Source organism: Puntigrus tetrazona, chromosome 17 (assembly GCF_018831695.1).
Source record: "Puntigrus tetrazona isolate hp1 chromosome 17, ASM1883169v1, whole genome shotgun sequence".
In the NCBI taxonomy this organism is placed as follows: domain Eukaryota; kingdom Metazoa; phylum Chordata; class Actinopteri; order Cypriniformes; family Cyprinidae; genus Puntigrus; species Puntigrus tetrazona.
The window spans coordinates 21,269,928-21,330,854 of NC_056715.1; the positions used below are offsets into that span (position 1 = coordinate 21,269,928).

The 60,927-nt window shown below is 38.6% G+C and overlaps 1 protein-coding gene and 1 long non-coding RNA gene across 3 annotated transcripts; one reads left to right on the forward strand and one right to left on the reverse strand.

The window, feature by feature from the left end:
* Positions 1-31,746: 31,746 nt before the first annotated feature.
* LOC122361441 lies at positions 31,747-34,855 on the reverse strand. Its single transcript, XR_006252962.1, has 3 exons — positions 34,171-34,855; positions 33,368-33,479; positions 31,747-32,264 (listed from the first exon to the last, which is right to left on the reverse strand). It is a non-coding gene; the product is annotated as an uncharacterized LOC122361441 (long non-coding RNA).
* A 175-nt stretch (positions 34,856-35,030) lies between these two features.
* Positions 35,031-39,977, forward strand: otx2b (orthodenticle homeobox 2b). Of its 2 annotated transcripts, none has more exons than XM_043262188.1 (4): positions 35,031-35,165; positions 37,080-37,317; positions 37,897-38,048; positions 38,251-39,977. In XM_043262188.1, exons 2-4 carry the CDS (start codon positions 37,221-37,223, stop codon positions 38,869-38,871), a joined length of 870 nt encoding a protein of 289 aa, XP_043118123.1. In that variant the 5' UTR covers positions 35,031-35,165; positions 37,080-37,220; the 3' UTR covers positions 38,872-39,977. The 2 variants fall into 2 exon arrangements, with proteins under 2 accessions (XP_043118123.1, XP_043118124.1); XM_043262189.1 differs by lacking the exon at positions 35,031-35,165 and adding an exon at positions 35,173-35,363.
* The last annotated feature ends 20,950 nt before the right edge of the window (positions 39,978-60,927 follow it).

Genomic DNA, 60,927 nt, shown 5'->3' on the forward strand with positions numbered 1-60,927 from the left:
CCCCTCTTGCCAAGTCTGTGTTTACCCGCACCAAACAATAGGCCTGCTATTGGCAATTAAATGGCATTTGGAGATCCCTGGTGCAAGTTAATGGTATTACTGTTGTGATTCTTTCTCTGAATGGTGTGAGGGATTTCTTTCTGCACCAATAAAACACAGCTCACCGTCTTACCAGCATTACATAGCTTACCTAAGGCTTATGATTCACGGCTGCGTGATTACCGTTTGACTGTTTCTTTAAACGGCATAGTCACAGCTATGGCTGCCGGGCCAGTCTGCTGGATTGCCTCATATAGCCTCATTACCCATTTCATTTGTCTCGCCATGTTGCCTGTTGGTCGCGAGTTGCTGTTAATCTCCAAATTGAAATACATCAAATGCGGTCCTATGTGGCAGTGCGATATTCGCCCACATACTTGTTTAACTTTGACGTTTTGTAACACCACTGTTTTTTCCATTTCGCACGTTTCATCTTTCGAAATCATAAATATGCAACATTTGTGTTACAAATATTTTGTTTTAGATTTTGTGAGATTTGAAAGGGTTTTTTTTTTTGTCTCAAAACTACTACTCCAAAAATAATTTATAATAATTTATTAAATAATTTACCGAAACATACAGCAGCCCCAAAAAGTATTTGAACACTTAAGGTTAACTTAAAAAATACAAGAATGGCATTTAAATTATTTAAAAAATTCTCTATCTTGATATTAAAATGTGAAAATTAAATGCATTGCCTTCAATGGTTAAGTGCTTTATTTGAAATTCATTACAAAATTAATTAGTAACAAAATATAAACTATACTTTCAGAACAAAGTTTGTTTTTTCGCCAAATCTTTAATGTTAGTGGATCATAATTCATGTGTAATTCATAATTCATAATTCAACTAAATGTAGCTACTAGAGTCACAAGTGGGTAAAAATTACAATTATCAATTAAAAAGTGCCCCAAAAATGTATTGCCTCATAATTTGTTTACTATATATATATATTTATAAATTGTATTATTTTTTATTATTAATGTTATTAAGTATCGGAATGGTTTTAATATACTGGCTTCATTTTTTTATTCACTGGTAAGTCAGTATAGTGTCTTTTACTTCTGTATTTCCTCTCAAACATCAGAAAATAACACTGAATGTATGTACGGCACAAAAAGAGCAGTTATTTCTTCACTTTTTTTATTTCTTCGCCTAAGAATCCTTTCACAATGTCTACTATAGCTCCCACCCTCCACTCTCGCCCTCTCTGTCCCTCGTCACTTGTTTGCCCAGAGATCCTGTTTAGTGTGTCTTTTTCTCCCAGACAAGGGGCTTTGAGAGGAATATGAAAAGACAGATTTAAAGGTGAGAGGTGCTGGGGGGGAGGGAGGGAGGGAGCGGGGGGCTGTACTATAATAGCTCTCCTGCTACATTCAGTTACTTCGCTTTTTATCAACTGGAAGAGGAGGGGTTCACCAATATATAAAAAAAAATCCTCCACAAGGAAAGGTCAAGTTTCTGAGGAGAGAGGAATTGAGAGGAGAAGACAAATTCTGACTGTGTTTAACTGGCTAAATGATTTTTACCCAGAAGATGACACAGTGCTGACCCTCAAAGTAACAGATATCTTCTTTATTAACCGAGAGAGCATTTAATATTCTAGTCACTATGCAAGAGCACTGTATGCATTGCTATTTCTAAACAAATAATGGCTAATAGGATGTTGTATTCATTTATTAACTCGTAATTATTGCTATAAATTTGCATAATTGATTTTACTTTAGTAGTAGTCGACACCAGTCAGATTCAAACTCATTTCTCCAGACTGAGCGCTACAACTCAATGTGTCAGTGCGTGCTAGTTTCAGTTAACAGCTTTTTTCAGTTTTTATTTTTAAACCAGCAATTTCTTACAACTTTCAAAGGTGTTGCCTAATACACGGCACCTAAACGTAACATCCAAGGCGTAAAACTGTGGGTTTAGAAGCCTGTCTAAAATGCCAGAGGGGATATAACAATCAAAATTGTACACGTGTCTAGTTAAAGGAGCCAATTAAGTAATGACATAGCGGGGGAGTCAGGATCAACACTGCCTGAGGAAAACCCATCTAAGAAACACACACACACACACACACACACTTACACAGGGCTGTCATAGCCGCGGGCTCTTTCACCTCTCACACACTCAGTGTGTCAATAGCAGCTTAGTTGCATAAACCGTATTCTGTGTGGCATTATAGGGAATATTAGTAATAACATTATCACTTTTTACCTGGTGAATGTGTCATTGGAAATGCATAATGGGCTTCTGGATGCCACAAAATATTATAATGAATTGTAAATGGGCAAGAATAATTGTTTTGCCTTGAATTGTATAGAACAGCTCGTTTGTTTTGCATACTACCATATAGAAAGATTAAAAACAAGAATAATTAATGCGCAAACGATTAATTAATTTAAAATAAAAGGTTTTCTTTACATAATGTGTTTAAAACACACACACACACACAGTATATATTTTGAAAGTATTTACATGTTTTTATATATAAACAACATAATTGATTAAATATATACATGCATGCATATATAGATAATAAATATACACAGTAATACACAAATATGTAAAGAAAAACATAATAATTTATTTTTTGGATGCAATTAATTGTATGACACCACTAATAATACTTTTTTTCTCATTAAGGATGCATTAAATGAATCAAACAATTGACAGTAAAGACATAATGTTACAAAATATTTATTTTAACAATATTTCCGTTAAATAAAGAATATAAATAAATTCTGCTTGCACAAAAATGTTTAGCAACACAATTATTTTTAACATTATTAATAGTAATAATATTTCTTGAGCAGCAAATCAGCATCTTAGAATGGTTTCTGATAGATCATGTGACACTGGAGTAATTCAGCTTTGCATCAAAGGAATAAATGCAATTGTAAAATAACATTCCAAATTTAAATTTAATACAATTTAAAGCCCAAACATTTAAAAGGTATATGTGCATATATAGTATATAGTTTTTAGGGAAACAGCAGAGGCCGAACAAGGAATTATTGTGCAATAATTATGAGATTTTGTAGATTGGATTTAAACGTGAATTTAAATTTAAGACACACTCATGAACAATAATATACAATTTGTTGAGCCTCAAACACTTTATTCAAGTGAATGCAAGTAATTGATTTTAATGCGTTGACAAGAAATTGTTGAAAAATATCATTATTTTTGTTTTCTTTGCACACAAAAAAGTATTACTGTAGCTTCAGAAAATTATGGATTATTTTAACAACGTCCTTACTACATTTCTGAGCCTTGAATGTGTCAGGTCCATTGCTGTCTATATATGCAGGGCCAGAAAGCTCTTAGATTTAATAAAAAAAAATTGTCATTTGTGTTCTGGAGATGAGTGAAGGTGATTACTTATTGACAAAAGTTTCATTTTTGGGTGAACATTTCATCAAGTGCATGTTCAGTTCTCAGCATGGCCACAAGGGACACTGTAGCAGACATTAGTGTTAACATTCTTCTTCAGTGGTCTTTTTTTCTGTCAGGTATCAAGTGTTGTGGAAGAGCAACAGTTCATAGAACATCTTGCCCAGCAAGTAAAAGTTTGTTTTTTGTCAAAGTTTACAGACATTTGAAAGTTCATTACGGCCACAGTCATCCAGAAAACGTTACATTACTGTTCAAACTTTACTGTCTCTTTGTTGGTGTAATTGTTATCCAATATGGAAGTCGTGAGGATTTTCTGTTGCTGTAATTATCATACATTCTCATAAGTAAAGGTACAAGATGTCACTGGGGTGGTACTTTTTCAAAAAAGGGTCCAATTTGGTACTTTTTGGTATTAAGTTACATTATTACTTAGTGTACGTATTTGAACCTAATAGGTACAAAAGGGTATCTTTTGAAAAGGTACCAGCCCAATGACAGCTTTTGTACCTTTATTTCTGAGATTGTGGGGGAATTTTCTATAATTATTCTTGCAGACAAATATAACTGTCAATTCATAAGTCAATTTCTGTGCATCAAAGAGATGTTGACTCTCACCTTTCCCTCTGATTCTCTGCCGTTTTGTGGTTTTCCTTTCTACACACACCGCCTGCGTTTAAACCGTCCATCACTCACCCGCGATATCAAGTAATAACTATATCAATGAAAAACAGATGAATAAACCTGACTTAATCCAACCAACGTCTCTTTACGACGCCAAGATAATGAAACGATGGAGTAATACATCCTCTCGACCCGCTGACTCCCAGTCAGCACCTAATCCCTGACCCAGGCCGTATCTCGGACTATATGGGAAAAGAATATTCCCAGTCTCGCTTGATCCTCCCTCCCATGTCTTTCCCCAGGGACTCATCTCCTGCAGCGCTGCAATTTAGAGCATTTCAGCCCTAGCTATGATCTTAATTAGCTACACCTCCATCCGATTTCTCTCTCGCATGCACTCCTTGCGTTCCTCCCTCCCTTTCTCTGTCTCTCGCTCCCTCTCTCTCTCTAATTAAGCTCGGAGTGATCCTTGGCCGAGGGCCTCCGTGCGGGCGAAGAGAGACAGAGAGAATCTGTTGGCCAGGGATTACAACCTTAAGCTAGGGCCACATCACAGGCAATCATCTCCCCCACCACCATCACCCCCCTCCGACGTCCCCAAGTACCAGTGCAGCATCGGCCTATGTTGTCCATTAATTTGCCTTGTATATTAAGCAGCCCCTTAACTTGAGTCAAAGAGGATTTCCCACTCTCAGGCAGACGCTGTAATGAGACATGTCAGAGAGAGGTGATTGGTTTTAGTGTCCGACACAAGCGAAGAGCCCTGCGTTTAGCGTGGCCCTCCACTTCCACTCGCGTGCTCGGGTTAACAGATGCTTTCGGATGCATTTTTAAGGCGAGAGGCTGTTTAATTTCTAGAGGGCCCAGTTATGAGCGCATAAACTCTTAAGGTAAAACAGCGTAATAAGACTTCGGAAATCTCAATCCAATGGCAATGAAAAGAAATTAATTTTTTTTTATTTTACAAAAATATAATCAATTTAACATGTACAGTTGTAAATTACATACATTTTATAACTATCCAACAAAATATAAGTACCGATAAATATTTGGGCACTGATGGGAATGTAAAATTGCATAACACAATAGAAAAAATAGCAAACAAATTATGCTAAAATAACTTTTCTAGGCAATTATTTTTAGCCAGCAGGTATCAAAGATTTGAATTTGTTGTATGAAATCACTTCTCCTCTAATTCACACAGGTGGCCTAGCAGAGTAACCAGTGGTGTTCATCACATTCATTTTTAACATTTTTTTCTTCCTGAGACCTGGCTGTGGAGTTTTCACCTCTGTAGTGGACATTATATTTTAGTAAATTTCTCTGAGACCTCACATGTCCCAGTTTTAAGCCTGGCTCTACTGCATAGAACACATTCGGGGCTTTTCAGAGACAGCAGATATTTGGAAGTTTGCCTTTAAATATGGCTAAAATTTTGTGAAAAAGTTTACATCCTTATGTAAATATGATTATATTTTGTATATTTAAAATATATATATATATATATATATATATATATATATATATATATATATATATATATATATATATATTTTTTAATTTTTAATTTCTCATAAACCTAAGATAGTGGCAAATTAAAAAAATGTAAAACTACAACTAATTAATATTCAAGATGAATGTAATATAGTCTTTTAATATGTCATAAATAGATTTTTGTTGTAAATATCCCTGACAATCCATTACACTGAATGACATTTTAGACAAATGTAAAAACGTATCAGATTTATTATTTGCTCATAAAAACCAAAAAATCGCAATTAAATCAAAACGAAAACTTTTTAATGTTTTTAGGAAAAACGACAATTTAAATCAGTAGCACACATTTATGCTTTAACCCTTTTTTCATATTTGACCCACATATAGATGTATATGTCTATATAGGATGTATATATGTATAAATAAACACGCGCGCACACACGCACTTACAAATGTTTTTCAGATTCACCTGCTACTTGAATGTGTGGCCAAAAGTTAATTATGGACCCGGGTACACAGTAGATTTTTTTATAAAGACTGCTCTCTCTCTCTCTCTCTCTCTCTCCCTCTGTTTCAGTTCCCTTTCTTCCTTGCTCACTCACTCTCTCGCTCTTACGATGAAAGTGCACTAGCCGCTGGTTCCACTCTTACCGAGAGGCAGGCCAGTGATTAGTGGGGCGGAAGGCCAGCGCAGCCCCTTTCATTTGGGCCCGGGTGGGGGGGACCGGCGAGGGGAGGGCCACGGCGGTGTATCTGTGGCTGACAATGGCGATTACCTTCCCCTTTATCTGGCCAAAAGAAGGGGCTTTGAGAGAGCAATCTGAGGAGTGGAGGAAATGGCACGACACGGGATTAGCCACACAACAGGATGGTAAATTAAATGTTGGAGATGAAAGAATGAGCTCTGACATGCATCAATAGAGAGCATTGGCTGCATTCTAATAATGCAGAGGAGAGAAATACCTGCAGAGATTAGTAAAGGGGGAAAGGGAGAGGGTGAGAGAAAGAGCGACACAGAGAGAGGATATGAAATCAAATGAATGGCCGACCAGAGCCGCGAGGTTAACCGTGTGCACATGTGTGCGTGCGTTTACATTAGTGTCCCTGTGATTAAAGATCACGCACAAACATACTGTTTTACACACAAAAGGGTTCTGAATGAAGCATTCGCTGAGAATTCGAGGATTGTCCATAAGCTGTGAACTTCATTCAGCCATCATTTCTCTACAGCCAGTGCACAGCCAATACACACACGCTTTCCTATTAAGAGGGTGTCACCGATGGTGACGGAGCCCAATCTGGAACCATTCCCAATGTCTCTACCCAAGATTAGGAAGAATTTGCATCCTGATCGACCAGTGGCGTAACGGAATATTGTCTATTTCTCGCCAAGTACATTTTAAAGAGGACAGTTAAAACACAAAATCTGAAGCAGATCTAAATCGTTCAAAACTACAACATATCAAAATGCAGATGGAAGATACACAGTTCTTATATTTGATATAATGTCACCTGAAATAAAATTATTGGCTGGTAGCATTATTAATTCATAAATATCATGGTTTTCAGGGAGTTACACCTTTTTACAACTTTTCACGAGACTTATTGACCTTAAATAGTAGTGATGTCCTTTTTTTCATTTCATTTTTATTTTGAACGTTTTTTGCATTTTAGTTTTAGAATTTGTCATAACACACAGTAAAGAAATTATGGCAAACTTTTCTTCTTCTTTTTTTCTTCATATCAAGACGATTGTACCACCCTGACTTTTCATAGTAAAGATATTCATGTCAGGAAAAAAATATACTGACTGCAATATTATATATCTGAATTGATTACTATGAATTTTTATTGGAGAAAAACACTATTACCATAGTTCATAACTAACGGGTGGATGCACGTGGGCTAATTAGAGATGTCATGCATGTGTCATCAGAAGTTTCAGTTATGACATTTCATTTAAAAAAGAAGAATCAGATCATTAGTTCAAAATAAGATCTTCAGCATGCATTTTGAAAATAGATAGGAGGCATTTCCATTTTATGCCAAGCATTAAAACTTGAGGTAATCTTTATTTTACGGTTACACCAATTAGTATTAGCGTGCATATTACTAAAAAGTTAGTCATTTATTAGTGTTAATACATTCAATATCCTGTCCAATAACTTAACAACTACCTTACTAACTATTAATGAGCAGCAAATTAAGAATGTATTGAGAATTTAATGGTAAATAAAAGTGTTACCAAACTTTTTTTTTTTTTACTCGATGATGCTCAACTGTCCCCTTTGCATCATCTCCCAAGAGCATTATAAACGCTCATTTTCCTAGCACATGTTTCACAAACAAGTACAAGCGCACCAATCCAGGGTTTGATGCAGCTGCCGTTGGAAAAGCATCTTCTAAAAAAAAACCCCACCTCATTAGGTTCTTCTCTCTTGACTGACAGGTATTAGCTGTGGAGAAAGAGCGCGAGGAAAACAGAGGAAGAGGCGAGAGGATGAATATGGTAAGAGATGACGGTATTCATGACAGAGAGACAGAGATATGACAGACAGGCGAGTGAATGTGCAGGAAAAGAGAGATGATTCTATCAAAGTGATGCTTTATCAGTGTTATTAACCCAGCCAGTCAGGAAGATGAAGAGGGTTTGAGCTTAAGCCCTGCAACAATAGTGCGGAACAAAGGCACTCTTATGGGCCCTATCGGAGCCAAATATCAAATCAGCTCTCTCAGAATGATCCTGCCCAGCAGAAGCGAGGGTTTGCTGAACCTGTGGCCCCGGTCTCACACACCTCCACGCAGTACATACAGGCTGATAAGGAAGCACTTACACACACACACATCCAAATACATGCTGATAAGGGAACGTTTCTTTCTCCCCAAACAGCGACACGTCTCTCGTTTCGTTCCTCTTCATATTGCAGTGCAGTGCGCGTCTCTGTCTTTTAGCACAATGCAGCGAATATGAAAGGAATTCCACAAAGCTGATATGGAATGCTAGAAAATGAGATGTCAGAGAACTCAATGAGAGCGAACAGTCCCGTCTGAATAAGCGGGTGACGGGGCTCTGAAGACTTTGAAATATTTCCTATACGTATGTTATGGAGGCGCCGCGTAATTATGCATAGCAGCGGCATTATGAAACAGTTTTGGCGATGATTGGAGGGGCCACATTTAGAACGGTGAAACTTTAAAAGGTTATTACATTTTATTTCCAAAAAAGAACGCAAACAGCGCTCTGCAGCTGATTGCACATGAAGGCAAACTTTGAGCAGTTTTAAAATGTACTTTTCTCGAATGTATCTTTTATTGTTTTATTTATGCATTTCGCTTCTTCGTTTAACTAATTCGACCCACAATGTGAACGTTCATGTATTTTGTCATAATGCATAATGAATTTTTTAAAAAGAAATTCATCATTTTACTCATCAATGATACATTTAATTAGTAAAGACTTTGTTACCAAAACAAAATTGCAATTATCCAGAAATCCTAAAAAAACAAGTTTCCTGAGAAATATATATATTTGAATACTGATACAATAAATGTTACTTGAGCACTAAATTAGTATATTAGAATGATCTCTAAAGAATCATGTGACACCAAAGACTGGACTAATGGTGATGAGAATTCATATTTTAAACTAATAATTTTAATAAGTATTTTTGAACAAATAAATGCAGCTTTGATGCACGTAAGAGATTAAAAAAAGCAACCTATAAAAATGTAAATAGTAATAATAAATTATAATAAAATAACAATAGAAAATATCTAGAAACAAAACAATATTTTTAATTCAGTTAAATGATTAGTGAATAAACAAAAATTAGACATTAAAGAAAAAATGAAGAAAAATACTTATTACTTTTAATCTACAATCTGTTTATTAGAGCACTGGCTTGCCATCCTTAACTGCAGTATTTTGGCAAAACCAATCTGTCTAAATTAAATGAATGTTCTTGATGAATTTCCTTTTTTTTTTCCTTAAGCGAAAACAAAAAGCAAATCTATCGTTCTGTGAATGTGTCATGCGGCATTTGATACCAAATGTTTGTTTCCTTAGTGCGGTTCAACAAAGTAGGATAGGAGGCGCGTGACTGTTTTTGTCAGAGGACAATTCAGTCAACACGCAGACGCTCAAAACTATTTCCGTTCCTACGGTGGCGTGAAAAAAACACCTCATCCGAGCAGACTCTCTCGCCGCTCCTGAGAGCCACGCCACACATGGTCACCTTTGAACTCTCGGAGACAAAACCTCACGCTCCTCTCCTCGCCATATGGCTGAGGACTCCGAGTAAAACGTCCTTGTGCCGAATGGCACTTGGCAGAGAGCGAAAGACACCAGCAATTTCATTATCCCACAATGACAGGCTAATTATTGTGTTTGTTTGCCACAAATCACTGTACAACAGACAGCATGTCCGTGTCCTGTTTTCAGCATCTTAATTACTTCCTCTCGTCCATCCCTCCTTCGCTCTGTTGCCTTGCTGCTGCTGTTTGTTTGCATATAAAAGGCAGCAGCTAATTGTCTGGTCTATAAATATTCGGTGTGCAATTAGCAGGCTGGCCTGCCTTTGCTGAGTGTTATCACCCCAGCGTTTGGAGCGCTGAGAGAGCCATGCGCTCAATTCCCCGTATCTAATGGCAGTTTGATAGCGGCAAAAGGCCCTTTTGTTTTCCGGAACAAACAACAGCCTGATGTTGCCCTTTCTGAAGTCTCCTAGTTCAGGCTGTTTACTCTGAAAAACGCATGTAGAGACATTTGCAGCGAGGAATTGGGTTTGGCTGAGAGCAGCTTGTTGTACACAGGTAGCTGAGCTTCAAGGTGAAGGGTCCACAAAGCTTGTACAGCGACTAGAAAAGGCGTTCTGAGGTATAGTTTGTGGGGTTTTTTGGATTTGTGTGTATGCTTTGATTGCGCGTGCCCTTGTACTGTAATTTTATCATGCTTGTTTCTCAACATTTTTGAAGAAAACTGTCTAGAGAGATTAGAGACTAGAGACTATAAAAAAACGAATGCCATTCCAGTTGGCGTTTCCATTTGGGCAGCCTGGCATGGTTTTTATTTACAAACTGCTTCAATGGATTTCTCAGCTCAGTTAGCTAATGCTTGTAGTGACCCGATCATTGTTTTCTAGTACACTAAAAAAAAAGGCTGGAAAATTGGGCCAAATACTCTTAATATGAAGGATTGATAAACTGTTAGATTAATTTTATCCATGCTTTGAACTATGTGATTTGCATTGTGTTATGTTTAGGGTTAAAGGAAAGATTAAGGAACATAACAGATAATGTTCTGAACTCATTATCATTTTGGCTGTTGATTAGTACTTATAAAGCATCCCTACTCCTACCCAATGCCTAAACCTATCTACCTTACTAACCAGCAAATTGGGAGTTTACAGAAAAGTCATAGTTAAAAGTGAGAACTGGAACTTAAAAATAAAGTATTTCTTTTAAACAGAAACGTTTTGTAACATTTATAAATGTCTTTACTCTAATTTTTGGTAAATTTGCTGAGTATAGTTAGCACTTTGACCCCAAACATTTGAACATCGTTAAAACACATATATGTCAGCATAATATTCACATGATATTGTGTCAATAATTGTCCTTTGTAGCTAGTTGGAAATTTTAGCTTTTAAATGATGTAATCATTCTCCATAACACGGTCACTCCAGTGTTTACCCCACAATATCGTGCCTTCACCTACTATTGCATTACTGAGGTTAACGTATTCTAATCCTGGTTTCGTAGCTCCACACTGGAAAAAGAAACCACAAACGTAACTGGACTGGAACAGCAACGGCCTGGTTTCCATTGGACATGATGGTGGAAAAGAGATCCAACCAACAAAACACATATTCTGTGAAAGGTGAAAATGTGATGTTTTGAGTACTATCAGCTTATGTGGCATGAATGTTGATTACCACAAAAAAGTTTATGGTAAACCTTATGAATAAAGCAGTGTAGAATTCTAAAGGGTTTCAAAAGCAGTAGTGTAATATTAATATATTAATAAGTCTTACTTGTTTGACTTTTCTAATAGTATGCTTTAATGATAAACCCCACTCACTTTAATAATATATATAATAATATATATATATATATATATATATATATATATATATATATATATATATATATATATATATATATATATATAAAGCTACATATTAAATAAAATAGAGAAAAACAGTAAGAGATAAGAGAGTGAGAATATAACTTAACACTAACTTAGGGCAGTTTAGTGCAAGAGAAAGAGGATCTCTTCACGGATGAATGCTGCTCAGCTTGACCTGCTAAAGTGAAGACATGAAGTCTTTCATCTACTTTCATCTACCCTAAGCATGACTCTTCACAGAGCAAATGAACCTGTCCACGCACACACACACTCTCCACTTTTACACACTGCTCTGCAAGCAATGAAGTGTGAAGAAATCACACAGCCTGGGAAAATCTTGACCATCTTAGACAAACAGCAGCTCCAAATTTTTTGATGATTTCTTTGACTTCAAGAGGAAGATAATAAGAGACTGAAGGTCATTGAGAAACATACATTGATAAGGTAGCTTGCCAGCTTCAGGGTTTTTAAATGAATGAACAGCTCAAGCACATTTCACAGAATGTCAAAAACATTAGACGTTTAATAAAAAACAATGGCATAAAATTTTTATTACATTTCAATAATTTTTTTATTTCAATATAAAATAAATGTACTGACCCCAAACATTAGTACTGTATAGAGTAATAAAACTTTCTTTTAGAAGCAGCACAACTTTACTACTGTTTGGGGTCAGTACATTTTTTCTTTCTTTTTATTTTTTTTTTTTTTTTTTATAATACTTTGCATGCAAGGATGTGTTAAGTTGAAATAAAGTGATAGTAAAAAAATCTATTTTGAATAAATACAATTATTTTTTATGTTTTTATTTATCAAAGAAAAAAGTAACACAGGTACAAAAAAATATTAATCAGCCCAACAATTTCAGCACTGATAATAAATCAGCATATTAGAAAAATCATGTGACACTGAAGAGTACTGGAGTACTGTGTTCAGTGCTCTGTTTCAGTATCAGAAATTGCAAAAATATTTCACAATATTCACAAAAGAAATACATGTAGAAGAAGATGAGCAATGCAAATAGTCTTTAATAATCCACCATACAGCAAACACAGGTTGGACAGGAAGGATCACATGTAGGGGGGACTAAGTAGACTGGACAGAGAACAATGAATTAAACACAGCTTAAATGGCAGAGCAATTGAGGACACTGACTAGACACACCTGAACATAATGACACTATCAATGGGAAACAGATACTAGGTCACCCTGAACAGATGAGGGATAAAAACACAACATAACTGTTCACAGGTCTGACAGTTTGCCCCTTTCAGAAAGCGCAATCCCCGACCCAGAAACAAAGGGTGGGACTGAGGGGGACTCTGGAGGAGGACAAAGGACTGGATGTGGAATGGTGACAGGGTATGGCAAAGGGCTTGCAGGAAGGCAGGCAGAAAGTGCAGGTGGAGGTTCAAGTGGAGGATGCAGTCCCAGGACAAACAGAATCCAGGGTGGCCATTGAAGAATCAGAAGGAGCCAGGGCAGAGCAGATGGAGGAAGGAATTTGAACAGAGACAGGAAAGGACTTGGAGCGAAAGGAGCAAGGCGGAACCCAGGCTGCAGCCATGACAGAGGACTAAGGTGGAGCTGAAGGGAAGGTGGAGCCTGACAGAGCTGGAGGGACAAGGTGTAGCTGGAGGAGAGGAGTCCCGAGGCAGCAGATTGTCGACAACAGACCAAGGTTGAGCCAGGGTGCAGAGGAGGGACCTTGAAGCCAAGGTGGGCCCGCTGGGTCAAAGAGTACAGGACCCAGAGACAAAGGATCCCAGAATTTAAGCTGACAGACAACAGTGGTGCAATGGTGAGGAATTGTGCAGAGGTGGTAGGAGAGGGAGGCTGGGCAGGAGTTCAGGATACTCAGGAGCATAGGAACAATGTGTGCTTCCCACACACACCACAAGGCCACTTCTAACACCAGGACCATCAGAGACAGGGGAACGGCCTTCATGGTTGTTTCAGGATTTGCAGATTCAGGGCAGACAGACGGTTCAGACAAAGGCAGGAGAACAGTGGGCATATCTCCATATATATCATATCATTGTCCGCTGAGCTTGGCTCATCCTCATCAATGGTCATCCATCAGCACTTTAGCCGGCTCTTTCACCTAGTCTGAGATGTTGGGCTCTAGCTCTGGGGTGATGGCCATGACTTGTTGGTCGCAGCAGGCTCTGGTTCTCCATCAGCGGTGGGCTCAGGCTCTTGCTCTGCCCAGCAGGGTGATGGTGGGCTGGGCTCTGGGTCCTGTGGTATTCCAGATCAGAGTAGGACGCTCTCCAGAAATCAAAACATGGCGAACCTCTAGTTCAGTCCAGTGATGTTTGGGAGGTCCGTGGGGTATCAGGTCGTGCCTCTGACAAAGAAATCACCATCAAATCTATAACAAACAAAAAGAAAAACTTTCAAAAACAAAACACAGGCATACAAGCCGCATAACTTTTTGGGTCCGGTATTCTGTCACAGCTACAGTCTATGAAACACACAAAGAGGATGATGAGCAATGCAAAAAGTCTTTAATAATCCACCACACAGCAAACAGAGGTCGGACAGGCAGGATCACATGGAGGGACTAAGTATACTGGACAGAGAACAATGAACTGAACACAGCTTAAATGGTAGAGCAACTGATGATAATGACAAGACACACCTGAACATAATGATACTATCAAGGGGAGACAGATACTAGGTCACCCTGAACACATGAGGAATGAAAACACAACAAAACAACAAAAGTACTGTTTTGCTGTATTTTTGTTCAAATAAATGCACTGATGAGCATGAGATACTCCTTTAAAAACATGAAATATCTTATTGATCCCAAACTTTTTAATGGCGGTGAAATGCACAAATAAACTGATTAAACTCAACAGAATCAGAAAGAGCATCCAAAAAGAATATTTTTGCATTGGTATAAGGCTGCAGCACGGTGTTAAAACGTGTGCTGTATCAGTCCATGTATTGGAAAAAGTAGCTCTCTACTGGAAAAACTACTCTATTTTGAAAACAGCTGAGCTGCCGTCACGCTACTGTGTTAGTAGCATCGCTACTTTTTGTCAGTTACTCTCCCAAACACGAACAGATATTCGCTACTGAAACAAACATAAGAGAGAAGGACAGTGAGTAGAAAAAAAAACAGAGATAGCAATGTCAAACTCGAGGTGAAGATACACCAAAGACATTATGGAGAAGGCTTCTGGTTCCAAAGACTTGTGGGAGCGGGGCGGCTGAAGAAGGGGACTATGGGTAAGGGCAGCGGATGAGGGAGTTTGTTAATTAGACTGGCTGTGATCCTCTGGTCTGGGGGAAAGACAGAGGAAGAGCTAGTTGTTTGGTCTTCTAAAGTCACATGAAAGGTGCGGTAAAGGATAACTGTACTCTAATAAGATTATTAAGTAGCTTAATTTATGAGTGGTGACACATATCAGTGGCCACTCGGGCTCCATATTACAGGCTGGTGGAGAGATTAGCCTCAGTCGTCAGTAACCAAAACATGATTACCCAGCAGAACAGAAGTTTGCCTGCCTCACAGGGTCCTGACAGAGTCCTGCTGTACTCAAGACACTTAGATTAAGAAAACGAGATGCGTGAGCTAGTCATCAGTGACACCACACAGCTACCAAAAGTTGAGCATTGGATTCTGTTAGAATGCAGGTCACTTCTCCAAAGGAAATTTAGAGAGACAGCTGCATAACAAAAAGAAAATATCATTTAATGTATAATTATTCGGTAATAATGTAGCTAGTATGTAATTACTATGCTTTTAATGCATGTTTTTTGGTCACACTTAATTTTAAGGGCAAATTCTCGCTATTAATAACCATAAACCACACCTTTTGCCTCAATAAACTCCTAATTTGCTGCTTATTAATAGCTAGCGAGGTAATTGTTAAGTTTAAGTATTGGGTTTGAGCTGTTAAGTTTAGCCATAGGGAAGGATTAAAGGATCTAGAATATGGCCATTCAGAACAAGGCATAATGATATAGAAATAAGAATAATGACACTTCAAAAATCATATGTCAGTAACACTTTACACTTTGTTAACATTAGTTACCTAAAATTAGTTCATTTAAAATAATAATGAAAGATATTTCTCAAGCATGCCCTAATGTTGTATAAAATTTCGTAATACATCTTTATAATCAAAAGTCGCATCTTTTAATTTCATACGATAGACCTAAAAATGGACAACATATAGTTGCATTTTTATTAATTAACATCGAAAACTGTGACATTATTAAACTGTAATTATATATTTACTGTAAGTACTGAGTAGTATTAACTACAAGGACTTACTATATGGTTAATTTTTGGCTTAGGGTTATATGCATGTAATTATGCCCAATTTATTGTTATAATAATAGTATGTACATGTAACGTGTAACAAGGATTCTAATGCTAATGCATGTTATTTAATGCATTGACTAACATTACCTAATGGGACCTTCTTGCAAAGTGTGTCGTCTATCAAAAAAAAGTCTAGTCTATAGAAAGGTCGCTGGCCTCTCTTGTCCTGGTCTAAAGCGATATCATCAGTAACATGGGCTTCTCGTTCTTTGACTGATGTTTGTAAATCGCTCAGCTGTCTCAGCCTAACCAGAAGGCAAAGAGCCTGTTTACCCTTGAAAGCCAGTAACTTTTACATTTCTTGTTGGCATGCCACCGCTGCGGGCCCATTATCCAACATGACTATGCAGACACATGGACCGGTAATGAGATGCGTTGAGTCAACATGTCCTGCCGTCCAAACACCGCTGGCTGCTTCAACCCAACACTCAAATTTTTCTGTCTCCAGCAGGGACACCCCATATATGCATACCCCTGTCTCCGTAATACAGGCAGTGCCAAATTTATGAAACATATATGTTTTCGTATACCGCATATATCCCTCTGTTATCCTGAGAGGCAGCTTTGGACACAGCACTAGCTTTAATCATTGCATACGCAGGCCTAGATTTACAGTGCACTTTCCGCATTAACAACACTAGAATTTTAACGGAACTTAATGTAAGTCTTTCTAGTAATTGGTTAATTGTGAAATAATTAGCTCTTTATAGTAATATATAAACTCACTGACCGCTTTTGCTAGTGCATGGGACCCTTCATAACTGCTTTAATACTTATGGCATAGATTTTTACAAGGTGCTGAAAACATTCTTTAGTGATTGTTTGGTCCATATTGATATGATAGCATCATGCAGTTGCTGCAGATTTGGCCTTTCTTTCCCATTATGATTTTTACATTTCGGCAGATTGTCTTGATGATGTCATTGAGGTGCTGCCATGTGATTGGCTGATTAGATATGTGCGTTAATGAGCAGCTGAGGTGTAAATTATGGGTCACACTTTATTTTTAGGTCCAATTCTCATTATATATCAAGCCATAAACCTCAATAAAAGTTGCTGCTTATTAACAGTGAGTAAGGTAGTTGTTAAGCTCAGATATTGGATATGATTAGTATATGTGTTTTATAACTACGTACAAATAAACAGTAAATATGTTAATTATAGGCTTGCTAATAAGCAACTACTTAAAAGAGAGAATTGCTTCCTATACTAAAGTGTTACCAAAGTATGATAAAACACATAAATTAAAAATTAGATAGCTTGGACACCTTTAAAACCTTTTTTACAAAAGAAACCTGCCTCGGTTTTCACAGTCTTAATGCAGGTCATTAAAAAAGAAGATGTGGTGCTTTGACATGTACTATATTTATTCTCAGATTCTCGGTTCTAATAAGCAATGAAAATTTGAATGTGTCTGCTTTTATCTAAGTCAAATAGAGTCACGAAATAAATGAAAACCCTTTCTGAGAGTTTCCATTTATCAGAGACAAGCACATTCTATCTAAATTCTCCAGCTACTTATTAGAGGACTTACGAAACTTCCCGCAGAAGTTGATATCATGCAGTGTTTTAATTTTATAACTGTGACCATTTATTTCTGAATTAGGGTCATTTTTAAAGTTACGCAATAACTTGGTTCTCTTGTGTTTTAAAATTCTAAAAAATAGCACTTTTTAGTTGACAAATGTGAGTGGAATACGTCCACAGTTCATGTGATTTAGTATAACACAACTTTTTTCACACATCCACTAAAAAGAAGCTTTAGGAAGTGACAGCGCTCAGTAGATGCTCTAACACAAATTTATGGTCTCATCCATTTTGTTTAATTGGAATTTACTTATATATTTCACGAATTCGCCTGCCCGTTCAGTCCTGCCAAATAATGGGAAACGAACTTGGCTTGCTGTCCACGAGGGAAGCTCGAACCCGAGGTTTAGCTTGAGATCCAAGTAAGAACCCCTTGTAATTGTACAGTGTGGGGGAAAAAAAACGAGAAGTAATTACAGGAGGAAAAAAGGGGGAGAATTGTTGCTGCTTATGTGTGACCCTGAACCACAGAACCAGTCTTTTAGTATCAGTTTTGCAAAATTGAGATTCAAAGCTGAACAAGTAAACTGTCCATTTGTCTGAAATTAGAAAATCTGGAGAGGGTGCAAAAAAATCTTAATGAAAATCGCCTTTACATTTGTCCAAGTGAAGTTCGTAGCAATGCATATTACTAATCAAAACTTAACGTTTTGATGTATTTACGGCACTAAATGTGTTCATAGAACAATTATAATGTGTTTGGGCATAAAAAAATAAATGTACGTTTTAAATATACCTGTTACAATCAAAAGTGAGCTCCTACAATCATTTTAAATACAACGCAAGTGAAGGATTCTGGTTCTTCATACTGTACATGTTTTGCAGCCTCTCTGTTACTGCCTCACTGTCTCTGCAGACAGTCCGCCCGTCTGCCCGCCCGTGCCTGCCTGGTAATTAAACATCCATGCCATCAGGCAGGCAGCTGGCAGCCCTCCCTGGAGAATGCCAATTAAGTTTGTAAAATATTTAGGCTACAAAACTGTACAAGGGGAGCCATCGTAGTGCGCAATCATTCACAGAACTCTACGGAGGCCCGTGAACCGACTTCCCCTGTGGCCCCCCATCTGTGTGATACATCGAGAAATATCACCTATACACACTGCACACCCCCCTGGGGCAGAGACTTACGATCAGAGTACATTAACATTAGATCAAAGTAATAATTATGTAATGGCAAGGCTTAATATACACAAATATTAGCAGAGTGTGCAGCGTTACGCATTGCAGCAGGGTCGCGTTTGGTCGCTTTCGGTTCAGCGGTAAACCAATCACAGAGTAAGTGACCGCGTTTATTAAAAAAAAAAGGTTAAATGTATTAAATATTAAACATATCAAATATGCTAAAAAATGCATTCGTTAAAAAATAGCGCTGCCTAATGATTAATTGCATCCAGAATAAGAAAATTTGTTTAAATAATAAATTTGTGTGTACTTTGATATTATATATATGCAAACATACAGTATGTATTTATATGTATTTGCATGTATATAGTTATTCATATAATTCATTGAACTTATTTTCTTAAAATATATACATGCGTGTGTGTGTGTATATATATATATATATATATATATATATATATATATATATATATATATAACAAATATACACAGTACACAGACACATATTGTGAACGTGATTATTTGACAGCACTATTAAAATATTTTACAATTAAAACATTACTCATCCTTCAGCCTAGATATTCATACCAAACATGGTATTGATATTTTATTTGCAATACAATACGCTAATAAAATATACCATTTTATATATATTTATATGACCATTATATCGTCTTATTTAAAAATAAATCGATACAAAAATGGTCCATATAAACAAAAAATCGAGCATAAATCAACTAAACAACTACAATTTTTTGAACAAAAACACACTCCTCTATGTAATAGGGTCATTATTCTTATTCTTGCACATTATGGCTGTATCTGATGACCTCACCACCCCAGTGTCAAGACATATGAGAGACGGACCGCTTTGAGAACAGCGTGAATATCATTTCCATTTTACGCTCTTTAAAATGATCACTTCAGCCAGTGTAATTGGCCAATCCAAAGTACAGAGCCATGAAGAAAGGTCAGCTAATTTAATGGACCAAGAGTAGCCCGGCAGAAATTGAAAAGAAATCACACTGACTTCAAGATACAGAAAATGTTCTTCAACACAAGCTAATGGGAAAACCTAAACCAGGAATGCTAATTAAAAATCAGTCCGTGCGAATTAAAACTGCACGTACGTTAAAATATTGACCCTCTCTAGTTTGTTGGTTAACACCGTGAAAGTGCTTTCTGCAAATAACGAGATGCACGCCACGTGAAAGAATGCGATGTTATGACATGCATGGTATTATGCATTGTTGTACAATTGCATGTGTAAATGTATAATTTTGCATAACCTTATCTTTGTTTCGCGAAACTATCAGCTAATGTCATTCACAAACAACGAAATGCAAATGTGCATCCGCACATAAACACATATGTATGTGTCTATGTATGAGTTTTATGAATATCCACCAACTGCATCTTGACTGAAAATCACACAGACTAATGAGATCCTCTATGTACAATGAAGAACATTAATATATATGTAAATTAGCAGAGGAACAGGCTGTCATTGCTATAGCACTTTCTCTCTCTCTCTCTCTCTCTCTCCATCTCAATCTAATGTCTAACTCTGATTCGTTTATACTTCCACCTTCTGAATTGGTGTGTTTATACTGAAACTGTCTTGGGAGAAAAAAAAATGATGCTAAAAAGACTCAAATCTAAATGAACACTAAATGTCTTTTTGTTTATTTATTTTCGCTCAAATATGTACCTCTGTGCCCTGTTTGTGCGACAACCGTTTTGCGTTTCGAGGAGAAATGTTCAATACGTGCACCCTGGAACATTTTTATGATGTTAATATAGGTGTATAGTTTTACTGCAGTGATGTGTGCTCGTTGGTACGTATTTCTAAAAAGTGCACCCTGGTACGTTTATGCCACTGGTCCGCGTAGTTAGTTTGTTCATGCCGAGAATTTTCCCCCTCTGGACCGCACCGTAAAAGAAAGTGCTTTTCGGTCGAACTGTTAAACCGAATCGAGCCTTCCGCGTTTGACCTGGATTCAGAAAACTCCCCTCTAATCCCGCTATGTGACCGTTCCGAGGCTGTTTCCAGATCAGTTGCTGTGCGGAGGCTAGGTATCGGAGAGGAGGGGCCAGCTGTGAGGCGGGGGTTTGCGTTTAAGGGCCGCAGGTCGGTTGTTCAAAGCAAACTCTGTGCATTGTTGGGTGGCGGAGGATTAGATCTCTCCAACCCAGCAGAATTTGCCTTCTAATTAAAAGGGATAAAGAGGTAGGAAAATAGAGGGGCACTGTCGGGTGGAAAAGAAAAAGAAGGGGGTGAAAGGTTGGTTGAAAATACACTGATTGTAAGAGTATTTACCAGCTCAGCAGTATATGGTATAGGCGGATTCAATGTCTTGTAGCCGGTATTAGGCTGCCATCATTGTACTAGCTCTCCCTCTTCCACTAAAAAGAGCAGCGGGGGTCAATACAGTTTCAACCCGAGGCACTTAGTTTACCGATATACTTAAAACACAACACTTCAGCTGATGTGTGCAACTATTAGTTACTAACATACTATAGTCCTGGAAAAAAAACTGCAGTAGACATATATGAGGTTTTCTCTCTATTGCAAAACTTTGTTTAAATGCTTTAACCCCGTGATACACGATGCTCGGTATGACAGAGCGTTAGCCATTTTTAATCATTACAAGCATGTGATGTTACATCCAGACCGTTATTCTGTATTACTGCCCTCTTTGTATTTCACTTTTTGTTATTTTTTCACTTTTAAATATCATTTGGGAAGTTCTTATTTTGTGTCTACATTTTTGTTAGTTAAGTCGGTGGAAGTTTTGGCAGATGTTGAAATGCATGTCATGTAAATGAAAGCAGTTTTATGCCATAAAATTTCTGTTCAAAAGTTTGGATCTGTCTGGAAATTTTTTTATTTGCTTTTTATTATTTTATTACATCTTTTTAGCGAGGACAAAAAGGGATAGTAAAAATAATAGTTTCTACTAAATTTTGAGGAATGTTTTTTACATTTATAATAATAAAGGAAACGTTTCCTAATGTTAACGTTTTAGAATCATTTATGAAGGTATTTGCTTTAAAAATCTGAATTTCCCATAACATTTCCCATTTCAAATATATATTAAAATGAATATGTTATTGTAATATGATAATGTAATGTGTAGAAAATGTTATTTAAATATAATAATGTTATTTAAAATGGCATAATATTCATATTTTACTGCATTTGAGCATAAAAATAGTATAATATCTCATTCTGCTTACCTAGACTAGACCAAACCACAACAATAAGTGATTTCATTTGACCCTTTGATCATAATTCTGTACGACTGTCCTCTTTATACTTACTTTTTCTTATTTTCTTGCTTGTAATATTCTTTAACAATTCTAATATATTATTCTTAAGATTTAAAAATGTTTGGTCCAGGATTAATGGTTTGAACATATTTAGCGTTGGTTAAGAGTTGTGCAATGTTAGCGTGTCTGACCAAAAGCACCTCTTTCTGTGGAAAACAGTAGTGCTCTGTTAATACTCTAGATGTTGGGTTATTGTTATGCAAGTTATTTACTGTTACACAGATTTTACCTCCAAGTCTGAATTTAGATGACCAGATTAGTCCAACTCTTGGGCAAGTCATATTACATGTATTAAATTACCATAATAATAATAACCCTTTGTGCAAAGACTTGTCATGCATACATGTATGATAGCTCAGTGAGTTACAGTAATAAAAAACACTTGTTTTAGCACCTTCGGATCACTCTTTAGGGGAAAAAGTTGTAGGCCTCGGCCCAAGGGGGACCCCCGACCCTCGGGGTGTTTTTGTTTAAGTCTCCCCCTCTCCTCCTCCCTTTTCTCATCCAGTCCCTCCCCTCTCGTCAACCCACTGCTGTTTTGGAAGCCCATTTTCAGGCATGGGGTCTGCCTCCCCCCGGGGGTCCCACAAACAAATGCTCTATGCTCTAAGCTCCCACAGCAGCTCTGATTCTCCCCACAGACCCAGGAGGTTAACGACGTGCCAGTGGAAAACATGACCACCTCCCCACCCCCTTATTCTCTCTCTACCTACCTCTCAATCTTTATTTATCCCTGGCAATCCTCACGCTTGGCAACCAGTGAACCACTCGCACAGAAGTAAAGTGTGTGACTTCATTTTGAAGTCTGAAAGCGATCAACTTCTTTAGGTCAGCACTTACATGTCGTGTCAAATTGCATCTTGCTTTCTTGGGCGTCCTTTAATTATGAAACTGAAGCAGGCTTAGCGTTGTGTTTGTTGAGCTAATTATAAATTGTAAATAATGAACATTGTACGGTATTAAGTGCGTAATACAACTATAATACAACTACTATGAACAACCTCATGTTGTTCCATGCCTGTGTGACTTCCTTGATTATGTACATTTTTTCAACAGTTTTCAACATTATCGCTCTACATTGAAAGTCAGTGGAGCCCAAAGCAACATTGTATAGATTAATAAAAAAATACATTTTAATATGGAAAACATTTTCAGTTAGACAATGTGAGGGTAGCTGATAACTGAATGAAGTAGTTGTATTACTCACTTAATACTTTACAAAGTATGCATTTATTAAAGTCAATTTTTTTTTAAATTGAGATTATACCTCACCTGAAAGTTGAACAAATAAGTTTTTCATTGATATATGTTTTTTTATAATAAGACACTATTTGGTAGAGATACAACTAATTGTGATTCTGGAATGTGAGGGTGCAAAAAGTTGTCCAAATTAAGTTCTAAGCAATGCATATTTCTAATCAAAATTATTGCATGGGAAATTGACTTAATGGAATATAATCTTTAACATCCTAATCTTCTTTGGCATAAAAGAAAAATCAGTAATTCTGACCCATACAATGTATTTTTGGCTGTTGCTATAAATATACCCCAGCAACTTAAGACATTTTACAATTAGTTCACAGAAAAAAAAACCCTGCTTCAGTTTTACAATTAAAGGATGTCCAAGAAGCCAAAATGCAGTTTGACACCACGTGCAAGTGCTGATCAAAAATAGCGTAAAGCCTGTCTATATCTAATTACTCAAGATAAATATTAAAGCATTCGCACACTAAAGATTAAAGTGTGCAGCCATTTTGGAGCTTGCGTTGACAATTAACCTTTCTCGTTTGGTGATTTGTAACACAAGCAAATCCTGTTATCAGCAAATATAGCACATGGCTCGCACACACTCAACTCCAACCCCAAACATCGGCGTAAGTGGTGTTTATGGTCTGTAACGAGAACAACAAAATAAACACTGGGTAGTTCGCACCGGTACACACAGCCAAGCTGAGTGAGTGAGAGAGAACGATAGAGAGGGAGATTTCACAACAACCGGATGAAAGCTTCTTGTTTTTTGTATTAAAAAAGTCATTTCCGATTGTAATAGTATCGCAGTATTTCATTAAATACATTGACAGCGGTTGTTAACAGAGGCATCTTTGTGATCTAATGCACTGAAAGTCAGTCCTCATCTGACCCATGTGCTTCCACCGGGGCTGAACCTGTTATCCACAATGCCTACATCACACCCAAATTCCCAGTCTTTGGCAAGATTCCCACTCACATTGTGTCGAATCATGTGGGCCTGCTGCTGTTGCCATGGGGACATGGTAACCTTGCCTCAGACCTGGGGGTGGTGGAGAGATTGAGGTTGTCATCCCTGACAGTATGCAGAGCAGAAAATAATGGCGAGATGACGCATCAGATCGTATCTCGGAAAGAAACAATAGAGGAATGCACTGAACAATTACTGGCAGACAAGTTTGGGAAAGACATTGTGGACTTGGCAAGGCAAAACCAACGAACTGACAAACAGACAATGGCACTGACAAGCACAAACAGTCAATAATAGAAAGACAAAGATGCAGAAAACAGATGAAGCTTAAGTTTGAGAGTCAAACTTGAGTTACACTTAAGTTGTTGACTTGACACTTGACCCGATCGCTGTGAACAGCAAAAGTCTTTGTGTCTATTTTAGCAGAGACTGGAGACACTTTTGCATTTGCATTGATGTCTGAAACTAGAGTATTTTTTGTATAAGTTCGCTACTTTAATCTGCTACAAATTACATTTGTTTCAGAATCTACACTGTAAACTTGAGATGACATCAAGTGACACAAAGAGCGCTTTTAATACAACCCACTGTGCTATCAAAGCGAATCGTGCAACTATTAGGTTCAGATTTACTAAACATGGTACATTAGATGAGAGGAGAATTTCTGCAGGTGCTTTACTAACAAGGTGCACGTTAAAAAAAGCAGATGCACCATCTCATTTCCATAATGACCAACGCAATCCTTATTGTGTTGGTTATATAATGGCACAAGTACCGGGGAAGTGACAAGCGCAAATCGCACTGTGTGATTCATTTCAATACTCCTCCCATAAATTTACAGATGGAAAGAGAAACTCCTACAAATACTTATTCAATACAGTGAGTCACAAAAATAACTGTCAATGCCTTTTCAGTGCAAATTTTCCGCTGCACGTATTTAGTAAATCCTGATTGTACTTTTTTTTTAAACACCAAATGTTTGCATTGACGCAAGCTGATAGTGCATCTGGCCCTTCGAATTTTGTTACTAGAATGAATCTGTTATTTAAGAGGTGAAATGTTGGTTCTGGTTTTGCAAATCCATCCTCTACAGAGAGGTGTACAACATTACTGTCGCCGCAGGAGGATTGGTGTTATGTTTGATGGTTATTTCCTCCATGTACCTTATTTCTAAACTGACAGTGATGCAGTTTACATTGTGTTAAAATGTTCTTTTATATCTGTATTATATCTGTACGACTGTGTGCAACATAATGCACTGGAAAATTTAGTTCTATAATGATGTTAGTTCAACCATCTTACCAATCACTTACTCTTACGTCGTTCCAAACCTGTGTGGCTTTCTATCGTTTGTAGAAGACAAGATATTTTGGAAAGTGCAGGTTCGATGTAGGACAAAAATTGTAGGACAGAAACAGTTAAAAGGTTCTTTTCTTTTGGGTTTTGCAGCTAAAAGTACATCCCGTGGGTTTAAAAGAACCTTAGAGCAAGTAAATAATGACAGAATTCATTTCACAGTGAACTTTTGACTTAAATGTGAAATGGTTTTAGCATGAGAGTAAACTATTTTAAAGAACGGTATTCTTAACACTTACACAAAATAAAAAAATGTCTCTAAAATCTCTAAACAAACCGCACATGAGGCACATTTGATGACTTATATGGTATGATATACAAGAAAATAAATGACATGCTCAAAGAGAAAAAAATACACTTTTTTTTCACAGCGCAATCTGACCTCAGATATGTGATGCAATAAATAAGATGAAATCACATTCATATAAATATTAGTTGTCACTATACCTTCCGTTAATATGTTTTCGTAAGATGCTTTGATAAATGCTAAATCTCCCAAAGCTCTGTAATTTTTGTTGTTGGGGGGTGCAAAATATATAGTTCAGTGCAATACAGTAATAAATAAAGACATATACACGTAAAGCCTGTTGTATCATACTTTATACTCACATTTTAAAAGGACTTTTCTTAATGATTTTTGGTAAAGTCAAGAAAACCTTACTCGCTTCACTCCAATGAGCGTTCGTATAGAAAAAATATTTTTATAATGTAGAGCCTATCATCTTGTCAATTCATGTGCTGAAAAGATCCAAGTACTAGGAAATAAGTTCCACTAAAGAGTAAAACTGAATGGTTGAGTGTTCTGTCAGGCATCCTGTGCTGAGCTTAAGGAGTGATCAGTCAGTCCCTCACACTACAGAGGTTGCTCTGATGGGGCGAATCAGTTTGGGCTTGAGCCATACAGTTGGGTGGGGGTTGGAAGTAGGGGGGTTTGTTGGCAAGGTGAGGTTGCGAGGCTCCAGTTGGTCCACTGGAGGCTGGCTGACTGATGGGCAGAGGGGGGGACATAGCCAGTCTGGCCTGGGCAAGGAGGAGAGGCTGGTGGGAATGGCGGAGGGGTGCTGGACCCTGGCCCAGAGTGGTGACTGCCTGTCTGTCCAGGCGCTGGGCCACTCCAGCCTGCTCCCCCAGGCTCCTACCCCTGAGTGGGCATTTCAAAGGGATATGCCTGCCCTCTCTCTTTCAATCACACTTTTGCCCTTGCTCTCTCTCCCTCCTTTGCCTTGCTCCTACTCCGTCTTCATCCACAACTTGTTCGCTCTTCCTACCGCTCTTGAGTATCTGGCCTCTCTATCAGTCATTTAAAATGACATTCATTTCCATGTAATTGATTCGCCGATCACAAACGGCGCGTGCTGTATTAATATGTCCTACCGCACTTCGTCGGAGTAACCTTCGCGATCTGTCTGATTTCGACCCGTTCGTCAGACTCTGACCAATCGCACCGTGGGGCAGAAAGCTAGAAAGAGAGCGGTATAGAAGGGAGAGGAGGAGGGATGGAGTTGTACCGCTACACTGGACCCATCTGCCCGATGTCTTCCCCTGCTGCGGAGCATGATGTTGCTCCATGACTCGATGGCTCCACCATGGTGCTGACCATTATGCTGCTGCTTTATTGAACTGTGCCCCAGAAGCTCCACAGCAGAGACCGCATTGATTTCAGAGCAACTGAGCTGTTCTTCCCCTCGCCGCATTTGTAGATGTCATTTTATATGTTTATGACTCCATGTGAGTCGCATTAGGCTTTGAGATTCATGGTAAAATATCCGTAGACACTCGGATATATGTTTATTACACAAACTCCAGAGAGTTTAATGATTAAAAAAAATAAATAAGCAGGGTTGTTTTAATAAAAAAAATTGAATTATTTCGATTGAATTATATATAAAAAGTTGAATATGTTGTAAAAGGGCATGGACATTTTTTTAAATTATTTATTTATTTCCCCCTTTTTAATTTTTCCCATTGCTCGGTAGATAAATAAATAAAATGTAAATGATGAGTTAATCTGCAAAATAGAACTTTTTTTTGTTTTAAATCATGTTTTTATTATGTTAGCTGTTTTTTAAAGTTATTTTTAATCTAGTCAAAATAACACAACTGCAGTTTGATTGAGATTTATTGTAATGTACAATAATAATAAAAAAACACGTGATTTTGAGAATTGTTAAAAACCAGTTTTTGCTAATTAACTCTTTAAATATGCGCTTGCACAAAGATTTGAATGATTTTAGATATAATTTACTGTATTGGTTGAAATCATATCAGCATAATAATATCATTTCATTAAATATACTTATTAGGTCACATTTTATTTTAAGAAATTTGCCTCAAAAACTCCTGATTTGCTGATTAACAGTTAGTAAGGTAGATTTTAAGTTTAGTTATTGAGTAGAATTAAGGAATCTAAAATATGGTCATGCAGAATATGTGCTTCATATGTACTAATAAATAGCCAAAATAGCAATATTCATTCTAGTTAATAGTGAGAATTGATCCTTAAAATAAAGTATTACTTTTCATTATGTCACTACAAAGATTTTTTCAGGATGATTTTTACATTTTAATGGCATTTTACGTTATCACTTGGTGAAGTTTGATAGACTTGTTTGTAATGACGTTTCCTAAACAGTCTAAACAAATACCAAACGCATTGGAAATTCAAAGCATCGCTTAGTCTAAGCCAAAAATGAGCAATTCCAAAGAAATAATTTACCTTAAAATGATTAGTTTGCGTTCTAGCTTTCAAGAGAAACGCTCATTCTGCAAATGACATTAAAGCGACAGTAAATACATCAGGCTGCAATTGATTTGACCGCTCTATTTTTCTATTGAGCTTCTGTCAGTTCCTGAGCTACCTATCCTCCACCTCCCCTGCCAGCAATTAATGTGACTCCTCCACACCCTCTGTCCGCTCCTCGTCTCCCACCTGGCATTTTCCGGGCAGTAGGTCTAGTGAAATTCCTGCATCCCTATTGCCAGCCGCAAGGCGGTAACCACTGGGGTTTCTGAGAGTGTTCCCACCCCCAGCACACACACACACACACACACACACACACACAGCCTGTCCTGTCCCAGTCTGCAACTCTGGCAGACTCTACATTCTTTTCAGCAGTATTGGTTCCCTATGGTAACCAGGAGAGCGGCGAATGGTGACCTGTCAAGTTAATGTCGAAAATAAACACTTTTTGAAACTAAATAAGTCCAGTTCTGTAATTTAATACAAAACAATGCATTAAATACTTGCACAGAAAAATATCTCGGCGTAAATGTCTACAATATAAATGAAATAAAAATGCCTTTCTTTTCAAATATACAGGAGAGCTCATAATACACTCGCCATATGAGACCCTGGAGCACAAAAAATATTTGTAGCAATTGCCAAAAACATTATATGGTCAAAAGCTTTAGGATATTAAGTAAAGGTCATGTTCCATGAAGATATTTCATAAATTTCCTACCATAAATATATGAAAATGTCATTTTTGATTAGCAATATGCATTGTTAAGAACTTCATTTGTACAACTTTAAAGGTGATTTTCTCAGTATTTAGATTTTTTGCACCCTCAGATTGCAGATTATCAAATGGTTGTATCTCAGGCAAAAATAAATGATGTATAAATCTCAATTTAAAAAAATAATAATAATAATTTATGGTCCAGAGTCACATATATTTAAGTCAATAAACCGGTTAAGATGCAGTCTAATAAATAAAATTTAGAAAGAAGGGTAAAATATTTAACTGCAAATATTTATCCTGCACAATTCTCTCTGAAGTCATTTTAGATGCTGAATGCTCCCCGTTTGGAGAACCTAAGCAGATTTGAATCACTGTAAGGGGAGTTTTAGGGGACAGTTTGTGAACTTCTTATAAGCATGTACACAAGCGCACACACACACACACACACACACGCAGACGGGTCTTGTGTTTACACTCCTAATTGGAGGGGAGGGTTCCAGTTGACAGACAAGCCCTTAGAGATACACAATTGCGGGAAAAAAAAACCAGCTGCCAGCCTGTGGCTGGAAGGGTAGCTGACTACAGGCTGGAGCCGGGACAAGAACATGGCAGGAACGTGATGAGAACGTAATGGAAACATCCAACTGACAGAATTATGAGAGTCCTAACAGACAGCCTCCACTTTTCCAGAAGAGACAGAAACATTAAAGAGACATTGACAATAGAAGAGAAAAGAAAAAAAAGTTGCCACGGGAAGATTTAAAAAAGATATTTGCATAAAATATAAACAAAACCTTTTGGGCAAGAGCATTAAAAATAGAAAAGGGGAGAGAGATGCGTGTGAACTGGCAGTGTGTAAGACGGCAAGACGGTACGATTTGGAGTCTGAGTATTGGTGTATGAACGAGAGTGCCAGAACGTCACTCAAAACAAAGTGGGGTTTGGACGGGGCACAAGCAAGGAATGCTCACCCCATATGGGGGCTCGTCCTCGACTCGCATGCCTTTCAAACTGGGTGCAGGGTTAATTATATCACATAATTAAAGACTCAATAATGTTAACGTGCGTATTTGAGGATGGGCGCTCGCAGTTTGGCTCGGGGACAAAATAGCACGAATGATTGTTATATCAGATCACCCGAGGGTGAGAGAGGTCTTTTACTCACTCTTGTGTCGTTCCGAACCCGAATGATCACTTGAAGGATATTTTAAAATATGTTTCCGCTGTTTGTGCTCATACAGAGAAAATTAGGGGGGTCGGAATCATACTTTCCAAAATATCTTACGAAGAACGTACAGGTCATGTCATGAGGGTGAGTGAATGGTGACAGTTTTCCTTTTTGAGCGTTAGCCATCCCTCCGTAATAAGCCAGTGCTTGTATTGAAAGTTTTAATAAGAGCTCGTTTTAATGTACGTCTCGCGATCGTTGATGCTTTCAAGTCCGCGTTACTGGTGTCTGAGTCTAAAAGTGACGCATAAACAGACACACCTTTACCTGGAAGGCGAGATAGAAAGGGAAAAAAAATAGCCGGTATCCTAAATAGCCATTGCTTGTGCCTGTTTGGTGAATTTATTATGGGGATTTCACAGCCAACCTCACAATAGAACGTTTCCTAAATGTGATCTTAGGGCCTTGCAGACTACAAGAAAGACATCCAAGCATTTACCACATAAAGCCTGAATAAATCCGACCCTCTCTGTTCCTGTGCCTTTGAACTCTGAGAGAGGCGAAAAAAAAGTGAAGCCCACACTGCAGGGCAGGTTCCACCGCACACCTCACGCCATTTCTGCTTTTCTCAATGAGATCCGTGTAATGAAGATATCGGGCGTTATCGGTACTCGTTTTGGAAAAGTGAATTCGACACAATTGCATTGCGAGTTCTTTGAAGACCTGAGTTCGTAGATCTTTCACCAAGTTCACCTTGAGGGCCTTTGTGTGTGTGTGTGTGTGTGTGTGTGTGTGTGTGTGTGAGAGTGAAAGTGTGAGAGCAAGAGCGTAGAGAGAAAAGCGTGTTTATGCATGACTGAAAGAACGTTTAGTGTCCCCTTGTGTGTACTTGTTTGTCCTTGTCAGTACGGTGGAGGGCTTACTTTGCCTCATATTGATGACTTGAAGGGAAGAATCGGGTTTTAATTGAATCCATTTGTTTGCTGCTTGGCCGCTGCGTAAACAGCAGGCAAACAATTACAGTAGTGATTAATAACCGTTAAATATTTTCTGAAGATGCTAAATGCGTCTCGCCTATAAACAGCATTCTTGGTTTTCTGCTTCGGTTGGAGGTTTTAAAGCGTGTTTATGGTCGGCAAACTCGTGTTTTAAAACTTAAAGTGTCTGTTTTAGTGGAAATATATTAGCATGCAAAGCGCAAACACCATCGTATGTAGACTTACTAAGAAATGTGGTGCTTGTAGTGTAACTGTACTAAGGGATTGTAACGTTCTCTGTCTCGTCTCTCTGTTTCTGTATGTAGATTGCTCTAACCTTAGTGATCTCTCGAAATGTACTGTGCAATCATCCTCCGTTTCTCCCCACCCTTTCCGATCTGACATCCTTATTTTCTCGGACCGTGACGCGTAACATTTAACCCCATTTAAGTTTGCTGCACCTTACGGGAAGATGTGGCGCGCGGGAAATTATGAATGTCAATAAAGATCAAACGAGCTCTTTTATTCACAGTAATTACTTCGTGCAAATATACCTTCACGTTCAAGCGTTCCTCTCATCAAAAATCGACTGCTATCGCATTTAAACAATTATCACAATTATGTCAAATCAGAGAAACATTTGGGAGAATATTAAGGCAGGCTCATCTGTAATGCATCACGCTAAATTATGTCCACGTCTAGGGATTTCATCTGAACTCAAAACCTTATCAAGAACAGAAACGATCACCATGTATTTACCACCGGAAGATACAGTCAAGTCAAACATTCATTTAAATGATCAACAGAGTCGTTTTGTTCTTATCAATCCAACGGTTTCGGAGTAAGTGCAACATGGTGTCGTAATTGAAAAGCCACTAAAGATGTTCTAATCTTCAGTTGTTAATAAAACTGTGAAGAAACGATCCTTTCCTACTGTGCTCCTCCAAACATTCGCATAAGATAACATCAGATGATGTCCACTTTGCATTTGCCCACCAGTGCTTTGCAAAACATTTGGACCTGCAGGGGAGACACAAAGAGAGATCAGTGCTTTCATTTATTATTATTATTATTATTATTATTATTATTATTATTATTATTATTATTATTATTATTATTATTATTATTTCTTAGCAATGGGTATTGTTATAAATAATTAAATAGCATAGCCATTACATTGTATGTCATTGAAATATTATATATTGAAATATCATCATTATAGCTGTACGCTATACTGCATTGCACTATATTAGAATGTGTTTTTCTTTGTTTTATTGGGGTAGGTAATCGGAAACGTAACATTCAGTCATTAAAAATAATATAATAGATACCGCTGCATGCTTGGCATTAGAAGCCAAATAAAGGTTTAATATTGCAACTCGCCATTCAACCAAAGCGGAGATTAAAGGGAAGGGTGTCATTTAGTGGGATCGCGCTGCTGTGGCCACAGGCGCGAACACGCATTGCTCTTTTTTCACTTTGACGAACCACAATTCCTTTAAAGACGAGAGTTCCCTCCGGACGCGGGGCGTTTAGAATTTGATAAATAATTTAGCAGTTTAAACAGCGAGAGGCAACGCTGGGCGAGATCCCGGCGATAAAGGCAACGCGGGGACGACGGCGGATGAAACGTCGTTTATTTATCGCGGCTGCGACTCGCGTGTTGCTAAATAAATTACACAGCGCGTTAATATAACGCCAAGCACGCGCTCCCGAATCCCGCCGCCTCAGAACCCGCGGACGGGAACTTTTCGAGTGTTTTCGGTCCCAGGTCAGTTTTAAATCATCAACGAAGAAACGCAAAGCTCCATCCGTGTCCGTGTTTTTTTTTTATTATTATTATTATTATTATTTATTTTGCTTATTTAGACGCGGTCCTGCAAGCACGGTTATGGTTCTGTTTCATCATCTCTTTTTTTTCTTCTTCTTCTTCTGAATTTCGTGCTTGGGCTCGGCCGAATGAGTTCAGAGAAGAAACTGGCGATTTGCGTTGAAAGATTCGTTTTTCATTCGCTTTCGAACACAAAGAACTCCAGAAGCGCTCGAAGTGAAAGACGTTGTTTATAGAGTTTCAAAACGGTGCGTGGCAGGTGGATGTGGGGAAATATTAACAGGTAAATCACCAGGATAATGGTGGCTGTCATCATCTCCAGGACATTCCACAATAGCAGGTGCATAACTGAAGCTTTCCATCCTGTCTTGAAGTGTAAAGTTTTTTTTTTTTTTTTTCTGCATCTGTAACCCAAAGAAAGATCACACTCGATTAATGGAACGCCATTCCTATATATATATATATATATATATATATATATATATATATATATATATATATAATAACCTATTATAGGCCAGGCCTGTAGTCTACTAGATAAGATTGAACTTTTTATTATTCATGCTTTTGCGTTTACGTTTTCAAAAAGGCATCATCCATTTCAAGCAAAATTAAAGAGATACATTGAAAAAAATACAGCCACGATGACGTATACCATAATTATTATTAATAATAATATTATCAGTTGTCGTTGGTTGCATAATTCATCGGTAGGGTGGTAAACTGTGAAATAGCCTAATATTTCAATATTATTATTAATAATAAAAATGTACCAACACTTGCTATAATTTATGCTTGAGTAATATAAGACCAAAAAAAAGCATGTTAAGTTTAAACAGAAAAACAGTTAGAACGTACTGATCCTCATGATTGGAAATTCTAGTTCGCCATAATAAAATGAAATATGACTGCAATGACTACTACATAGATAATAGCAATTGCAAATAATAGGTACAACTTCTTCACAAATTACATTTAGTCAGAAAAAAGTTTCATTTCATTTAAACGCATCCGAGCCGGCTTCAATTAAACAAACAAACAAACAAAAAAAGAAGCGCGTGAAATAACAGTGATCTTTGTTCATTTGTTGCTCACCGTTGTTCATTTGTCCGTGCGTGTCGAGTCACCCGGGCGCTTGTCAGCTTCTCCTCTTCTCGGGATATCTTAAAATGTATACACTTAAAGCTGTTACGATACAGTCGGCTTTCCTCCCACACAAGAAGAATCCCGATAGACGTGTCTCGGAGTGGGTATTGGCAACATGTTGTTTTTAACATTTTTAAAGCCACCTAATTCACCTCCTCGTCGCGCCACTCCACACTGGTTTCACGTGTATTCTACGTGTCTTATAAAAGGCCCTAATCTAGCCCCGTGGCAATGCGATGCACTCATCTCTTGATACATTTGGGTATATCAGCTTGAGCACTCGCGGTTTCGAGCGTCATGTGGACGAGAGGACAGTTTTAAGGAATTAAGTCCCCGTAAATCCCTCCAGCTACGCAACGGAAATGCGAGTGGTGTGCGTGGATTCAGGCGTCCGCGTCCGACGTTTGCTTTCTCCGCTTTTACCTCGCCGTTACACCGCGAGGGCTGTGAAAGCGAGCGTGCCATTAATCGCTATATGCTCGAAATTACACTGTTGTTTCCTTTGCAACTTTTGGAGTGGCGAGATTGCGAACCGGCGCGCCAAGGGCCACCGCAGGACAACAAAAAAAGTAATTTCGAACAGATCGATCGTGCGGATATGAGCTATTAAAGCCTTGTTTTGGTTGTTTTTTTTAAGATAGGTGTAAAAAAAAAAAAAAAAAAAAAAAGAATGATTCATTTCTTTCCATTTATGCTTAACGCTATGAGTTAATGTTACAACGTTAAATGACATTCCTTTGATTCTCAGAGATGAGAATACGCTCCGCTAGGGCCGCGCTCTCATTGGCTGGAGAGTTTGCATCAAAAAGTAGCTGTCGACGTTTGTTTCCCTGCAAAGGGCCCTGCGAGAGAAACAGACTCCAGTCCTGAGCTCTTCATTGGCCAGCGTGCTGTACAAATCAGACTCCGGCAACTTCAACCCAGAAGAGCAGCGAATCATAACCGTATGTGCTTTAATCTCTCTAAACCATTTTATCCATTCTTCGCGTTTAGCTGTAGAGGCTTCATCATAACTCATTTGCTTCACGGTTTGATGAAAAGGATTTTATCTCGACGCCTTCGATATTTTTGTAGCCGTTTAGACGTATATTCGCCACTGGACGTAAAACTTTAACGGACTTCGAATTGAATCCAGTTATTCAGTAAGTAGCCCGCCTCGCGTAGTCGTGCGCAATTTATTTTTTACGTTTTAGGATTTCGCGAAGGGTGTTGTTATTATTTTTTTATCATCGGGCTGATATTAATAGTCCACAGTTATTGCGAAATGAAGGCTAAATGATCTTTCCGTGCGGTCTGTTTATGTTTTTCGAGCTCAAACGTTCTTTTCGTTTGGCGCTTGCTTGTATTTTGAGAAAGGCAAACAAAAAGGCTAACCCATACGCTTAACGTGGCGCTCATTTAATATTTATTATGTTTATTGACACGCATCTTAATTTGTGGTAGGGCACCGTTTCACTTTTTTTATTTCTACATTTTAATTTAACGTTTTTTATCTTATTTTAACCGTTTGGGTGAAACCGATAAAAAAAAAAGAGAGGGACGAGCGACATAATTCGGCACGCCGCTATTATTTCTGAGGAGAACATGAATATAAATAAACAAGGAGCGCGCGACGTGCATCTCGTATCGCGTCGTTGCACACCGCTTGATTCATTTACCTGAACAGTTTCATTATCTTTTTTATTATTTCGAAAGTTTGTTCTGCATCGCGTCAGAGACACCGTCGCGTTGAAGTGTCTCTCTGTGTGTGTGTGTGTGTGTGCGCGCGCACGCGTGTGATTTTTATTGTAGTCATGCACAGAATCAATGAGGCCAAACGTTCAGCTGAAGAGGTAGCGTCCAGTAATTAGGGGAGCGCGTGCCACACGGATTATCTCGTTAATTTATCAACAACAACATTTATCATAATTAATTCTTGGATGAGGTAATTACTATTGAGCGGCTGCGCAACTGGTAGACGAGGGCTGTTTTAAGTGACAGATTGAGGGGCGAAACCGTTGGATTAAAAAAAAAAACTTTTTTTTTTGCATAATAAGCCTGAAGTTTTTGTTTAATAATTCCGCCGTGTGCGCAAGCCAGGATTGATGCCGAACGTCGGTTAATTTGGAGTTTTGCTCGGCACAATAGCCTGTTATGACAAACTTTTTTTGTTGTTTCATTTGGGCCGACAGCCTGACCCGTTCATAATTTTGCAATGTCTAATAAACGAACCTAAATAATAATACAAACGAGTTAAAACTCTATCTTTTTAATGTAACATCGAACAGATTGAATGTAGTAAGTCCTTTCAACGCGTTGAATTCTGAAAAATACTAAAGCGCGTAATGTAAGGTTTAAAGCGTGCTCTTCTGACTGATATGAGTGGAGAAAGAAGGTGGTTACTTTTGTCATTGTTACTTTTGTCCCTCGCCAATGGAGCTTTTGTTATCAGCGTTAGTTATCAGGCTAACAGTGGCCTTTGTCTCCACCAATAGCACCCAATCAGTGCTCTCGCGCCTGAGACAATTAGCCGGGTTCCTATGCAAATTGCGTTTCGGGCTTGTGTGCGCATTTGAACGACTGAGTTTTGTCTTTGTGAAGACTTGTTGCAATTAATAGATGTTACTTTTCGGGGTCGGTGGGGGAGAGGGGAGGAAGGGGAGGGACGGGGGCGTTCGTCAAGATGAGCTTCGTTCATCTCGTGAGGACAGCTGGAGGTCTGGAGCGGCTTTAAGAGCACGTCGCGGCGTGGACGTGCTTTATTCGCCTATAAGTCGCCGCGGCCAGAGGAACCTCGTTTCCCGACGACAGACGTCGAAACGGCACGCTCCTCCGTCGCAATTGAGTGAACGTCTCTGTTTGTCGTTTTTTGAAAACAGGGTTTTTTGCGTTGACCTCCGCCGCCGAAGACGTTAACAAGCTAGAAGCAGAAACGAGGCTGAGAAAAGAAGACTAAAAGGGGCCGGTGATCAGCCTTCCAGATTTTCTCCAACTTTAACCCCCCCACAACCATCTTTAGCATGATGTCGTATCTCAAGCAACCACCTTACACGGTCAACGGGCTAAGTTTAACTACCTCCGGCATGGACCTTCTGCACCCTTCCGTCGGATACCCAGGTGAGAAACAATCAAGCATTTCATGTAAAAGACGCTTGGGACTTATGATGCTGATTTATGCATTCGAGAATACTTGCTTAAACGTAAATAGCAGGCCTGGCTGTTTGATTTATATGCTTTCTAAACACACTTCCAGATTATTATTATTATTATTATTATTATTAAGTTATTATGTGCGGCTGATGCATTATTAAATTGCGAGGCAGTTACGGGTCTGGAAGAAGTTAGACATTAAACGTTGCAATTTATACGGCTTGCAGAATTAAAAACATACGCCGGTCGGTAAATTAAAATTAAAATGTATATCTGTTATTCTGACACACAGGCCTGCTATTATTATTATAATTTTTTTGTATTGCACCGCTGATGACATATCAAGCGAGGAAAAGTTTGAAACGGTTTACTAAAAAATAAAACAAATTGCGACAAACGGTTTAGACGCATCACTGTTTTATAGGCCTAGGGAGATTTTGGTGGGCCGCCGTACATTAACTTTTATAACCCGCTTTTTTAAACAAATCTATGCGTGAAAGCCTTTCGGATGGACGACCTTGTGATGCATTTGTTTATTTAAAACAGCTACTCCTCGAAAGCAGAGGCGGGAAAGGACAACGTTTACTAGAGCGCAACTAGATGTGCTGGAGGCTTTATTCGCGAAAACGCGCTACCCGGATATTTTCATGCGAGAGGAGGTGGCCTTGAAAATCAACTTACCGGAGTCCCGTGTGCAGGTACGTATCGTTCAAGTCACGCGAGAGCGTCTCAATTGAAAAATGAAACCACCTAAAATCCGTAAACATCTTCATGAGCGCGCGCCACATTAAAATAGCTATAATAATGTTCTGATTTTGCGCGGAGACAGCACAGAGACAGTTACACAGCGCTACTTGTTAAGTTCACGTAAATATTAACAAACACTTTTTATCGCGTCAGGTTTGGTTCAAAAACCGAAGGGCAAAGTGTCGCCAGCAGCAGCAACAACAACAAAACGGAGGCCAGAACAAGGTGCGACCTGCCAAAAAGAAGAGCTCTCCAGCGCGGGAGGCCAGTTCTGAGAGCGGGGCGAGCGGCCAGTTCACCCCGCCCTCCAGCACTTCAGTCCCGGCCATCTCCACCACAACCGCGCCGGTGTCCATTTGGAGCCCGGCCTCCATCTCCCCGCTGTCAGACCCACTCTCTACCTCCTCCTCCTGCATGCAGCGATCCTACCCCATGACCTACACTCAAGCGTCCGGATACAGCCAGGGCTACGCCGGTTCCACATCCTACTTCGGTGGCATGGACTGCGGCTCGTACCTGACGCCCATGCACCATCAGCTGACCGGGCCGGGGTCCACTTTGAGCCCCATGAGCAGCAACGCCGTCACCAGCCACCTGAACCAGTCTCCCGCGTCCCTCCCCACGCAAGGTTACGGCGCCTCGGGGCTCGGCTTCAACTCCACCGCGGATTGCTTGGATTATAAGGACCAAGCGTCCTCGTGGAAACTGAACTTCAACGCCGACTGCTTGGATTACAAAGATCAGACTTCCTCCTGGAAATTCCAGGTGTTGTGAAACTAACGAAACGTCTGCCACTCTGTCCAGTCAACACACTAAAAGACCATAAAACAAACCTTGTAGACCATTCTTCCAAAAACAGAAGTGTTCCGTGACGCGCGAACTCTCCGTGATGGATGGGTCGCGCGGCGCCCGACAGCGCTTTTGAAGTTCGTCTTTGACATGAAATATCTATTTGAGCTGCGCGCGCCCCTCGTGGCCTGCAAAGTAGTATCCGAAGGGTCGTGAATGCGTAAAAAAAAACACACATAGGCCGTTTGACCACAACCTGTTGTTTAAGGTACGGGGGAATCAAAGTGAATTCGTAATAAGTTAGGTCAAAGCCACGGAACAAATCCTTACACAAGAAAAGAGGAGAAAAAACTACACGGCAAAAGGAGCCAATCTTTTGGTTAAGTGCTTGGAATGGGCAGGCTTTCTCTAAGCCTCTTACAGCACGCCGACCTATTTCAATGTTGGCAAGACGAGAGACACTTCCATCAGGAGGATGATAGAGAGGATGTGTGCGAGTGCGTGTGTACGTGTGCGTGCGTGTGCGTGTGTGTGTGTGTGTGTGCGTGCGTGCGTGCGCTGAACGCCCCCACGGCGACCTGGATGCACTACTTTATTTAAGAAAAGGTGTTTATAAGGAATCAATATGTAGTTTTTAAAAGACAATCAATGTGTGTCTTATATAAATGGTACATTTGTGTTTTTTTTTATCTGTGCTAGCCTTCGAAACTGTGATCTGTTGTAACTGTATGCAATTTGTGAGCTCCGTCGCATCTGCGAAGACTCGGCTGTGATTTTAATAGATTTTTTTTTTCTTTAAGGAAACACGACGGTAAATAATACTAGTCACGTGATTTACCATTGGATTAATTTCAGGAGACAAACGATCTCGAAAACACAGGGACTCGAGAGAACGAGTAAGAAAGGAACTGTCTGTCCCCGTCCATTGATCTCCATCGGTCATAACTGATATACCACCCACGTGGATCTTAAACTTGTCTGGAGCGGTAATGTGGTCCCGCCACAGAAATATTAATAAACAATTTCAAATCTGACAACTTATTTAAAGTTATTACGTCTGGACGAGTTATTAAAATTTATTATGAATTGTATGTGTGTGCTTGTGTTTTAATAGATTAGCTGCAGTGGCTTGAAATGCAAAGGCTAATACGATTCATGAGAAGAAAGAAAAAAAGACGGCTAGCTAAATTTTAATCGATTTCCTTGCGCGACAATGACGATGCATAAAAAAAACATGTAAACGGCGTGCACTTTAAATGATTTGATCTCTTTATTAAGTGGATTTGAAAGCGCTCTAAATGCGAGTTATTTTATTATTAATCACAGTTTCAAACTGAAACGGTGTCCGTTTTGTTATAAATAAAAAGAAAAGACCGCGCATATCCACGTTAAATATTAATAGCGTTTTCCTGATTTTCAAGAAATTACCCGCCTCGACACAACACTGTATTTCAATCAATTTTTAATAAAATGTGCGTCAACAAGTGGTTCATAAAGGGCTAGGCTTTGATAAGGTGCGGGCCCCACTCAGAAGATTAAATTAAAGGTTAAACTTGAAAAGCACCGGCTTGCATGCGTCTTGTAATTTGGCTATTAAACATCGGGACATTTAAAGTAAATGTATCTTTGGAACCGCAAAGCGTGAGCAAATTTTAATTATTTCTCATTTTCCCCGCCGGGTTTCCGGCCCTTTCGTTTTAAGAGACGCGGCACCAGGAATGCGCGGCTTGGGAAAGTCGCGCTAATCCGCGCCTCAAAGACCAGTTAATCCCAATATTTCACTGGCGGGGTTTCTTTAGGGCAGAGGGCAATTCAAACGTAACTCAAAGCCTTCTTTAAAGACCGCCTTTTCTGAATGCAGAACGGCACCGTTTTGGTCTGTACTGCAACAACGGATGGTATTTCACAATAGAAAAGCGCGCGCGCACGCGCGTGCATCCTGTACGTTATATATTCGCACGCCGTGACAATTCCACAGACGTTGAAGCAATACTCGTTGTGCTGAAATCTCATGATACAGCAAGAAAGAAAAAAAAAAACAATTGCATTAGAAATACAATAAATCTGTTCAATTAAAGGGGCAAACAATAAAGTACAAACTCGATACTTTAAATTCCGAATTTGATTTATACAGCCGAGGACAAAGCTAACGCCCCGGAGTCCTCTGTGACCGAATGGAAAACTTTCACAAAGAGTCCCCTCGGTGAAGGAGGGGTAGAGAGCGAACCGAGAACTTTACCGTCGGGTCCTGGAATAATTCTATTGTAAGGGCCCGACTTGAGCGACGTCTCATAATTACACTATTTCACTCGGAGGCAGGGAGTCAGAATCGAATCTCTGAATTCTTCCGTCATAATTGCGAGCAGTGGAACATTCAATTATCGTCCTTGACATTGCCAAATAATCTTTTCATTCACAGCCTCGCTATAAAGACCATTTTAAAGAACGGCGCGAAATGATCAGAACGTTCGTAGGAAACCTAAAGCGTTTCCAAATGAATTTGGAACGAAACGAAGCTCACTAAACGACACCGTACGTTAGAGATGTCCTCGATCATTTCTTTTTATTTGGTTTTATTTACACAGGGCGTCAAAGTGTTTAAAAAAGGTGACAATGCGTGCAGTTGAGGGGTTACACACAACATTTTTTTTAAAATCTGTGACGAGATTAGACTAAAATAAGCACTAAACAGCAATAAAACGAAGAAAAGAAGTACAACCCCAACTTCTACTCCAGTAACTCTATTTAAAGCGTTCCGCGTAAAAATGGCTAGGTTTCAAGAAATAATTTCGTCTGAATGACCGACCTTTTTTTCCACTTTTTTTTCACATTCATTCATTATTAAAATATTACTATAATCTATTTTTGTAGAATTTTTTTCAAGCAGCACCATTTTCATACGAACCAAACTGTTATTTTTTTCCCTCTGGACCAACAAGGAGTACAACGACCGCCCAGGTGTTTTTTATTTTATTTTATTTTATTTTATTTTTTTTAAATAATGATGAATAAAACGCCTGACGATTTTGACTTCTAAAACTGACTTGACCTGTCCTAGAAACCAGCATCCTACATTTTACTTGTTGCTTGTTAAAGTTTTTTTTTTTTTTTTTTTAAATATAAGATGCACTGTCCAAGGCGGTCCAAGAGCACGTTACATCTTAGAATATATCTGAATCACCTTGTGTCTTTAGAGCTAGGCCTATCGTCCTAAACAAAACCTCCTTGAATTCAGGAGATCAAAATGTTATTGGTCGAGTAAACCGACAAACAAAGCACAAACAAAATTGTGAATATTAAATAATATACAAACTGATATTTCAACGAGACACAGGCTGCAAAAATGCAAACAATAAAATGCAAAACCAACTCGGGGAAAAGAGTGCTCCTAGATAAATATATTTTAGGATTATTAATAAAGTTGTTCCTAATATTTTTTTTGAATTATCCCACTTACTAACTACATAAAAAATGGGCCAAATGTAATTAAACTGTACTTTTAAATCGCTGCATGAATATATATTATTGTTCTAAAATATTTGAACTCACATAAATCTTATCCCTATCGCGTGCACCCCTGTCATTATATCACGTTCTCAAACGACGATACGGACCTCGTTTACGGTGTAATAAAACACATCCTAATTCTAATCGCCGTTTTCATCCAACCGTCGTGTCTGTGAGCCTGAAGTGAGAAAATACTCGAGCTAAGTAGGTCAATTACGACAGTTACTGCCATTGTGGCGGACAGACGTGCCGGTTGCAACGACAGTTAATTGAATTTTGAGCTACGGTTACGCGAAACGTGACGCCGTTGCCACCCACCCCAACACTCGAGGGTCAACCACAAGTCGGGTCACCGCAGAAATCATTTCTATAACGCCCTTTCTGGGTTCCTGATACAGGCTATCGTTGTAAATAACTCGCCATCTTAGCTGATGCTCATGCCCGTGATGTGTGCTGTCATGTTTCAACGTGGCATGCGAATTATTTAGCCTCTAAATATGTAAATTAAAATAACGCCGAGGGGGAAAGCGTGGGTTATGTTGGACATTAATGTAGCGCAGCCTATAGGAAGCCTGTTTAATTAATCGGCTGTTTATATTTTGGGGGGGTTTTCTTATCGTTGCGTATCACCGGGTGATGATTTAAGGCAGGCTCTTGTTACGATCAAGAGTTTGCGTCCCGAGAAAACAACGCTTGCAAACGTGGAAATGCGCGTTAGTTTGGGAGCTGGAAGTTATTGAACGTTTCTAAATTTAATTAAAGAAATGATTGTGGCTTCGGTGAGCCAGGGTTTCGGAAATGTTGATGCTCGACTTCACAGAGATAAGTGGAAGTGATGAAAGATAAATACATTTAATGGGATTTCCCGTGATGCCGATCATTTTAAGGGGCTTTGCGGCTATTATTTAGCCTACAGTCGCGCTCCTTTCGAACTTAACGTATGCGCGCGGAACGGCGATCCAGCCACGGACATCAGCGGTGTGAGTACATACATAGAGACCAGGCTTTAATTCAGCCTCTCTCTTTATATAGGCTAGACATTCGTGCTGGAGGAAGCAATGAGGAGGGAACACTTGAGTTCATTTATTTAGACAAAAATAAATAAATAAATATGGTTGCATCTTTTCTTTTGAGAATATGTTTTATATTCATTGCAATTAGTTACTCGTGCTTTAAAAGCTATTTTCTGTTATGCAAAATGTGTAGGGTTTTTTTTACCTAGCCTATCTTTTTATTCTTCGATAACAACTGCAGCCTATTATTTATTAAAATACACTTATTTTTGTATGATAAACTATAAACTGTTGCCGAGAGTGCTTTGGAAACTCGACCTATGCAAACACGTGGACTGTATAGCCTATTTAAAGTTTCCGTGCTGAAATATTTATTCGGTCTCTGCAAGAAGTCCGAATAAATAGCCTATTAGGAGCCAAAGTTGTTTACAGCCTGGCTACAGTATGGTTATAAACCAGTTTCGTCCGTGATGTTTGGAGCGACTCACTGTCTATTTACCGATAAACAGGGCGTGAAGGAAGCCCACAACTCCTGCGCACATGCTACTGACTTTTAACAATGCTGTTACAGTCTGTTTCATATGTGTGCAGGCATGCTCTGCCCCACAGTAGGATGCTCCCAGGGGTTGTAACTTCGAATTTGGTGTTGTTTTAATAGTGCACAAGTCACTGAAAGATCAGACGCCTTGACGTTCACGAGCAAAACCAAGGGCCTCCATTCCTGCAGAGCGCATCTTTCTTTTTTAATTACGGGCAACGCAGCCCTCAAGTAACATATGGGACGGGCAGACGCCGTTCTAATCCGCACCCCGCGTTGGTCGATGTTAGGCTAAACAATGGGCTCTCTTTAACCATTCACGAGCCAGAGGCTTCTTACGCGCACAGGTTGCCTTGGCGCTTGGGATAGCGAGAGACAGTCGCGGAAGTTTACTGGTCCCTCGGCCCTTCCAAACTTCCGTGTCTGTCACGCAAACCTGCTCGTCATTGGACGCGCGACAGCTTAGCACCCAACTAGTTGCTTTAGCGCATAATAACCACAACTGTAGACTTAACGTATTACTGACATTATCGTTATGCCTCGCGCGTGCTTAAAAGCTTGTTAATTAACCAATAAAGTGAACTGTTTGCTGCATTAGCCATGCATTTAAGAAACGAAGCTTTTCCGAGACTTACCTAAGTTGAGTTAAAGGCTATTTTGGATTGTTAAGATCTACCCTTAAAATCACTTACTTTGATAAATAATAATGATGAGGATAATCAGGCCATCGAGGCTAATCAATGGAGCAGCGGGTTATCTATTCTGTCCTGCTCATCCAGCCTAAGCTCACTCTGTGCTTTTTACACTATTTATTTAAGTTTGTGACATCATCAATGAATCTGATAATCTTGTCAAAGATTAAATTAAAAGGGTTTTGTGCCAGTAATAACAGATTTAGATGTTTTAAAAATGAAGTCTAAAGGGATTGGGTTAAGAGCACCAAAAAGCATGTGATTTTAATTTCTCTGACTGCTCGCGTAAATCTGTGGATTTGCGGAGATCTGAAACTGATAATAGTGCTAACAGCCTGACAAGTCTGGATGTCTGGTAATATACAGACCACATGCGCGCACACACAGAACAGAGACGGTTTTCTGGCTTCCTTCCTTTAATTCCTCATTGGAATCATTGATTCAAAATAATCATTTCTGATTTTCTGCTCAGAAGAGAAATATAAATGGTGGAAACGGCATACGGCAAAGTGTGTTGAACTAACCGAGCTCGGTGCAAGAACCTCAGGCGTTGTCATTCCGAGCCTCGGCCTCCTGTATGATCTTTGATCCCGGTATTAACTACCACCACAACGCAAGTGAACAAGCGAGATTAAAAAAAAAATGCAACATTTGGTCATTTGGAATGGCGGAGGAGAAAGAACTAAAACTAAAAAGTATAAGCTGATTATGAAGTCTCAACATATGCTGTGCTGAAACTCTGTGTCATAGCAGCGTCTACTGGTCAAGTTAATACCTATTTAGCTAATGCACACCCAAGGTCCGCATTCAGAGTCCATTTAGGCCCCCATGAGACTAAAGTTGTGGATTACGCTGTATGGCACAGCTACCCAACATCTAGCCTATTTCCTCTGTTAGGCCTGTAGCCCATTAATGAAAAATCTCCTTAAAGGGACAAATGGAAATACTTTCACAGCGGATTATACAGACTCTAATGGCAATGTTTTTAAATGTCCTACATGAACAGACAGCATAAGAGCTAACTGATAATCCCAAACACGAACGGTCATTCCCAGAACTTGGTCAACAGGAATTTACGATTCATCTAAACCGGCGCGAGCGACATTCATAAATATCTGTTTCGCTTATTTTATGTAGCGCATGTGGTTTGCTATTTCTGATCTGTTGTGCGTTTGTTTTTTACGTTTAGTCTTTGTGTTACCTTGGCCAGAACTCGTCTTGGTGAGATACTTTGTAGATCTCTCCACCGCAAACCCTCTGGGGTCCATCATTAGCCCAATTAAGCAGGTGCACAGAGGAGGTCTTACCAATCATTCACACCTTTCCAATGAGCTCTCGCTTGCTCCTAATCTCTCACAAATAAGGTGCACTTGTTAGAAAGAGTATTGGAGATCACTAATTAATTAGATCAAAACCATGAGATTATTGCTTTGAGACTCTCCTGGATGGACTGTGCTTGACGCTGAGCTTGTATATTAGTGGAAAAAGACAGGAGAAGGTAGTTAGGATTTGTTATTCTATCAGTCCCCACAGGTCAATTCAAACAGCCTAAATTGCCAATTATTAGCTAATAAACCATATTCCAGAAAAGCATCACTTGTAACTGTTACACCGCAGCAGAATAAAGCCCTTCTAGGTGTATTTGACTTCTTGATTCAGATTAATACAGTCTGAGTTACATTAAAAATGTCCTGGCTCTTCAAGACTTTATAATGGCAGAGAATGTTTAAGATATGAGGTTTAAGATATTTAAGTTCAGTAGAAGCCTATCATAAAAACACACATGGCTTCATATGGCTTTTATGTACACACTGCACAATTAATGAGAGAAGCACTGATTTATTACTGATGCCTGTGAGATAGGTTACATGTAATAGCATATGGATTTCCTTATGATAAAAATTCTGCATGCTGCAAAAAAATATTTAGCATGCTAAATATTTGGACCTTTTTGCGACTCAAGAGTTCTGCAGTGTGAAATGTGTTTTGAAATTACATCAGCTATGATTGCACACAGCCAGTGAGAGCATGGATGCAGCGTAAAGCAAAAGTCCAGGGGGAAGAGTCATAAACCTGAAACAGAAGTAGGCTTCTGCAAGCAACCATATCTCTATTTCATTCTTATCTGTTTTTGTTGCAAATCACTGTACAAAGAACTTGTATTGAAATCTTCTAGTGGTTTATAACTTTTAACAGACGCAAATCCAGTCTTGAGCGGGAACTCCAGTAAATCATAACCATTGAGGAACTGGAGGATTATCAGATATTTGTCTTCTCCAACAAATGTAACTACTCAAAACCATTCAGCTGGATAGTGTAAAAGCAGCTTATGATATTCTTGTATTTTAGGTATGGGAGTTTTTATATTTGGGATATTGGTAACATTGGGCTAGCTTTGTTACACAGACCTGGCAACCCTGCTGACTATTTCTATAGTTTCTTCTTTTTCTTCCATCATCTTCCAGGTCCCTTTCCTAAGCAGGGTAATTAGTCCTCCAAGGGCTCCTAATTGTTTGAGGATAAAGAGGTGATTTGCGCTTGGGAATACTTCATTATCCTAATCAAAGGCTGAAGAAATCAGAGCACTTGCTTGTGAGAGCTCAGTGACTGCTCTTTGTGAGCGGCTGAACCATTGACCTTAGTGCCACTCAGCTTTGCTTCAGGTACTACTACCCATTGTTTCCAGTAGTGAATCAATAATTCAGATTCATTAGTTTATATGACAAGAATAATATTCAGCTAAGTGTGTATATCATTCACTCAAGTAAAGCAGTATTCACCCGAATATGAAAATCCTGTAATCATTTACTCTTGTTCCAAACCTGTATGAGTTTCTTCTTTTGAGCACAAGTAATGATATTTTGAAGAGTGTTGGTAAGAAAACAGCTGCTGGTAGCCATCGACTCTGTACGTATTTCTTCCCTTGCTATGGAAGTCAATGGCCGCTGGCAACTTTTTGGCAACACTCTTCAAAATTAAATTTTTCTTGTGTTGAACAGAAGAAAGAAACTCATACAGATTTGGAAAAAGAGTAAAGGTCCATGCACACTGAGTCTGATATTTTCAAATGTGCCTTTTCAAAATGCAGAAAATTAAACCTGATCCAATTGAGGCAGTGTGTAATTTTTTTTTTTATGTGAGAATTTCTGACAATGTGCAATGAGCCTTGAATGAGCATGAGCAAATGACAGTATTTTCATTTTTGGGTGAACTATCCCTTCCCCTTTAATTTGTGGTCTCTAAAAGCCTGCAATGAAATGGAAATAAAATGAAATACATTTTTTTGGTAAATGATACTAATATAAATAAACTTGTTGCCAACAATATACAGAGAAACAAAGAAATTTGGATTTATTTCTAACATTTCATGAGCTGTTTTTCTCAATGATGAAACTTAAAATTAATTTAAATTCTAATATTTCCAACAACTGGCTTAAGCTCCTCTTAATATATTTTATATTGCGATCTTTGTGACACCACAGTGGTATTGTATACCGGTTACTTTTGGGATGTAGGTACAAATCCCAGTGAGAGCATCAGGTGTTGTCAATCATGAATAACCTGCTCTTGGTTACCTCAGCAGTTCCCATAGCAATAAGCTATATACCCATGGGTTCTGGGTTAATCTGAAAGAAACAGCACAGTAAAGATCCAGTACATCTGATCACATGATTGCACCTCTTAGGCTGATGCTGGAATTATGTCATCAAAGAGTTGCTAAGTAACCACTGTGACTGACAGCTTTAACTTCTGTTTTTGTCCATTTTTTAATTTTTCTGTGCCCACCTGTTCAGTGCGCAGAGCGGCACAAAGCAAAGCACGTGCCACACCAGACATTCAGCCACTGTTTTTTTTTGTCCCGGTCAGACAAAAGGGCTATTTAGGCTGGGACACACAACCAAGGGCAGAATGTAGAACTTGAGGGGTGGGGGTAAGGGCATTATGGAGCAAATCTGCTGGGGTTTAGAGTCCCTGGCCAGGCCTCTTGGTGAGCTGTGTGTATTAGGAGCAGCTGTTTGTGCTTGTTTGCATGTGGGTTATAAGTCTGTGTTTCCTAAGGTATCTAAGCTACATCATACATGGAACATTGAAGTTAAAGCTTTGTTTAAGCACCCTTTTTACATAGGACATTACTTTTTTTTGCTCACCAGCCACTCAACATTTTTACTGGCCACAATTTTCTTGTAGGGACAATAAATATTATATGATTTAATACTGCATATAAATATTTCCAAGTCATTTGACCTTTTTAAAGAACTACTGAACTAAAATCTATGTTAACTAATGTCCATTTTGCAGTCATGGTTTTCAAGGAAACATCCCTCTCCTGGTCGTGTCATGTTGCTTAACTAGGCTATATGTTATAAAAACCTGCATTTTTATTTTTCTTCTGTGTGTTCCCTTGTTCAAGCCGCGTGACCCTCGTTGGTGTTACCTTGGTGTTATTTTCTATTAATCGCCGTTTACATGCACTGAATGAAATAAAATTAGAGTTGTTACTGTATATAAAATCAAGCCGCCTGAGTGGCTAGTAGGAGTGACTGTGCTACCCGCCAAAGCTGGGGCTGGTGGTTGTTAATGTCAAGCCCTGCTTTTAAAAACAATATCATCTGAACTCATATGCCCTCTAAGACATTACTGAATAAGCATTTGCTGAAACAGGCTGTAGATTCTTTGTTGCAAGCTTGGAAAATACACTGATGAGAAAACAACTGAGTAAATATACTCAGATTGTCCACTTGACTACACTATTGTACTCACAGCGGCGTTTTTATTGACTTCTCACTCCCACGGGATAGCAGCCGAGGATCATGGGGGTCAAACTGGAGTCCCAAAGGAGGGCAGTGCTTTTAACCTCTTCGTTATGGCACCTCACGTTATCTATGATGTCTAAATCAAACAGATACTTCATACTGATTTGTTTTTCATCATCCCGACACAACTTTCAAAAAAAAAATCCATTTTAAAATTATCGATGGTTTCTGAATGAAATAAAACAAATAAAGACAAATAAATGATACATTTCTCATATAAACAGTCGCAAAAACAGTTAACTCATTTTTTCTTTTAATTTTCAAAAATCATATTTTTTAGTATATTAAGTTTTTATTGTTACCTATAGTAAAAATAACCTCAGTGCAGTTTGACTGAGATTAACTGGCATGCACAATAAAAAAAAATAGATTTTAGTTATACTCTATACTCAGTTATACTCTTCATATATACAGTATAACATTATAACAAATACTACATTTCATCCAAATTCTGCAGTGTAATTGGTTTCTAATTTAATGATGAGAACAGAGATATAAAAAGACATTCTGAGCTCACTTCATGACGCATTGTCTAGACTTCACTACATCACAACTTTCCGCATTAGTGAGAGTTGTTTTTGTTTATTGTTTCCTTTGTCGTGGCTTTGGTGCTTCCGCGTCGAGACTGTGACCCACGGCGGCCCTTCTGTTTGCCAGCAGTCGTTTGGCCTAGTTTCTAACAAACAACGCATCTATTTATTCTCTTTTCTAGCTGTCATTTTCATTTTAATAAAGAAGCATATATGGAACGGTGGCAATAAGGCTATTGTTGGGACTGCAGTTTGGCTATTGGTGGAAAACAGACAACACTTCATTATTCGTTGGAAAATGTATACTAATTCCCAGCTTTAAAAAGTCAGTCGCGAAAGTTGTTCGCTTTATTAATATGTGCTAAAATTACGCGTTAACGGAACGTAGTTGGAGGAACTTCATTTGAATTAGTTGAAAGAGAGAAATACAAGTTAAATTAAGCAACGCATCGACTAAAACAGCCTTAAACATCAAAATGTGTTCAACATAAAATAGTATAGTTTTTACAGTCAGCTTGAGTGAACTAGTGAAACATAAAGCCTCCATAGTTTCCTAATGAGCCTCTAATTAGTAGTTTAGAGTGTGTTTGTTTGTAAGACAGTTATAGAGGTTTAAAGAAGCTTAGTTTCTCAAAGTCTCTAGTGAGAAAGAAAAGAAATTGTTATTCGCAAAAGACAAATTATTTGGAATCCGTATTATAGTTAAATGGTGAAAGAATGCATTCATTTTGCATGTTCCAAGTCCATTTTCTTCTTACAAAAATGCCGAAGGGACAAAAGAAGCACAATATTAATCCTCATCGTGTCCACCATGAGAGACTACCTTATTACACTACATGACAGTCCACTTTTATTTATCTATTTAATACATTGAAATGTTTTTGTGTACAGTTGTGCTGCATATATATATATATATATATATATATATATATATATATATATATATATATATATATATATATATATTTCTATGACGTCAAAGAATATAAAAACAAAAAAATAATTCTCATTAAAGGAAGTCTTGAGTGTTTGAGGAGGTCTTTACTGACACTTTTGATACATTTATTGCATTTCTGCTGAATAAAGGTATTCATCAAAAGTCTTACCGATCAAAAACTATTTCAGAAATATTTAACAATATCACCATACGTTGTCTGTATGCACATTTAAAATATCTGATGTTTTTTTCCATCTGTGAAAACGTCATTGGTTTCTACGCGCATCTCCAAATCTAGGCTTTTTTTTTTTTTGGAGCATTTGCTGTTGTTTCATGAAACATGCGAGTATTAATTATTCCGTAATGCGCAGCAGGTGTTTATGTGTACAGGCACACTTCCCGCACATGACCAGCATCAAAAGCGCGTGTGCATGTGTGTTTGGAGAGGTTATGCAGGGCGTTGGACCCCAGATGGGTTAATGGGAAGCTTAGCATCAAGATTACAATGCAACAGTGTCAGCTTCAGATCTGCCAATGATTGCCCCCAAGCCCACGCGCTGGACCACACGTTCAATACGACCCGCCGGGGGACTGAGGGAGGGGTCAGAGGACAAGAGCAAAAAGCATAATATTAAAGACTACATGTTGTTCTTCAAATACAATACAAGAGGCTGAATGCCCCAAACTGTATCAGGCATTTGCCGCATCTTTTTCCCATTCGGTTGGTTACTATATCATCCAGCTGTTAAATAAATAATACATACATATTATAAACTCATCTGCTGTCCTTTTTAGTTGAATAACAGGGACATTTACACACACGCACACACACACGCACACACCCCCCCTTCACCCCAAACACAGGGTCTGTCCATCACAGGCCAAGCTGTTGCTGGAGGAGATTGGATGGTTAAGGGCAGAGACAACAGCCCCACTAATTAAATTCTGCCAGGTTAATCCCTCTGTGTCCCCGCTACTCACTCTCCATCCCAAACCAGGGGGAGGAGAGAGACGGATGACAAACAATCAACATTCATCATTAACAATGGCAACAAAAAAATTCGTAAAACATAAAAAAAACAAAGAGGAATACAGTGGGCGAAATTAAGTAAACAATGGCCCATTGGGTTGAGATACCATTGTTATGAAAACGGAACGCAAAAAACAAACTCGAGGCAGATGATAAAAAAAAACAACAACAACATACACCTGCTGCTCTAAACAAGTCTACTATTGTTTTAAGCGTTAACAGTAGAAACATATGCAGTACGAATGGCCTCATAATGACCTGAATTCGGTATTGAGGTTTCTATCTCTTCCTTTTTAAATGATTATTATTGTTCTTTTTTTAATGGAATGCTTTGAATTAAATTTGATTTGACTTGCTGTAAAAGATAATTAAATGGCAGTTTTATTTAACATCCCAGCCCTGACGCACCACGAAAGGGGCTATAAAGACCTCCTCATAATCAAAAACACTAACATTTCACCTCCAGCACAGCCGGTGGTCTGAGACCCTCCACCCCGGCCCAGAGAGAGCGTGGCCGTCAGTCTGTCATTCTCCCAGCATGCACTGCTAATGAACTCACAGAGGTCCATTGCCCTCCGTGCCCCCAAGACCGCCCAGACAGTGAGGAATGGTGTTTTGATGACCTCTTTGACCTTTTACACAGTATCTACGTGACCCTCTGTCTTTATTACGTGGCCTACAGCAAAACTTATCGGCCCACTGAAGTGGGACGTTTCAACAGTGCCTAAAAAGGGTAAAATGATTTGTGTAGCTTAACTGGTGCTAACAGCGCCAAAGCTCTGGGTTTGAAGGAACATGTGGATAAAACGTATTGCTTGAATGCACTGTGAGCCACTTAATAAAATTTTTAATGCCTTATTCTATATGACCTTATTCAAGATCCCTTAACAACTACCATACTAATTATCAATAAGCAGCAAATTAGGATTTTGTGAAAAAAAAAAGAGTTAAGAGTAAATAAGTGTTCCCCGTTTTAAAGTTTTATCCATTTTTCTTTCTGATTAAAGCTCCACAGAAACCATTTTATGTGTATACATTTTTTTTTTATTTATATTAAATATAACCTATTTTTACACTTTCAAATTCAATTGATTAATCTAAATCAAATTTCATAACAATGCAAAACACATGGTTAAAAGGAAAAAAATAATAATAATAGGACTCCAACAGTGGACCATTTCTTCCTCAGTAAACTCTCAATCTGCTGCTTATCAACAATTAGTATTGTGGAACGGGATTGAGGGATCTCAGAATAAGGCTTTACAAATACTAAAACTGAAGTGTCACCAAATCTTTTATTTATGTTTTATACAGGGCCTCAGAGTTTGACTGGTGAGCTTAAGCAGTTCGCCCCTGTGGGCAGATGCTACAAATACACCATTATATGTCCAGAAAGCATCTGTCTCCATTAACGGATATTCAAAAGCTGTGTGGTGTGATTGTCCAGACATTATTTTACAGCAGCTTTAGTGTAAACAATTGCGTGGCATTTATGGCTCAGGTGATTGGCTTAAAAAATGTTTTTGGAACTGTCTATGTACAAGGTCAGCATGTAGGTCAAACAGGTGTCAGCGGAGCAACTGCCACTGAGACCTATGGGATGATCATCTTTAACTTTCTCCACGTATTACAGCCTTCAGTGGTTCGATTCTTAGGGTCTCTGAGAAGCAAAACGTTAGCATTTGTCATGGAGCACATCTGAAGCATGTAATTAAGTTAATAACAATGTTTGATTATAATGTTAATAACAATGTTTAATTGCATAAAATTAGAAGTATGTGGAAGTCTATAAAGCCCATGTAATGCAAGGGGTTTCAAAAACTATCTAGATAATATTCAATATTCTGTTCCTCAGAAGGAAGACATGAATGCAACAAAAAATTATAATAAAGTATTGAATAAATTAGAGAATGGCAAAACACATGCAGCATTGGTTGAACAACTTGTTGCCACTTAAAGTACTTAAAATTTTGAAAGTTAGTCTACTACAACACTGTTTGTCACAATCTTCAGGTTCTTTGGGACCATATACAGAACCCACAAAGCTTCTGGAAGTAGGAAGACGTGGCCAGAAATAAGACAAAACCTAATTCTTGCCTTTGGTTGATTGTTGCTGCCTTCATCGCGAGCTCATTCAGAGAGGCCTGTTAGAGCATCCCTGCTTTGTTCTGCGCATAAACTCTTGGCGTTTGCGCAGTCTGGTGGGCGTCACTAACACCACAGACGGGTGGGATGCTGGGAAAGCGAGTGAGCGTGAGCGGCTGGCGTGCCTCTGTCGCGGGCATGCTCAGAGGTGTAATGTCTGATTAGGGGATTACAGGGGAAGTGCTTCTTCGCAGTTCTCTGAGAAACAATTATTAACATGTTGGTGTCTCTAATCCTGGATAAATACAGCTTTTCAAGAACAACAGAGAGACTCTCTCTCTTTCTTCACTCTCTCCTCTTCTCCTTTTAAATCCATCTCTAAACCCCCTTAGTCACTTGAACCCCAAAGCCTAACTAATACCGGTTGAGCAGATAGGGCATTGGTGTGAAACAGTGTCATTAGGAGAATACCTTTTCCAGCATGCGTTGCAGCAGAAACGATCCCCTTCTCCACAACAGACCAACAGGCAGCGCGGAGGAGGGAGGGGGCGAGTTTTGCTGTTGGGACGAGATGGAATAAGACTGCATTGTACTTCAGCAGTCTGGTTAAAGGGCATTGGGCTGAGGATGTCTACAGTCTGTAATCTTTTGTTGGTCTGTACACTTCTGTCATGTAATCTGCTTTCTGGTATTTGGAAGGAGATTGTGCGCAGGGTTGGGAATGCTTGTCCCAGGTGGGACAGAGGCCTGTTGCATTCAGTTGCTCAAGAACTGCACAATTAATAGTGCTGCTTGAGAAAAACATCACTAGTACTATTGTTCCTTCCTTAAATAGACTGCTGAACTTTGTTGACCAAGTCCTTCATATTTGTAGTAAAGACATAAATGAGTAAGGAGAGACATATGGCTTTTTTTGCCAGATGGATGATCCAAAAAATACTGAAGAAGGGATTTTTTTTAGGATCAGAATATATACTGTAGGGACTGGGGTGCGTCTGAAATCACATACTGTCTGAATAGGTACACTTAAAGGGTTAATTCACCCCGAACTGAAAATTCCGTCATTAATTTGTCACCCTCGTGTCGTTCCAAACCCGTAAGACCTTTGTTCATCTTCGGAACACAAATTAAGATATTTTTGATGAAATCGGAGAGCCACCTGATCATCTTCAGTTTTCCAATGCCATGAGATTATTTTGTTTGAGCAAAGAAAACAAAAATAACAATTTACTCCTCCATGCAGTGGGCACATGAAAGTAATCGGCTTTGGTTAGGCCTAGGGGAAAGCGTGCGTATACGTTGTAATACTCTCTATAATGGAGGAAGAAAAACGGTTGAGCTATCTTTGTTTTCTTTGCGTTAAAAAAATTATTCTCGTAGCGTCACAAAACTGAAGTTAATCCACTAATGTGACATGGACTGTTTTACCAATGTATTTACTACGTTTCTGAACCTGAGAATATTTTAGTTGTGCTGTTATCTATGGAGGGTCAGATTGCTCTCAGTATTCATCAAAAAAAAAATCTTAATTTGTGTTCCAAAGATGAACAAAGGTCTTACAGGTTTGAAATGACATGAATGACAGAATTTTTATTTTGGGGTGACCTTTAGTGCGCAACTATTTTCTGTGCCTTGAACTCGGCGGATCCCCTTTGCTGCCTATGGAGCTACTGGATTTCATGCAAATGATCTCAATATGTGTTCTGAAGGGTTTGGAACGACACGAAGATGACCAAATGTGTTCTAAAATCTCAAAATATCAAGCATGTTTGTTATCCTCCGATTGAACCAAATCATAGTCTGAAGCTACAAAATTCAAAAATAAAAGACTTTGACCATAGACTACAAAATATTTTATCAAATCTGTCGACACAACCTGGAGACTGGCTCTAACCTCCATCATCTAGCATCAGCTCGTTCTGACTGTAGTGTATTCTTGCCTTAAATTGCTCTGTTTTATGATGACAAGTTTCAATCTTAACCAATGGCAATGTGCTTAGTATAGCACTGCCCATTTGTCTTTGAACAACTGAAAATGGGGAAAACTGTTTGAAAACAGTCATTTTAGTGCGGCTAGCGCTGGAGAAATAGCATACTGTAGCTTTAAAAAGTTCAAGCTTGTAAAATGACTGGCTGTTCTGAAAGTGTAGATATATAGGAATCAGGTGGTCACCCACACATCTGATCTAAAATGTGTCTCCCAGACCAATGTTCCACACGTTTGCTAATACACACACATACACACACACACACACTCAATCTCCTATGGAATTATACCCTGCAGCTTTGAAATCAGACACAGACAGGTGATCAAAACAACCCATTAGTGGCCATTGACACACTCTCACCTTCAGACACACTTATGCCTGCTGACTGGGCACACACACATGGAGCATGAGACACTTTGAAGACTTGCACCAAAGCTCTGCAGTGACTCTAGATGCCAGTGTGTCTTCTGTTAAATTCAGTGTGGAAAAGTAGTAGTGTTTTTGCTGAATTATTAATTATCTCTTATTTTGCCAATAAGTGGTGAAGTGACATATTAGAAATGTTAGAAATGGTTTAAATATGAAAACAAACGAATAAATGTTGATAAACCTATGTTTGCTAAATGGTCTATTAATATGCTCTGCATCATCCACCATGATATATGTTGGATTTTTTGTTGTTGTTTTTTGTTATTATACAGTCTATATATATAAGCTTATACATTTTTTAATTCATGTGTATATATATATATATATATATATATATATATATATATATATTTGTAGCCGTGAAAACATTGGGTTCAGGCTGATGTCACATAGAAATTAAAAAGAAACAATTACAAAAACAGAATGCATTATACAAACACTTTGCAGTACCCAAAAGCAATCAACCCAGCATACACACCTAACCACTGTTAATCCTCTAGACACTAGAAAGCACACACATGCACAAACACACGCGCACGCAGACACACACACTCAGCATCACTGTGTTTATCACTCCAACCCAGGCCACCAACACCCGTCAGTCTAATTCCGTTTGTCTGTTTAGATTCGTTTTGCTTTAATCTCTTCTTGTTTGTGCACATCTGTGAGAGAGACTGCACGAGAGAAGGGGGAGGGGCCATCGTTGGTGAAAACGAGTGACAACAAGGGGTAGAAACAGGTATTAGAAGAGAGGGCACACTGTTTGGGCATGGTACCATGGTAATACACCATAGCAATATCATGTTTTGTGGACATGTACAGCAGATAATAATATTATTTAAGATATCAGATTCATTGTACAGTATTATAATGATCAGTTAATTGTAGTTAGCCCTCTGAAAAACCTATTTTCCCCCATCAGTAGTCTGATGCTACATTCAAACCACCATAAATGATTACCTTTGACTTTAACCCACAATTCTATTGTATTGTGCTGTTCACTGTATATTTGATGTTTTTTGACATAAATTCAAAGTTGATGACAAAAACTTGTAGCGCTGTCAAATGATTAATCACATCCAAAATGAATTAATTATTTGACAGCACTAGAAACTTGTGATAAACCAAATAACTCTGGAATACCCACAACCATCTCAGCTAATTAAAATATCTTCTATGAAAGGTTTTAATAAAGCTCAGATTTTTTAAAATGTTTGATAATGCAAACATTATGGTAACGTTACTTTTTGAATGTTCTCGGAAGTAGTACAACTATTCCAAAAAAAAAAAAAGAATGTTAGATTAAATCAAATCAAATTCATGAATGATGTATATTTTTTGTGCAAACATTTCGAGAACTTTATTAAGACCAGTAAACTCTGAGTGAACATTTTGTTTGAACGAAATAATATTTTTAAGAACCTTGCAAAATCCTTGCCTGGCCTTGTTCCTGGTTAGATAGGATCTTCTTTTACAGTAAACAGGTGTGTAAAAATCTGCAAAATTTTATACAAAACAGTATTTGTAAGTATCCTTTAAGTAGACAAAAACAAAAAGCATCATAAGGATATAAAAGTACCATGCTATTACCTTCTAATTCCATTACTGTCCCATGCCATCAACGCGGTATATAACAAGAGCAGCAAGTGCAAGAGGAGTAACAGCGAGAGGAAGACATAGAGCAAGACTCAGCTCATTTTGTGTTCGAACCCACGTCTGAAACTGAAAAACAGATGGAGAACAGTAGGAACGGATGGGGCAAGAGATCAGAGGAGAGTCCATTCTGCAACACTTCAGCATGCCGAATTCCCTCCTCCTCCAGAAGGGCGAGAAAGACAGATCTTACCAGGAAAGAGGTCTCTTGAGGCAGGCGCTGAGAGCCGCAGCCAGGCCTTCAGGCTCTGGAAGTCTCTCCAGTCAGTCACACAACTCACAGCACACAGGCTTCACCACCAACACAACATTACAGGCCTCTTACACAGCATTACAGCACATCGTATTATCCCGCTCAACTCTCTTCATTAGCCCAATTGGATCCTGGGATTTCCATTTGTAAATGGGGAGCTTTTTAGATTAGCCGGTGTCTGCCCATTATGAAACATTTTCCCAATGTTCCCCCAATACTGCGATTAGCTCCTGTCTGTCAGGGTGGAAATGTAAACTTTTCAAAACGTGATTCATCCGTTTAAGCCCTTCACAAATATTTTCCACAAGAAATCATGAAAAAGTGTCAACCAAGCAATCCCTGATTAAATGTTTGTTGCAATATGAATTGTAAACCAATGAAACTACAGTACGCAGTAACCTTCTGAGCTAATCCATTGATTGACCATCAACGAGGCTGTAATGAACAAGCTGGTATTTTATTAAAAACATTCTGTTTGGATCCAAACACGATTTGATATTCGGAGAAGTTATAGGAATAATTCACCCAAAAGATGTAAATTATTCTGAAACGGGTTATTTTCCCACTCTACTGTCGCAGTTCCATGTATTCAATCTGCTGCTTGTTATTCACAGAAATTGCAGTCTGTTCTTCACTGTTCAAAGTTACCGTATGGCTTGAGACTCGTTTGGGAATTTTAGGTGAACTAACCCTTCAAGATCCAATAATTTGGAAAAGAGCTAGAAAGGTGCTACTATAAATATAAACAATTTAAATGCATTATAGAGCAGTAAATATTGCAGCTACATGTGAATATTGTTTCTCTCTCTCAGTGGATGGTGGCTGTGCCTCTTCCCCAGGCATGCATTCACAGCCACAGATGCAAGCACATTGAGGCAGCAAATTATGAAAATGTGGCTCTGTGTCCTCAATGGCGTCGCACTCCTTTAATGTGGCACAAAATTAGAACCGGAGGGAGAAGGAAGACAGGTCCGTTTAATTGGAAACACTGCTCTGGGCACATACACAAACACACATCCACTCACTTAGAGCAACTCATCACATGAAAGGTAAGATATCATCTCACCCTTTCTGAGGGTTTCTTCTGTACAATGAGACGTCCTTTTTCAGAGCCCGTGGGTATTCATAAAGGTGTTTAATTTGTGAGTTTACCTCACTATTATTTAAATAGATCTACACAAGTATCAGAAAATGAGGCTATTCTATGTTGGTAAGCTGCAAAGCTAAAGGATCTTTTATGAAACGGCTGTTGGTCATAGTATCTTTAGTCTCTTTTGATATTCCAAAAGGATCACCATGGTCTTATCACAGTGAGGTCTGTTGCTCAGTTGAACAAATTATTGAGTGTATAGACGTATGTTACATATAGGCAGTACTTCAGCAGTATTTTTGCGTGATATGAGCTCCAAAATATAGGTTCTTAAACTGTTCTACACATGTGCAATACATCAATTCCAAGATGTCCACGGTAGCCATGTTTTGGCAGCTTGTTACTAGGCGGTCCAAAAAAGGTCCTCTATATTCAAGCCTAATTCTTTGAGATTTTAACTTCAACCCTAATCAAACACACCTGATTAAGGTCTTCAAGATTATTATAAAACAGGGCTGTCCAAACCTGTTCATGGAGGACCACTGTCTTGCAGGTCCACTTAAACACACTTTAAGCAACCAATCAAAATGGTTTGACTAGAAAACCTCTATACAAGATCTTTATGCATGTATGTTTTATAAACGAGCCTCCTGGTCTAATTCTTTGGGTACCGGGGGAAGGGCTGACCTTTAGTATAGTATACAATTATTGTCCTAGGACCTGTAAAATTAAGTTATGTTCCTTCTCTAAATCTTCAGTGCTGTGCAAGCAACTAGTGGTGGAAGACAAAGCATCAAAATTCATGGATAAGTCAAGGTTGTCCATATGCTATGCAAATTTAATGAAAATTCAGGAGTTTTAGGGAGTTCAACTGGTTAAATTGAAGTTATCAAACTCTACATGTTTAAAATTTTCCTTGCTCTTCCTATCTTCCACAAAAGTAGTCAAATAAAGTGCATCCATCCATAATACAACATGCCTCACATGGTTTGGGGGTTTACTAAAGGCCTCCTGTAGCAAATCCATGTGTTTACATGAAAAAAATATCCATATTTTAAATGTTATAAAAACCTTTCTTTCTCTTACTACTGCTAGCTGATGATGTAGAACATATAGGCATTGTGCATGCGACAGTGATTACTGACGAAAGCAGAAACATGATGGAGAGAAAACAAAACAAAATGACACAAATTAGAAATACAAAATGAGGATGCAAAAAAAAATGTTAGAGGATTTCGATAAAAGCCAAGACTCTTGTAAACATTGGTTTTTGCAAGACTCGCATGCGCATGTGCTACACATACATCCAGAAGCGTCCGCTGGAAAGATGTACGACAGAGTAAGTTACACAAAACTGTTTATATTTATATATTTTTTTATATTTTATATTTTTTAAACATATGGATTTCTTAGACTAGACCTTTATTTACTCAGCCATGCCATTACAAACCTCTGACAATTTTTGTGAACAGCACGGACCAT

Bases quoted from the DNA above. Each gene is read 5' to 3' on its own strand.
- otx2b (XM_043262188.1), top strand. From the start codon at position 37,221: ATGATGTCGTATCTCAAGCAACCACCTTACACGGTCAACGGGCTAAGT. The intron at 37,318-37,896 runs GTGAGAAACAAT...TATTTAAAACAG, and splicing joins CCCTTCCGTCGGATACCCAG to CTACTCCTCGAAAGCAGAGG. The intron at 38,049-38,250 runs GTACGTATCGTT...TTATCGCGTCAG, and splicing joins TACCGGAGTCCCGTGTGCAG to GTTTGGTTCAAAAACCGAAG.